The sequence below is a fragment of the Lepisma saccharinum genome, chromosome 24 (assembly GCF_977018435.1).
Source record: "Lepisma saccharinum chromosome 24, izLepSacc3.1, whole genome shotgun sequence".
NCBI classification, from domain to species: Eukaryota; Metazoa; Arthropoda; class Insecta; order Zygentoma; family Lepismatidae; genus Lepisma; species Lepisma saccharinum.
In genome coordinates this window covers 17,785,875-17,857,963 of record NC_139252.1, presented here as the reverse complement: position 1 = coordinate 17,857,963, position 72,089 = coordinate 17,785,875, and the positions used below count along the sequence as shown (strand labels likewise).

At 38.6% G+C, this 72,089-nt stretch overlaps 2 long non-coding RNA genes across 2 annotated transcripts; both read right to left on the bottom strand.

Annotated features, from left to right (window-relative positions):
• Positions 1-9,584: 9,584 nt before the first annotated feature.
• Positions 9,585-15,644, bottom strand: LOC145978260 (uncharacterized). The gene is made up of 4 exons (XR_014440664.1): positions 15,545-15,644; positions 12,753-12,800; positions 11,550-11,630; positions 9,585-9,760 (listed from the first exon to the last, which is right to left on the bottom strand). It is a non-coding gene; the product is annotated as an uncharacterized LOC145978260 (long non-coding RNA).
• A 19,445-nt stretch (positions 15,645-35,089) lies between these two features.
• LOC145978265 (uncharacterized) lies at positions 35,090-42,688 on the bottom strand. Its single transcript, XR_014440665.1, has 2 exons — positions 42,409-42,688; positions 35,090-35,213 (listed from the first exon to the last, which is right to left on the bottom strand). It is a non-coding gene; the product is annotated as an uncharacterized LOC145978265 (long non-coding RNA).
• Between the last annotated feature and the right edge of the window lie 29,401 nt (positions 42,689-72,089).

Sequence of the window (72,089 nt, the reverse complement as noted above, 5' to 3'; positions counted from 1 at the left end):
ATGTAGTTCATAATAAGATAAGAAAATGATTACAGTTAGAGCTCGGTGGTGTGACATGTGACACGTAGAACATGATTGCATAACCCCAAGGAGCTAGTAGCGTGTACAGTAGGGTTATGACAAAAAAATATTTTTTTAGCCTGTAGTAGAAATCAATGAACTTTTTAATACAGAATCAGAAAATGACAATTATTTCGTTCAATTCATAAAAAATGTTCCGCACCAATGACAATGAAATTCCCAAATTTAAGTACATTCAGCGCAGTCAAAATGTATTAGTTGAAATAAGCTTCAGATTCAAATATTTATGTTTTGCATTTCTGGTACAGTTCTTCCATTAATTTCACCCCTCGTTCGGCACAAATATTCGTCTGTGATATATCTACAACGGATCTTTCAACATTCCAGTGAGTTACAAAGCACTTCATGGCTGCAGAGCAATTTAATTTGGAAATTCCATCCATCAGTTTCTGGTGAATCTCTGCGTTGAACATTTGGTTAGAAAACCAGGCTTCCTGCCATGTATTTGAGATGAAAGAGCACGGTATTTGCAGTGATATTCTCCATTTAGGAATGAGGAACTACGAAATAAGAGCATATATAGCACGTGAATTCCATCTGGCATTGTGAGAAGAAGGTAATTTTCTCCATTTAATTGCTGGGATTGCACCAGTTTCTTTAAGGAAACGGAATGCGCTACATAACTCATACAGAAATCTAAAATCATCTCGCCAACCTGGATTTTGAACAGTTATCATTTAACTTTCTGGCTTGTAGGACTGCTGCAAGACATCATATTGTTTTATCACTTCGTCCACGAATTCATAGTTCAGAGTTGGTTTGGTAAAAGAAATCGGATTAAAGAAGTCTAACACATGCTTTACGATTCTATCAAGAATATGGTGCTGGCAGCCAATGTACTGTGGCTGATCAAATCCTCTTGTGATGATTTCACTTTTTAATTTTTGAACAATTTTATTTACCCGTCCAGTATTTACTGCTGTTGTGTCACATACGATCATTTTGAAGTTCTTCCATGCATCAAATTAATTCAGCAAACTTTGCAGTGCATTAAAAATATCCTGCGATGACCTGCTTTCACATTTTACTATACCTAATTTCAATTATCTAGGTGAACTCTTCAAGATTACCACTTGATACTCGTGATTTGCAATTTGCTTACCATCGAAATGAAGGCAGAATTGTTTCTCTTCTTGCAAAATAGATTTTATTTTACGCCTTTCATCTTCTCCACTTCTTATAGCAGTTCGCCAAACACCTGACTGTGATGGTTTTGTAACACTGATTCCATCTTCGGCTAGACTGGAGCACACTACAGCAGCTTTATTAATTAAAAGAGATTTTTTGTCACCAACTAAGTTGCATGTGATTGAAAAACGCACGACTCGTTTTCTTTTGTCATTTTCATTTTCTTCTGATACATATGCTGTGTCAGAAAAATTTCATCACCACTTACTTCTGCTGATGATGCGTCGTCTACATCAGTGGGAAAGACAGCGTTTGGTTCAGATTGTGAAGCCGATTTTCGCACTCGCTTAGAGGGATGGATAGACGATTGTGGAGCAACTGTGCTTGTTACATATCCAATTTTACCTTGTGATTTAACTTGTAACTTGTATAGTTCTTTATCTTCTTGGCACACCAATGTCAATCTGTTTTCGTTATGTCAAATATATTTTCTATTTCAACTTGAAGTGAATCCTTTTTCCTCTTTCTATTTTTATCGTTCTCTTCAATCAATTTAACTACTTTAGACATAATTGCTTGTTTTGATAAAATTGGAAATCTAAATTTTCCCCAGAGAACAGTAAGCTCACCAGTTATCATAGCCATTATTTCTTTCTTATCTTTCTCTGTTTCCAGAAGTGTATGATAGCGACCAATAATGTCTTTCTTTCACGGAAGTCGAGTAAAAGAACTAAGTGTTTCAATTATAGGTACACCTCGTCTTATTGTTGCATCAATAGCTACATTCTGCGTCCACGATTCCGCATTTTTCTTAATCGCTTCACTTGATTTATAATATGCCATTATAATACTAATATTGAACTACGAAACCTGAAAATAGAGAAAATATACACAATTTGCCACTTAATAAATAATCATTTAATAATTACTACATTAATTTACTAATTATTACATTAATAATACCGTTTTCAAATGTTGTTTGTGGTATTTTTCGAAAGAGCCCCGAAAATAGTTGTTATTGATAATGTAGGGTTATAAAAATATTAAATTTATTGTGATGCTCTTTCCGAAGAATCAATGTTTGAAACCACCAACAGTCACACACACTGTATAATTAGCATAATCTGTAACTACATACATATACAAATACACGTATAATTTTAAATAATGTTTTACTAAAAATATAAACACATCTTATTAGTCATTTTATCGTGAGCGATATTATAAAGATCTACTTTTTTAGTAGCTACAGGCTACAGTACCGTACATACAGTTCTTGTGACACACACTGAAATTGAAATGGGTTGGTGCGGGACGTTTTTTTAGAGCCACCTGTAATAATTATATTTTAGTAATCAGGTCACAAAAGCTCATCATTTGCGACCACAGGAGATAAAAAATTTTGCAATTTTTTTTTTAGTCATAACCCTAGTGTACAGCCTCCACGGGCGGCAATAACTGCTGCAACACGGCGAGGTATGGACAGAATGAGTCTATCGATGTCTGCTTGCGGTATGGCGTCCCAAGCGGCTTCCACATGGTGCCAGAGGTCTTCAACATACGTCCCGGAAACCTGAGTTGGGCCAGCCGGTGACCCACCATGGACCAGACATGTTCAATTGGGGACATATCCGGCGAACGTGCTGGCCAAGGAAGCAGGGGCACGTGGTTAGCTTCCATAAATGCGAGGACATTCCTTGCAACATGGGGGCATGCGTTATCCTATTGAAAAGTGGCATTATGCAGTGCATGGATTAATGGGACAGCAACAGGGGTGAGAACCTGTGTGATGTACCGTTGGCTGTTCAATGTCCCTTGAATGCGTACGAGACGCGAACGAACACCTATGGCAATGGCACCCCATACCATGATACCCAATGAAGGCCCTGTGTGATGATGCATGATGCAGGCGTCATGAAGCCTAGTGCCACGGTGCCGCCACATGCGTGTACGTCCATCATGATGTTGTATACAGAAGCGGGATTCATCAGAGAACACTACAGCATTCCACTCCGCCATCCATGCACGACGATCTTGGCACCATCTCAGACGCAAACATCTATGCTCTAGCGTCAGAGGAATCCGCAACAGTGGGCGCCGGGAAAAAAATCCCCGGTTCGCCAAACGACGAAGCACGGTTCGTGGGGACACTGGACGTTGTAAAACATCCCGTACTTCATGCGCAATCCTCGTTGACGTGGCCGTTCTGTCTGTAAGGGCCATGGGTATCAGACGTCTGTCCTCTCGTTCCGTCATCCGACGCGGACGTTGTGAACCTCTACGTCGCTCTACAGTGCCTTCCTGGACCCACTGGTTCCATACACGGATCACTGTGGATGCATTCTGTCCTACATGGGCACCGATCTCATGGTAGGATAATCCGCATTCACGGTATGCAACAATTCGGCCACGATCGAACTGGGAAACCTGCTGGAATAGCTGCCGTTTTCGACGACGTGGCATTGCTGACCGATTTTAACACACTACACTCACGACCATGCACTTTCACTGCTCTTCTGCTCCTATCTGACCTGCTACAGGTACCACTTACCAGATGGCGTGGCAGGCGCACATGACGCATGACGGCCTTGAACACCTAATCATTTCCTTCTGCACCTCTCCTCTACACACTGTGCACATTTTGTCCAATTCCGATTACTCCTTCTGGGTGTTGCATTTTTAATGGCGAGCAGTTTAATAATAATAGTGACTATAATGTTATGTTTATCTATATTAATAATAATAGACCCATTAATAATACCCTCGACACTACTCAAGTTATCAAGTTATGTGTGTGTGTGTGTATATACCATGTAGATGTATTTAAAAACCTACTGAAGTTTGAAGATAACTTTTGGGAAAAACTATCCATTCAAAAAAGCCGTCAATTTTGCAAACTGCTTACGTCTAGCTATGAATACAATGTTGAAAGTTGTACTTTAAATTTACATTTTGTTTCCAGATTTGGCCATAGTCACTGACCATTTACATTCTGAACATATAGTACCACTCCTACATACTACCTTTTTCAATCACTGGAAATATTTCATGAACAACAAGAAATATTGAAAAACTACTTTTGCAGATACGAAGGTATGAACAAAAATACGTTAAAAGTATTAAGTTTCGTCTACTTACGTAAGTGAGTATATAATCATTGTAAACTATGTTTCAGAAGCTTTACTGCTTCCTTCTTCAGGTGGTTGTATTTTAAGCTTGGAACATCAAGCCACGTCAGAGAAGTGTCATACGAGGATACTAGGTAAAAGGTTGGGGTTAAAAACACTTCATGGCGCTCGACACATATAAATTTAAAACTACCTTTGTTAAAAACCCTCAAAACTCACGAAAAAACATGTTAAAATTACCAACACGGCATGCTTGAGTCATACCGTGTTGGTTGGTTTTTATTGAGACTCAATAAAACCTTGATTAGGATAGGCTTTCTTAAGCAGTGTAAGAAGATTCAGGTTTTACCAGGTTTTTTAAAATGGGGTTATCAACCTTTAAGTAGTAACTGTCAAGTGCAAAAATTAGAACTGCAACATAAAATGTTAGGAAAATGCATAAGGGAATCTTACGGGCAGGTGGAAAGACTGAACTATGAATGTTCTAATTGATATTTGGAGATAGGAAAACAACTTGACGACTTGACATGGAGGCACGTCGAAGAGCGGCATTTTAGAATGGTTGAAGGTGCAAAACTTTAGGAAGAAAAAAAAACCTCAAGCATGCATGTGGTGATTTTAACAATTATTTTTTTTCGTGAGTTTTAAGGGATTTTAACAAAGGTAGTTTTAAATTTGTATGTGTTGAGCACCAGGAAGTGTTTCTAACCCCCAACCTTTTACCTTGTATTCTCGTATGACACTTCTCTGACATGGCTTGATGTTCCGAGCCTAAAATTCGAGCACCTGAAGAAGGAAGCAGTAAAGCTTCCGAAACTTAGTTTACAAAACATAAGTAGACGAAACTTAATACTTTTAACGTATTTTTGTTTATAGATAGTGAGTAATACGCACGTAACCAATATGCTATATGAAGGTATGAGAGGGGCTCATGAAATTAGTGGACACAATATGTTCAACTACGTAAGGAAGTGCAATTTTCAACACAAACTTATGGTTTCTTTAAAAATGGAAACCCCATTTCATTTTTAGGGCAATTGAAAGTAGGGAAAATTAAGAATGGTGTTTGTTACATTGTAATACATCAAGTAGTTATCAACTAATTGTAACATGAAGTTGATGTTTGAAGTTGATATATATATCCTAACAAACATATCCTCTTTTTGATTACATTTGTATGTCGTAACAAACATATTTCACCTTTTGACTATAAATTGGTACAGTCAGAAGCGGAAACATGCTTCTTGCAATGCACGAATGAACAGTCAAAAGGGGAAACATGTTTGATACAACATGAATAACGTCAAAGGGAGAAACATGTTTTAAGGGGAAACATGTTTTACGACACAAAAATGACATCAAACGAGGAAAGCCGGTCCCTATGGTGGAGTGGTTAGCACATCGTACTATGACCCCATGGGTTCAGAGTTCAAATCCAGGCCTGTCCATTCATCATTTCATCATATCAACAATATTCCCCATCTTCGCAAATTAGCCAAAAGTGGCACAGAAAGCGAAGTAAAATAAAGCAAATCAAATAATCAATCAATCAAAAGAGGAAACAGGTTTGTTTGATGTTATTCTTGTTTCCTATCAAGCCTGTCTCCCCCTTTTGACTGTTCATTTGTGCTTTGCAACAAGCCTGTTTCCCCTTCCGACTGTACCAATTTACAGTCAAAAGGTGAAACATGTTGGTACGACACACAAATGGCATCAAAAGGGGGATATATTTGTTACGTATCAACATCTGAGATATTTGTTTCAAGCGTCAACTTCATGTTACAAAAACTTGAGGAGTACTTGATGTATTACAATGTAACAAACACCATTCTTAATGAATTTTTCATTATTTTCAATTGGCCTAGAAATAAAATGGGGTTTACATTTTTTTAAAAAACATAAGTTTGTGTTGAAAATTGCACTTCCTTACGTAGTTGATTGTGTCCACTAATTTCATGAGCACCTCTCTTATCTTCACATCTGCAAAAGTTTTTTAAATATTTATTGTTGTTCACGAAATATTTCAGTTGGTAATTTTAGGTTACTCAACCTGTATATAAATATTGAAAATTTTTAGTTTTCTTCTCTTCCTTTAACTTTTATTATTGGGAGGTGCAATGTATGAATTTCACCTACATTAAAAGCCCTGTTATTCTGAAAAAAAAATCTCTTTAAGACAAGTATTTCTTGAGCTACTCTTTTGTTTGGTACTTTGTGGCAAGTTTGAAATGTGCACGATTCCAATGTCGCATATTTAGACTAGAAATACATATGCAAACACAAGTCACAATGACCGACTAACATGGCTCCTCTAGAAGTATTGTCAAGTCCTTATGGCTTTTTTAACAGTTATGTAATTTTATGTCTTTTAATCCACAACCTTTTAACCTAATCCTGGACAAGTCACAAATGTTACGGAATACAGAAATCTGCGAAAAATTGTTAATTGTAAAACAATTTCAAATTTACCTAATTAAGTTCAAGATGTATTTTCTTGCAATGCTATTCCATATGTCAGATAGATAGTTCTGCAAAGGACACTAACAATACAAACAAATTGGGAGAATTCTGTTTTATTTTCCATGCAGCTTTCTTTTCATTTCCTTCCTCAATAAAAATAAAAGCTAAACTGTGAAAAACTTGTCTGAGAGCATTAATACGTAATAATTGAATTGGATTAATAAAAGTTGCAATTTTTCACATCTATGAAGTAAAGTTCAAGCAGAATTCATGTATAATTCCTGGAGCCAATAGTGAGTTGCAACCCTGATTGATGGTAAACCAGTTTCCCTGTTATCCAGTTCAAGCTAAACCTGTATCTAGGTTCACGTTGAACTGGTTTCTCTGTTATTCATTTCAATCTAAACCAGTCTCTAGGTTATGCATTTCACGCTAAACTGGTTTCTAGGTTATCCATTCATGATGAACCAGTTCCCCTAAAAGGTAAAAAAAGGTAAAGTGCTCCCTTGTGCTTAGCACCACGCTATGAAGGCGTATAGGGGGTGTGGGGGTAACGCCCCACACTTTCTTGATCCGGTCATGAGTGGGAGTGATGTGATCAGCATCACGCCCCTGACCACATTTAACCCCCAGGGTTTCCCCCAGGTACCCATGTTATTCGACACTGGGTGGGTGCCGGGGCTGCTTCACCAGTTCCCCTGCTTTCCATTTTATGCTAAATGATGTCTAGGTTGTCCATTTCACACTAAACTGGTTTCGACGCTATTCATTTAATGCTAAACTGATTTCTAGATTTTCCATTCACAATAAACCGGTTTGTAGGCTATCCATTTCATGCAAAACCAGTACCTAGGCTATCCATTTCAAACTAAATAGGTTTCTATGTACCCATTTCATGCAAAATGGGTTTCTAGGTTGCCAATTTCATGCTAAACTGGTTTCTTTCTAGGTTATCCATTTCATGCTAAACTGGTCTATAGGTTTTCCATTTCATGCTAAACCAGTCTTCAGATTATCCATTTCATGCTAAACTGGTTTGTATTTTATCCATTCACGATGGAGAGGTTTTCCAGCTATCGATTTAACGCTATACGTATACCGGTTACAAGGTTATCCATTCATGATGAACTGGTCTGCTTTCCACTTCACGCTAAATCGGTCTCCAGGTTATCCATTTACAATGATCCAGTTTCTCTACTATCCATTCCATGCAAATCCGGATTCTAGTTTATCCATTTCACACTAAACCTATTTCTTGGTCATCCATTCACGCTAACCCAGTTTCTCTATTATCCATTCACGCTAAACTGGTTTCTCTATCACCCATTTCATGACAAACCAGTTTCTAGGTTATCTATTCATGAAGAACCGGTTTATCTGCTATCCATTTCTCACTGAATCCATTTCAAGCAAAACCAGTTTCAATTATCCATTCACGCTAACACAATTTCTTTATTATCAAATTTACGATAAACTGGTTTCAAGGTTTTCTATTTCATGCAAAACAGGTTTTTAGGTTATCCATTTAGGTTGAACTGGTTTCTAGGCTATGTATTCCACGCAAAACCATTTTCTAAGTAATACATTTTAATCTAAACCAGATTATAGGTTATCCATTCCCAGATAGCAAGGTAGACTTACCTCAAATCCACATTAAGTTTGCAATGCAAGTAACGGGAACTTGCAGGAAAATTTCAGAGCAAGTCTGTAAATTTGCAGCAAATTGAAAGCAAAGGTACTAATTACCAACATTTGAAATTGCAGTAAGTTCTAACTGTAACCTGCAGCTAACTTGCACGATAAGTCTCAAGGCTTGCTGCAAGTTAACATGAAACTTGTAAGGCAGGTGTTAAAGTCTCAAAGGCTTGCTACAAGTTAACCTGAAACTTGCAAAGTAGGTGTTAAAGATCTGAGGCTTGCTGGAAGTTAACCTGAAACTTGCAAGGCAGGTGTTCAAACTTGCAGCAAGTTGACCACTATCTTGCTGGGCAACTAACACCAGCAGGTGGTGGGTCTGAATAAGATAAAGAAATAGTAGGGAAAAATGGTGTATCAGAGAAAATTAAACCAATAGTTACACATACTTATTAGAAAATGTGGTTCTAACGAGTGTGTGTAACTATTGATATAATTTTCTCTACTACACCATTTTTTCGTACTAGCCCTTCATCTAATTCAGACCCACTACATGCAGTAGGGTAAATATTCCCACCACAGAACCAAGTAGTCACATTTTTAACCAATATTTCCAAATCTAAGGACGAATGATATGTAAAATTGACACTAACTACTAATTGATAAAATGAGTAACATGAAGAAAAATGCAAAAAAGACAAAAAAAAATTGTCTAAACCTAAATTCAATGCCATTAAATGTACATGAAGCATATACGAACTATTTTGTAATTCTTATGCACACATCAAACTAATTAATAGTCTCCAATAAAAATACATAAATTTGCTGCAGAAAATAAAATAGCTAAACACATGGAAAATACTTGAACTATTTTTTTTTAAAAAAAAGAAAAGATATGGACTAATTAGTCTGAGAAGTATGAATAAATCTCTCATCAAAGGGAAAGTGAATTTCTAGTTAAATATATTCATTTTGAGTTTACACCCAAATCCAGCAATGCGCTTCCCCCAAAATTATATTGGACAAGACTTTACTACATTTGCAGCCTGCGGTTGTAAACAGATTATTGTAATTTGATCAAAGTGAAAGTGGATGTAGTGTTATAGATGTGGCATTCGTTCATTTTATAATAAAATTGCAGTTAATAAATTTCACCTGTAGCTTGTAAGTAGGCATAAAAGAAAAATACCACATGTGTAGTTTCAACTCATTATTTATATTTCTCATGTTTTTACAGATCATGTATTCATTCAGTCTTGTAAGGGGTCCTTAGTCAGGCTCTTCCATCACTTCCTGTTGGGTCTATGTGGGCTTCCAGCTTCATTTCTCTGAAATAAAAAATGGTGGAAAAAATAAGATTCGTGGCATCAATTCAAGTTCCATTACTCCAAAACTATTTTCTTTAACAAAAACACACACAAAAGTACATTTCTGGGTACGGCTGAATTTACAGTGTACTCCAGAGGTGTGACATTATCAATACTTCATTACTTCAACATTGCAAGAATTCCTAATTTTTTTGATTACATGTGACAGTTTTCAATGCATTATAAAATGCGACATATTCTTTGTTCTTTTAAGCTGATTTTACACACACACACATAGAGCAAATTATACTAAACCTTCAATTTAAAGTTATATCTCAACTACCATGCATCCTCTTAAGGAATCCAATCTTGAACCTTTTTTTACTAGGCAGTGTTAATTTTTTTACTAGGCGGTGTTAATCTTTTTTTTTACTTCACATTTCTGCCAGTTTTGGCTAATCATGAAGATGAGAATGTTGATGATATGATAAAATTGGTTAAGAGACACTCACAACGAACATCCATGTCCCGGCTGAGATTAGAACCCAGGTTCTCTGGCTTCATAGAGTGATAATATTATCATTGAAACAATATACTTGGATACTAGAGACCCCAATACATACACATACAAGCATGAGCATATAATTGTTACTTCTGTTTGTAAACTACAACATATTTTTGTCAAAAATTGTTTTCTATCAGAATAATTTCTTTGGTAGCTAGAATCCACAAATTAAAATAAAAGTAACATTTCTGAGCACCACAGTTGGAATAAAGCATGTTAATGAAGACCCTTACCTACCGTCTCGCACAGTGCTCTGAATTTCTCTTTTAGCTTATTCCTCACACCCCTCCAACTATAAATGAACACTTGCCTTTGTCTGTCGAAATCTTATTGAATTATATTTTGGGTGAACTGTCTGACAGTTCCATACCATAGTAGTTTTTTTTTTAACCTTCTCCTTCTAATGGCTCGTTACTAATTTTTAATTTCAGCAAAATATTACATATAACTTTGAACTCCTGCTTTTCTGACAAGATAAAATATAGACATTTTAAGAATTTGGAATTTCCCCCTCCCCTTCCCCAACACAACTGTTACAATTTTTGGCCCATTTTCTTCCTCATTGCATAAATTAACTTATATTTCTTTAACTATAAAATAATAAATGAAAGCTGCTTTAAAATAGTCTTCTGTAACCATGTAAAGTAATGTAAAACACGTCAGAAATTGAGAATAGTAAAACAGGTAATTTACAGATCAAAATCAAAACAGCAGTCTGACAGACCCCTCCATACTAGTTGTGTGATTATTGACATTAATAGTACTTGTGGGTTAATAATAAATATTTTTTTTAAAAAAAAAACTAAACATAGTTTTTATCAAAATCAAATATAAAATGCTATTTGGGTGTTAAAATCTAAAATTGCTTTTAAAACCATAAGGTTCTCTACCTTCATTGGTGTCTTGTAGAATTTTGTGCAGAACATTTACATGGAGATGAATGATGAAATTGATGAATGGACATTCACAAATATCCATGCCCAGGCCAGGATTTGAACCCGGGACTCCTGTATATGTATGAAAAGATAACAGTTTCTCTGCATAACTTCTATCAGTTCCTGCCAAGATAAGAACTCAGACAATACTTAACAATTTGAATTACACTAATTAGTGTCCAGTGCTCGGAAGGCCAGTGCTTGCCAAGCCGATTTTTAAATTTAACATTTCACGTTCGTCAAAAATAATGTATTCAACATTCTGTATTTATTGAATATAAAACCAGAAAAGAAATGTAAATCTACTTACTCACTATTTTGGTGCATTTTGGCCTGGTTTCTCCACACGTTCTCATCCCTTGCAATACTACTGCTAGTGTCCTGCATGCACCTGGAACAATAACATTTTGTGTTTCATGAAAAAAATACTCAATATTTTACGAACAAAATGAAACCTAAATTATTTAGGGACACTTCAGTACACTTCAGCCCTGACACAACAGTACTTAAAAGTTACTTGGTATGATAAAGAAGAAGAAAGAAAACATTGCACATAAATTATCATATTCAATTTTTTTAGCAGTTACAACAGGTCAATGCCCTAAATTGTCTCTATAACAAGGTTACTTTGCACAGTCATGGACACTTGTGGGTTGTAACGATTCCAGTGAAAGTTAATGGAATTGTTATAACCCAGAAGTGTCCGTGACTGTATATACAATATACCATAAATAGGTTAGGATGAATAAAATTTTATTTCAATGATACTCAAAAATATGTCATTTTCCTGGCCATTGACAGAGAGCCCCACGAACCATTGATGGATAGCCCCAAAAACCATTCACGATAACCCCACGGACCATTCATTTCCAGCTAGGTTAGGTTAGGTAAGCGTAGTTAAAAAAAAGAAAAAAAAATTCTCGTAAAAAAAAAAGGCACGTTTGGAAACACTGGCGAGATGCTTGCGCAATCTGCAGGTACATAATGGAAACAACAGCATAATGTCGCTTTACAGAAAATGCAAGTTCTTTACATAAAAAGTGATTATTTCTTGTTCTACAGCATTCTATGGTGAACTTTTCAGTTTCCGCGAAAGAAAATACCTTGAAGAACTTCGACAATGCTACAGAAACTGATTTCAGTACGTAGTTTCTCCTGTATATTTGAAGAAATCCGTTCGGGCGATATCGCATATTACAAATTGCAGTGAAAAACACAAAAAAAATCTGACTTTACAGACCAGCTTTGCAAAAAACTGACAAAGATCAAAAACATTTTTTTTTACTGTCAATATTAACCATTTTCCATTTGCATGGTTACAATAAAGTGCATGACATGGAATCAGTTTGAGTTAATTTTCAAAATATGGTTTTCACAGTAAATCTGGATAATTCTTGTGATCATGAAGGCTACTGTCATTGCAAATGGTTGCACAGATATTAGAAAGGCAAAATATTTCATGTATCACCAGAAATATAAGGTTAAAGCAAAGGACAAAAACTATTATACTCACAGGAAAAAGGTTGACTAATTTCATTTCCAGTGGAAAGCTATCTGTCACCTGCAAAAGAATCAAGAATTAGTTAGTACAGATTAAATATAATAAGGTACAGTTACTCTTATATTACCAAACAGTGACAGTTAGAAAAAACTTGGTTGTGACTATTATCTTGTAATCAAAGAGTCTACACTTAGAATCCCGATGGAAGTGATGCAGTGAGATTCACATCAAACAATTATTTTTGAAGCTCAATATTTGTCCGTTCCTCATTTCAATAGTGGCATTAAATCTATCAAGATAAAAATTAGGCCTCTGTACACAACTTTAATGTTAAGACAAAATATACACAAAACAGACATGTCACTAAATTTATGTTGTTTAAAGCATAAAAATGAACCTATTAAAATAATAAGAGACGTAATTTTCGAGAGTGGACATTTGGTCACCAGCTCCTTCTATAACATTTGAATTTATTTCTCGCATAAAATTTGATTGGTTTCAAAAAAAAATATGAAGTTTCTGGTGCATGGAAATAATGGAGTTTGGGGGTTAAAATGAATTCTGAAATAGTTAAGTTTTTCTCACAACGAACTTGTAAAGTAATTTGGTAACGGTACCAAATGTTTAACGATGTTCCCAAATTTTATAGAAGTATTAAGAAGTGCCTTAAAATACTGGACACATTTGTGGCTGATTTCCATGTGAGGCTCAAAGGGGGTTCGTGCTTGAGACCAAATGTCACATGAGCATGCATTGGAAGCATTTAGTGATGTCATTTTAATTCTAAAAGCCATAAACCTGACTCACCTAGCCTAACAAAGAAAGCATTTAGAGATGGTTTGTGAATGTTAGAGCCCCACGGACCATTTCCAGCAAGGTTAGGTTAGGTTGGGTTAGGTAAGCATAGTTAAAAAAAAATCTCTTAAAAAAAAAGGCACGTTTGGAAACACTGGCGAGACTGCATGACTTCCGACACTCGGCCATCTGCAGGTACATAATGGAAACAATGGCATAATGTTGTTGCTTTGCACAAAATGCAAGTTTATTATATCAAAAGTGCTTATTTCTTGTTGTGCAGCATTCTACGGCGAGAAAATACCTCCAAGAACGGTAAGAGTCTAGTTTACATCCTTTTCCTAAGAAATACATGTCATATATCGTTGGAAAGGTTATTTTATAAGGAATTCAACAAAGTAAATCCCAAGTCGAGGAAAAATTTCCTGGAGGAGAAAATCGAGAAAAACCGATGTTGTCCGGATATGCGTGATTGAACGTACTGAGGACATTTTTCGATGATGAAGCACATATTTAGGGGTGAAATGAGTGCTAATGGAACCTAACCTAACAGGCCTAACCTAACCTCGTAGGCATACCTCGTTCCCGTGAATGGTTAGTGACAGAAAGTGTAAAAAGAAAAACTTACTTACTCTACGGATGCCGGAGTGCCGACTGTCTGCTAGCACAGTTTTGTAAACGGGCAAGAAGGAGTGCGCAAAGAAAGACGTAAACGGGTAAGAAGGAGTGGACAAGAAGGACGTAAACTAGACTCTAGCCCCAAGAAATTTCAAAATGCTACAGAAACTCATTTACGTAAGTGGTTTCTTCTGTAAAAATGAAGAAGTGTGTCTCCGATGTAACATACATTTACCAAAAAATCGTTCTTCAGAAAGCATGGAATAAGTTATCACTCATATTCCAAAGCAAGTGTTACCAGACATAAATAGGAATCCAATTGTGTAAAAAAAGGTAAGACTGCAGAATATGGGCTGCTTAGGAGGAAAGCATTTCCTAATTCTATGGTAATGGTTTGAAGTTATTAATCAGGAAAAGTAACTTTCAAGGTGCGGAAATGTGTAATTTTCGAAAAAAAAACCAACAAGAAATAAGAGTTCAGGATGGGCGCTCTTGAAATCGTGGCACTGCACAAATGTAGTGAAAGCAAAAAAATGCCTACGTTGTTAGGTAGCTAGGTTTAATTCTCTTAGCCTAAATAATAATTTGTCATTGTATTTATGCTAACAAAACCTAACCTAATGTTGTAGGCATTCCTCGTCGAAATAATGAAACAAACTGTGCGTAAACAATATGGACGCGAATCAATGGAGAAATGCATAGCTTTTAGTAGCATGAAAAACATTTTTCATTGTATTTATGTTATTGGAACCTAACTAACAGGCCTAACCTAACCTTGTAGGCATTCCTCGCCTCAAATAATGAAAGAAACTATGTGTAAACAATATGGACACGAACGAATGGAGAAATGAGCCGAGAAATGCATTGCTTTTAGTAGCAAGAAAAACATTTTTTCGCACAAAAATATAATACTAATCGGAAAAATAACACCGGAAAATGGAAGCAAAATGTACGTACTTTCAGGGAATATAAATTTTGTTCGTCTACGTAGAGGAACATGTTCTGCAGTGAGACCCAATTCTTACCATCATTAATCTCGAATGAAATCACTTTATATATCATGAACACCGTTGAAATTTAAAAAAGTCTCAGATTTTAACTGCATGATCTAAGCCATGCGTACAAATCCAGCTCATTTTTTTCTTTTCTTTTTAAGAGCAATCTAATCTAACTACTTGACTTAACAAAAAAAGCCATAAAAGAACCTCGCCCGCTAAATAAATGCAATATTATTTTTTTATTATCATTTCTGTCATTTTCCCAGACAATGCTAAGAGTATTGTGAAAATATATACGGTATTGTTTCGTATCTCACATAGGTGTGCGTTTTTACTGAATTGTTTTAAACCAGTTTTAATTATTACTTATGAATTGTATAATTATTTACTTACCTTAGTGGTCACAAAATTATTCTCTTTCTCGTTTAATCGGCTTGATAAACCACACGAAAGATTTTTGTTTGAAGTACTTGTGATCATGTCGCCATCACAAAACAAAAGAAACCGTGTGCGTACTTTTGCATTCATCTTTCATTAATGAGCAATTCTACATGACAAATACATTCTTGTTTCAGTAATGACCAATTTTACATGACAGATAAATCTTTAGCATATTTTTGAGTTAGTGCTTTAAGTCCACTTTATGCACAGTAAGGCTAATCGGGACTGGACCTACAGTTTAAGGTGGGATCCGAGCCACTTGTGCCTCCACCGGGTATCGAACCACTGCGCCATCGGGGAGGCCCTCTCTTTAACATATTAATTTCATCATGGGTTAACCTATATTCTTTTAACGAAAATCTGAATAGTATATATAAAAATAGTACTCCAATTATCTGTGCCGTCGTGCAGGAATCACAACGCCAAAGCCAATAAGAGGGGTTAAGTGGGCCGCGGCACCCAACTTTCAATGAAAAAAATCATAAAAATGGGGAGTTTTTTTACATATTCGATAATGTAATGCACCCAGGAACATGAAATGACTTTCATTCGGTTTAAAAAGGACCATTCTTTAAAAATAAGGCTAAAGTTTACCTCTCCTTCCCAAAATAGCGGGGAAAGAGGGGCAAACTCCCCATTTGTATGAATTTTTCATTGGAAGTTGTGGGCCGCGGCCCACCCAACCCCTCTTATTGGACTTGGCGTTTTGATTCCTGCACGGTTGCATGCCCTGATGTTTTAGCTGCAAAACAAAAGTTATCCGAAGTAGATTGGTCAAATAATCTACGAGTTATAACATTTTTTTCGGTTTCGCCGAGGCCTTTTGGCGCGAATTTTAAATTCGTACACTTATTTGACAAAAAATGTTATAACTCGTAGACTATTTGATCAATCTACTTCGGGTAACTTTTGCTTTGTAGCTAGAACAACAAGGCATTCAACCGTGGAGAAATCAAAACGCCAAAGCCAATAAGAGGGGTTGAGTGGGCCGCGGCCCCCAACTTTCAATGAAAAAATCATAAAAATGGGAACTCTTTACACATATTCTATAATGTAATTCACCCAGGAACATGAAATGACTTTCTTTCGGTTGAGAAAGGACGATTCTTTGAAAATAAGGCTAAAGTTTGCGTCCCCTTCCAAAAATAGCGGGGAAGAGGGGGTAAGCTCCCTTATTTTTATGATTTTTTCATTGAAAGTTGGGGCCGCGGCCCACCCAACCCCTCTTATTGCCTTTTGTGTTTTGATTCCTGCACCAGTGACCCATCGGCCAACTACGCCTATATTTTCTATGGGTTACATGTGACCCATTGGCCGAGTAAATGTTAAATAACAATAAATGGGTAACGGGGTAAACGAGCAACCCTGGGAGAGGGAGTAAAGGCGGTCGGAGCATGGTGCTGATCACAGCACCCTCAAAACTAGGGGGGCGAGATCGAGAATCTGTGTTCGGGATTCCGAACAGTCGAGAAATTCCAAATTATCATATATAACAGTGACCAAATCTTGCGTAGTTTCTGCACTTAAAAGGTCTGGAATTTCTTTAAATGGCCAATTTTTATTGCAGATGTGCAAAATCAATCACTTTGGGGGGAAGTTCAATTCTAGATTTTCACAGTGTTGGGAAATTTCGAAAAATTTACGACCTAGTCGGGGAAATGGAGATTTTCTCAATACCGGAAATCAGAATTATATAAAAAAAATCCCTTCCCAATGCCATTACAGCAGTGAACATGATTCTAATAACAGCTGAAAACAGTCTCCCCAGATTTTGTAGGACATGGTAGCAAATTGCTGAAACTTTACAGCCTGTAAATCACAGAAAATAAAATTATTTTGATTAAATATCGCTTCAATTTAACCATTCGAATTCCATGAAATTTTTCCAGATATCTCAAAGGGGTAAGTGCCCCCCTGGTCCCCTTCTGTCGGCACCCTTGCTGAGAGATACCTCTGCGTTGAGCCAAGAAGCATCAATGATAGCTAAAATGTAAAAATGTTGCACCCATCGGAGTATGCAATACGTTCTAATGACGACTTGAACTACAGGCTTGCTGCAAGTGTGAAAAGCAAGTATCAGGCGAATTGTCACTTATAAACCTGCTGCAAACTTGCATTCACTTAAAATGCAAACTCATGGTTCCTGCACACTTACAGTGAACTTGCATTCAACTTGAAGTGCCAAGCAAGTCTCGCAAGACAAATGCAAATCAAGTGCAAACTTGCACTTAACTTACGTGCTATCTGGGTTTTATGCTAAACTGGGTTTTCTGTTATTTATTTCATACTAAACCTGTTTCTAGGTTATCCATTCACGATTAACCAGTTTGTAGGTTATCCATTCACAATGGACAGCTTTCTTTGCTATCAATTTCACATTCAACCAGTTACTAGGTTATCCATTCATGATGAACCAGTTTATATGATATCCATTTCACGCTTAACAGGTTTTAAGGTTATCAATTTCAAGCTTAACCCGTTTCCATGTTATCCATTTATGTTGAACCGGTTTCTCTGCTATGCATTTCATGCTAAACCGGTTCCTAGGTAATGCATTCCACGCCAAACTGGTTTCTAGGTTATCCACTTCACGCTAAACTGGTTTGTTTGTTAGGACATATGTATCAACTTCTCAGATGTTTGTCTCAAGCGAGTAGGGGTAAAAAGAGAGTTCAACGCCAGAAAGTGGCGCATTTTTTGCAGCCTTAACGGAAAATATCGTAAGGCAAACGCGAAAGTGGCACGCTCAAGGTTGCCAACCTACTGGGCTCTCGCCAGTAGTAGTATGAAACGGTATGGGCTGGCGCCCTCCTTTTGCCTTAAGCTTTGCAACGTTGCCAAGTTTAAGGCAAACGCGAAAGTGGCGCACTCAAGGTTGCCAACCTACTGGGCTCTCGCCAGTAGTAGTATGAAACGGTATGGGCTGGCGCCCTCCTTTTGCCTTAAACTTGGCAACGTTGCAAAGCTTTTCTGCTAAAACGTCTTAAGACAAATATCTTAATCTTTAAGAAAGTCGACTTCCGGTTTGTCAATTCCGGTCTGTCAAGAAAATTTTCTTGAGACAAATATCTTAAGACGTTTTCCAAGACATTGATTTTCTTGGCTCCTAATTGAGGTAGGATGATGATTTTAGGTTTGTTGGATAGGATTCAACGAGAACTATTCGATTGCCAAATAAAATCGATTCTACCCCCTCCCCCTCTGTATTTTCTAGCATACTGATCTATTGCGTGCTAACCAAACCTTTTTTGAGGCAGGGGGGCTCTTGTAACGCTACATATGTATGTATGTAATGCGATTTGTGGGAAGAGGGGGGCCAAAATTTTAACCTTACGACTGGAAAAAATGTTTCTATAAAATAACCATGCCTATGAACCTGTTTGGCTTCAGGAAGCAAGCTATGGAAGTGCCCGTCCAGCCCACGTCCTCGTCGTCGTCGAGCTTCGATGAACTTCTGCCTTCCATGCTATCTAAACTTAACGGTCTGTTAATTATACACTTGAATAGCATCCTGACCCAGTACGACGAGGATGTGGGCAAAACCTTCTACGTATTCAACAACAACTTGAATTATTACCGGTTCCCCATCTCCGGCAAACTTAAGTTCGACATGAATCCCGAGAACGAAGGGGAGGCCAAGGTTTCCTCAGGCAAGAACCTCTATCGCATCAAGCACGATAGGATGGATGCGACTACAACGTACGATGTGTCTGCTGGCGATCGCCTGTACGTGGAGCTCTTGGACGACTACGACAAACTCATCCCTTTTTTCATAGAAATGCGAATCACCTATCCTATAATAAATAACCACAGTGGCAACAATGCCTAACGATATTTTTGGTCACACCAAGCGCGACGACCACAGCGACGACGTCAGGGTCAAGAAGCTGCGAAGTGACCTGCAGGCCCTGCAGTCCACGCTCAACTCCAGCCTCCAATCAGAGATAGCTGGAGGCAAATGCATTTGATATTGTGTTTTCTAATTAGTTAAAAAAATACGTAATGTGATGACTCATATCTTCTGATTGCGCAACAAATTATGACGTAATATGATGACTCATGTCTAACGTGGTCTCTTCTGATTGGTGGAAAAATACGTCATACTTAACGTGGTCTCTTCTGATTGGAGGAAAAATACGTCATAAATAAACCGAGGTTATATAAGAGGGGCCAGAGCAGCCAGTCACAGTCTGCGAGAGCAGCTTAAAAAGTATGGACGTCCTGTCGCAGTGTTCCTCGTAGATTTGCCCTTACATGGTGATATTTTTTGTTTGATTTTTGAAAATTGTAGTTGAGTTTTTTGTAAGACTGATTGAAGAGTAGTTATTTTTCTTGTAGTGCTTTTTTGGGGTATCTATTTGTACAACACTCAGTACCTAATTGTACAATACTCTGTACCTAATTGTACTGCACTTTATACCTAATTGTACAACATTTTGTACCTAATTGTACAACAGTACGTGTGGATTCGACATCTAAAAAAATCATACATCAGCATATCTACGTATATAAATAAACACCCCCCAAAAATATGGGTCCTACAAAGATTTGTATTACATGTAAGAAAAATATTTCCAGTGATCATTATGCACGACATAGTCGTACCTGTGCGCCTGGCAAGCACTTAACAGCAACCGAATTGTGTCCTAAGTGTAATAAACACTTTACAATTGCACATGTCAAAAAGCATATGCCTAATTGCAAGGGTACTGGAGACCCTGTGCTGCAACCATCGACCTCGGTCAAAAGGAAGGCTGAAGCAGATTTTTTAAACATATTACCATCTGCCAAACGCGTTAAGTCGGCAACAAAAGCAAGCCGGTTTGCTTATGATCATATATTAGAGGATTTTGATTTTACCTCACACTTCCTAGAGAGTGTGCGACCCAAGATAATTTCTATCTTAAGTGATGTACTGGCTTTAAACTCTACTAAATTTTATGCATCGCTGGGATGCCAATACAAAAAACCATCTGATGAGGAATACAGCTTTCACCATAATACCAAGGCAAAAATGTTGCACTTGGCAGATGTTGCCAACCTCGAGAGTATCTACGACAAATTCTTGGAGGAGCTGGTTGCCAAACAGGAAGAACATCAGGCTGAAGGCTCGGGTGGTTCGTTGTGTGGCGCTCCGCATAAACTTAAATTGAGTCTTATCAAGTTTGTTCCACTGTCTGGGTCTAGTTATGTTCCACTGCCTGCAATAATTGCAGTCAAGAAGGCTGTTCTAAACATCCAGAATAGCGATTCAAAATGTTTTGTTTGGTCGGTGCTGGCAGCGCTGCATCGTATCCACTGGAAAGATCATCCACATCGTGTTACCCACTACATGCCCTACGAATCAAAATTAGAAAATGCGATGGCTGGGATTACCTACCCAGTTCAGTTGTCGGACATAAACAAATTCGAGACCCGTGTACACAACTTACTAAACCTGCAACTAGCTAACAATGTTTACGGCCTTACTAAGAACACAAATATTGTATACCCTATTCGAGTGAGCAAGATGGAAGGTGAAGCTGTACAAGAAATCAATTTGTTACTTATCAAGAACGAGACTTGCCATCATTATACGCTGATTCGCTCTCTCTCCCGGTTAGTTTCAGGCCAAAAAGCAAGCATAATGGTTGCATAGAAGTGTGTCGCAGGTGCTTGTCCACATTCGATAATCAAAAACCACAAGATTACCAACACATTCAAGGTCCTGACATTGCTGCCCAGAAGCTTGCACACCACATGCGCTATTGTAACGACAACAGGCCTGGGGTTGCAGTCTTATCCGAGCCTGGTACTGTGGAGCAATTTCGGGCGCATAGTGCTATGGGAGAGCACCCTGCTATTATCATTGCAGATTTAGAGGCCTTCCTTGAACCGCTGTCCACCTGTAAACCCAACCCAGAAGTTTCTTCTACCATGCCTTGTCAAATTCACAAGATCTCCAGTTTTGCCTATGTTGTGGTGCGACGAAATCAAATAATTGCCCCTGAGCCATATGTATATCGCGGTCCCGATGCAGTCAAACATTTTCTGGAGAGGATGATTGTAGAAGTAAACGAGATACGAGAAGTATTGTTAGATCCTATAGCTATGCGAGACTTAACTCCCGAAGAAAAGCGTAAACACGAAGAGGCTACACACTGTCCAGTTTGTAACGAAAAATTTATTGATAGTAGGAAAAAAAAGAAAGTTCGACACCACGATCACTTCACCGGAAACTATATTGGTTCTTGGTGTAACGGGTGCAACCTGAAGGCTAAGGCCCCGTGCTTTATCCCCGTATTCTTCCATAACGGCTCCGGGTACGATTTTCACCATCTTATCAGGCATCTCGGATACGACGACACGCGCATTAATATTGTTGCACAAAATAAGGAGCACTACATGCCATCTCTAAATGGGTGCAAGGCATAGAACTTCGGTTTCTCGATTCTCTGAGGTTTCTCCAGGCAGGTCTCGATGCTCCTGCTGGGATGCTCAACAACAATCAACTAATTATTACCTCAGCTAATTTCCCGAACTTGGATGCTAGTCTCTTCAGGTGTAAGGGGGTCTACCCCTACGAGTATGTCAGCGACCCTTCCAAGTTCGAGGAGGAGTCGTTGCCTCCCCAGGCTAAGTTTCACAGCCGGCTGCGAGGTTCGGGCATCAGCGATGAAGAATATCAGCATGCTCGTCCATGTGGCTCAAGCTGGGTTGTCGAAATTTTGGAGAATATCACGATGCCTACTTAAAACTTGATGTAACACTCCTCGCAGACGTCTTTCAAGCGTTTCGCGCAAATGCAATGCAAATCTACAAGCTGGACCCTGCATACTTCTACGGTCTCCCCAGGCTGGCATGGTCGGCCATGCTTCTTCTAACAAAAGTCAAGCTCGAGCTTATTTCCAATGTGGACATGATGCTTTTTGTGGAAAAGCTTGTTCGGGGTGGCATGGTCCAGGTGTCACAACGGTACGCTCGCGCCAACAACCAACACATGTCGACCGGGTACGACCCTTCTCAACCATCCAGCTACATCATGTACACCGATGCTAATAATCTTTACGGGCACTCCATGGTGCAAAAACTTCCATTTGGAGGATTTGTGTGGGCTGATCCTTCCAAATTCGACGTAGAAGGTTTCGACGACTCGGAACGAGGCTTCTTTGTCGAGGTGGACCTCGAGTTTTCCGAGAAGCTGCAGGATGTATTCTGCGACCTCCCACCAGCATCGGAATTCAAGTGTCCACCTGCGTCGAAGCAGAAAAAACTCATCATGGATTTCGAACCCAAAAAGCATTACGGGTTGCACTACCGAAATCTTCGGTGGTTGATGCAACGAGGGGTCACGATTACAGCAATTCACCGAGTCCTCACTTTCAACCATTCAAATTGGTTGAAGCCATACATCGACCTCAATACTAAACATCGTACTGCTGCTACCTCGGAACTTGATCGCAAATTTTTTAAGGACATGAATAATATAATATTTGCTAAAACAATGGAAAACACGCGAAATCGTGAAGACATAAGGTTGCTTACTAGCGTCGACCATTGTCGCAAACTTGTTGCAAGCCCACTGTTTAAATCTCGAACAATCTACAACGAACAGCTTGCTTTGGTACACATGAATCGTGATGAGGTAAAGCTCAACAAACCAGTCTATGTTGGTGCCACAGTGTTAGAGTTAAGCAAGCTGCAAATGTTCGAGATATATTATGATATACTACGCTTGCACTATGGTAACAACATCAACCTTCTCTACACAGATACGGACAGTCTGGTATATCACGCCCACACTGCTAACGCATATAAAGATATCGCTACGATTCCAGCTCTCGTTAACTTGTTTGACACGTCGAGCTATCCCCAACCAAATCGATATGGAATCCTGGCTCGAAACAAAAAAGTACCTGGCAAACTAAAGGATGAAAAAGATGGGGATATTATATTAGAGTTTGCTGGTCTTCGTGCCAAACCATATGCAATTCAAGCTGAGAGTTCTGTGACCAAAAAAGCTAAAGGCATAGGCAAGCAGGTGGTTCAGAGAAAACTCAAGTTTGAAGACTACGTCGATTGCCTCGAAACCAAAAAGCCAATTCTGCGAAAAGAGTATCGCATCCAGAGTGTTAAACATATACTTACAACCAACACTGTCAGGAAAATTGCTCTGGATGCACAAGACGACAAGAGATGTGTTCTCGAATGTGGGATTCATAGCTTACCGTGGGGCCACTATCGCCTGAAAACAGGTAAAACTTGCTCTGTGTGCTCAAAATAAAAAAAATAAAAATTGCCCTCGAATGCAAAAACGAGGAGGTGAGGGTGGGATATTTTTTCAAAATATTAATTTCACAGTTTTTTTTTGTAATACATACTATATATTCAATCAACCGAATTTTTTGTTGACCAACACAAAAAGAATACAAAAAAAATTAATATCTGCAAATATATAGTATATATATTTTTTTTAACGGAACTAACTCTCGCCGTGTCCTAAATTTGGGGCATGTGCAGGGCCAAAGGGGAAGTTCCTTTGCGCTCTCAAGCATGGCTTTTTTTATTTCTTGTTATTTCCTATGCATATTTAAAACTGCTCTGTCACTCGCTCGTTCCTGACATCATACACAAAAGTTTTCTCTGCAATAAGGACGACGCTGCATAGAGTATCGGCAGGCAAGGCGTCGTGGAACTCACAGACAATCTTGATGTTGGTGCGATCGTTAACAACCACCTGGTTTCTCTTAGATGTGTTAATGACGAACATGGGTCTGCGAGCTATGAACTCATTGGGGTTGTAGTACACGTCCACCCTCTTGTAAGCTGTGTATGCCTCGTACAGTTTCAGGTAGTCGTCGTTTGCAATGTTCAGGTTGTAGTTCTCACGCGGGAATATCTCGTTCCTGCCATTTTTGAGGTAGATGTTCTTGATCTTGCAATTGTCGAACTGGCCCGAATCTTTTTCTTGGTTGTTGTCCTCCCCCATCTGGAAGAGCACGACCACAAACTCTGGCATATCGTACCGGATGCTGTTAAACAGTGTGGTCACATCAAATTCAAAATGGTTGCCGGAAGCAGGTTTCTGCATGCACTGGTAACTGTAAAATTGGATGGGTACATTCTTCAAAATGTCTGCTTTGTACTTGAGAGCGTAGTTAGTTTCGTATTCTACTACGGGCATGCGCAGCTCCATGGACTGGATGATGTACTTGGCAGGATCGGGTAGTGTGTTGGGAACTGCTGAACCGTCTGCACTCAAGGTGCTGTAACGCATCAGCGCATTGTTGTCGTTGGCGCTTCTGCGAAAAGTGACACGCAAACCACCCTTCCACATAATCTCTGTGTAGTCGGAGAAGAAGCCAGGAAGCAGGCGCATGGGAAACAGTACTGTGTGACTTTGAGTTTTGATTTTTGTACCTGCTTCGAATCCCCCTGCCTGGTAGTATGCTGCATCGGTCTTGGAGAGTTTCAGTGTTCCCACAGCTGTAGAGGTAATCCCGGGGTAGTCAACCCTATCGATGACGGTGCCATGCTTTCTAACTTCCACCTGCGAGAATAAATACGGCACAAAATTATCTACGAGTCTTAAATTTGCATTGGCAAGGAATGCTTCGCCGTTGTCTCTCTTCACAACATCAAGCTTGATATACAAATCGGCTCTGTGAGGGTGAATGAATCCATCCCCGACGTCCATGTCGTATTCTATCTCTCGATTTGCTTCGTTGAGGTTGGCAAACGTGCGACGATTGGGAGGGAAGGACTGCAACTCGTAACTTTCGATTTGCTCCATGATGGTTATTTATTATACGTTAATCTCCACGACGGCAGTGGTCGTGGCTCCTGCAAAATCAACCACCTCTCCCTTCTCGTTGGTAATTGCCAATTCTATGTTGTCTATGCGATTACAAGATACAGGAAAGTATATCGGTTGGGAGGGTGTGTAGATAATTGGCTCCATGAACTCAGAGTTTGGTTTGAACGTAGCGATAATACCTGTCTGCTTGTGACTCCCTGGGATGTCGTCCGAGGATTTGGTGATCATACCTTCTGCCACATTGCAATGTATGTTTAGAGTCTCGATGGCTAGAAATTTAGGAATGTTAGCACCGATGTGCTTGATGCCAGGTTCAAGCTTTGTGTTGTTCTCGAATCCCAAAAGCTCTCCAATGGTACCCAAGTCTACGGTTTCCGTGGCAGACACCAGTTCCACCCTGTGAGTTACAGAATTTTGCGACAGCAGCACACTTCTTGGTAATTGAGCCTGCAAGGTAGACAGGTTGTACTGGCCAGGGGTGATGCTAATTTTCTCGCTGCCAATTTTGATGGTATTGTTGTGTACCGTCACGTTAGGTATCAGGTACATGCTGTAGAATGCACGAAGAGCAATAGATTTAGGATAGATGATATCATCATGCAATGCGAGTTTCAGAAGCAAAGTCTCGCTTGTGAGATGGAATACTCCCATAGTGCTTTAGGTGCCACAATGCTTTCTGGAAATCCTCGATTGTTGGGTTATTTAATTGCGACAGGAAGACAAGCATGGAAACGCTGAGATGGCCACAGTTCACATCGCCGAAACCCTGAATACGCTCGTCATTGTAGTAGAGGTTGGCAACACTGAGATACTTTACCAACCCAGCAGGTGGCGTGCCTCCGAATGAATCGAAAACAAATGCTTTGTTGTTGTTGTTGTTGGCTTTGAGGTAGCATATCCAATGTGTACCTGGATTTTCATAACTGTCCAGGTTAACCACGCCACACTCTTTTTTCTTCACAACAGAAGGTAGAGAATCAGACATGAAAACGCCCCTGAAGTGCTTGACCCCCAACGATTCGATCAGAGATTCAATATCGAAGTTGGACAGGGGCTCTTCTTTTTTTTAAACTTTTTCAAAGCTTCGAGGTTGTTCTTTCGCTTTTTGGTCACACCTTTCCCCTTTTTCTCCATAGCCAGGTTGTGGCGTTTCTGCTCTTCCAACTCGGCTTTATTCTTTTTTGCATCGATGACGGTCTTGGCAATGGCGGCACTGCCTCCTGCTAAGCTGCCTACAGCGCCCAATGCTGCCAAGATAGCCGGGATGCTGAATATGAAACCTCCAGTCTTCTGCTGCTGCTTTCTGCGAACCTTGTAACCTCCTTAACTGAGGAATGCTAAGCAGCAATTTCATTCCATGACCTTTGCTAGGCAGGAATGTTTCTTCTCGCTCTGCTTTTTGGTGAGCAATCCATCAAGAGCTCCGAGAGACTTGAGGTTTGCGTAAGGTATTTGGTATACGACACCTTTGGGTTTCATGGTGATAGTATGTTATTTATATATATCGTGAAAAAGGTAAGGCTTTGCCCCCTAATAGGTTGGTTATACAAGTCGCTTTTTTTTCACAGGGTGTTATTTATTTACAGCCCCCACCCCAATTTTCGTTTTGTGTTCATGGCGATGGTCGTACCCAATGCAGCAACCCGTTCACCTAGCGAGGCATCTCTGCTGACGAGTCTCCCGAAAGCTGCATGCTCCAACTTCCTGTCGGCATCATGACGTGCGTCGAGATCTGTGTGAGTATTGTAAGCAATGTCATGATCCTTGCATGCTGCATCCAGTGGGTTCACCCCCTTGTCTCCTTTTTCCAGTCGCCGTTCGAGTTTCGTACCCGGACCGCAGTACTGGTAACCCGGCAGGTGCATCTCGAAGGGCAGCTTGTTGATAATATCGTTCACAAGACCTCGACCCTCGGCTACATTCCAGAATTTCAGAGGCATGGTGTTGATGATTTTGATGAGGTACCCTATACCTTTGCTGTCGTTGACAATAAAGTTGCTAAGCTTGGTGCTAATCATGTCCATGATGCCCACCTTCTCGTTGTGGAAGTTGCGATTGCCTGCATTTTCTTTGCCTGCGATAACCAGCAATCGATCTACAAGCTTTCTTACGTCGTCTACCCAAACAAACTCTTTAGGTAGAGTATTGCAGAGTTTGACACCGCTGCCAGTCTTGAGCTGGGTCCATATCGGCTTGATGAGGTTCCTGTACTTTTCTCCACTGCTAGATTTCACGCGATTCTGTGTTGCATCGTTGTTTTGGTACAGGGGGTCCGTCATGATCAAAATTTCTGTGTAACTTTGGTAATCCTCGTCTGTATAATGTTTAGGTTGCTTTTTGGTGATAAGTACCCACAGTCCCACCGTGCCGGGATACCTAGTCCAGCTGTTCTTCTCCCCCAAATTGATTTTTACGTCGTCGCCCTCGAACGTGACTTTCGATTTTCCAATTTTCCAAATCACACCCTCGTTATGTTCCATGGTCGGGTACAATCCGAATACCTCGTCTTTTTCGAATTTCCCAGTGCTTAGGTAATCCCTCGCCAACGGACCCAGCTCGACTAGCTTGTCCGAAGAGGTACTGCCTAGGGCCTGACGTCTCGGAGCCGGAGCAAGTTCGAACGGAGTAGTGTGAATGCTGGATATCGGTGTGGGTATGGTATAATTTCGAGCAGTAAGTGGCACAAGCTCGTATATTAACTCTTTGTTTTGCTCGGTGACATCTTTGATTTCTTTACCAAGTCCACTGATGGCATCGATGATAGGCTGGTCCTGACGCTTTTTCTCTTCGTAAATTCCGCGATTCTCGGATTTCCAACCCTTAAACCGTTTTGTCAGGTAGCTACGCAGCTTCAGGTTGTCGTCTGCAAGTTTGCGTTTAATTTTTTTTTGGTATGTAGTTATTTATGACGTTTCTTGTAATGCTGCAACGTTTAGAAAATTATTAATTTTGTTTCTGTATTTTCCGTTATTGGGTTTCCTCGTCATGTCTATTGTGACAAATCCGAAATCATCTTGGTTCCAGCATGAAGAGCAAAATTTGGAAAACTGATTGTAGTTTATGTCCCCACCTACATAATCATCGTAAGCGTGTTTTAAATTGGTGTAGTCTTGACGAGACAAACGAATGAAATTAGCATTGTCTCGGAATAGCTGCTTGGGGATTTTGGAAAAAGTCTGAGCAAGGTAGAAGCAGTCCATGCCTCTGTGCCGACCCTGAGTAAAAAAATTGCGAATTTCGTTCTGGTTCTCCAGGATCACATCGTCAAAAACCACCACCGAATTATCGAGACAGCAATCTAGTGGTATCACTTCAGAAGCAAATATAGCTATGCCTAGTCCCTCGTAGTTTCGACAGCTGGCGATACTTAGATTGCTCCAAACTTTTGGAGAAAACGTACAGGTGCCTGTTCTTCCAGTTTAACCAGTTGGGTGCAAGAAGAAAATTATCAATAAGCAACGTTGTTTTTCCACATCCAGAAGGTCCAACAATGAGGCAACGAATGTTGTCGGGTAGAAGCTCGCCATTTTTCCTATCCTGACGTTCCGATGGAAAATCTGGCAGTCGCCGTACCACGTCCCAAGCACCCGTTACACAATCACCTCATTTGCGTCTATCCAACCTTTTTCCTCGAGTCCCAGCCATTTCACCAAGGGTTTGTCACCTTTTCTACGTAATACTTTTTCAATAAGATACGTGTCGGGGTATTTTGTTTTAGTAAGTTCCTCTTCGTAAAATCTTCCTTTCAGAATTTCGTCGCGATTATCTTTTATTATATACGTGTGACGGTTTGCGGGTAAGACTTGAACTACGGTGAAAAGTTCCGTACTCCAATTTTTTGTGAAACCCTTTTCGAACGCGTGCTTAACTTTACTGATTCTCACCTGATCTCCAATTTTGTATTTCTGTTTCTTGCTTGTAAATTTGTACTTTGGACAATAAACCGTAGAAATTAAACGCCGCTCGTCAGATTTGTTGACGTCAGCCGGTTTCATGTTTATCGTGCGATGCAAACTGTGATTATAGCCGCTGTTAACAAGTTCCGGAAGCATGTCGAGCCACTTGTAATTCCCCTGAAGCGTGAACTGTTTCAACATCCGTGTTTTGAGAGTGCGATTGAAACGTTCCACTATGCTGGCTTTGATGCGACTAAAGGTGGAGTAATGTTGAATATTTCGTTTTTGAATAAATTGCCGAAAGACAGAGTTGTAGAATTCTTTTCCGTTGTCCGTGTGAAGAAATCGAGGTCGCCTGCCACTTTCATCGAAAATAGTTTTGAATGCATCCACCACGCAGGTTCCTGTTTTTGCCTTGAGGGGTAAAGCCCACGCAAATTTTGAAAATGTGTCTATAACGGTAAGAAGATACTTGTACCCCTTGTTGATTTTATGTAAATTTTTTAAATTGCCACTGCTCATTTCCACAAGGTCAGCTTCCCACAGGTCGTCTATACCTCTGGTCACTACCGCCAGTCGTTTGTAGTTTCGCCGTGCAGGTTTGTGCAGCTCGTTCACGATAGCCTGCCTAGACATTGCGCGAAAATAAGAATATAGCTTGGATGGGATTTCTGGCTGCAGACAATGCCGGGTTTTCTATGTACAGCTTATCACCTATTTCTATGTCAATAATTTGAGTGGCATCTTCGGCATAGGCAGTCTCGCAAGTTTCGGGGTGGGTGAAATCGACCAACTCCACTCCTCTTATTTTAGGCTCGTCACTGATGTTCGTTACGGTTATGGTTGGGTAGTGGGTAGCGTGAGGCAAAGACCAGTATGAAACCTTGACGAACTGAAGTGTGCCGGCGAGGAAAAACTGGTGATAGGCTTTGGCAGGAGTCAGCATGTAGAGTTTGGCACCAGGATGGAAGAGCGATGAAAATTCCCTGTTTGGAATGCTGTACAGTTCGATGACAATAGTGGATTTGAGATTGTCGATGCTGGCGTTCAGGGTGTTTACATTGGTTCGAACCTCGCTCTCCACATCCTCCAATCTACCGTTTACCGATTCCAGGTGTTCCTCGATAGCACGGACAACAGTGTCGTAATCGGGCTTGATCTTCACATCGACAATTAGCCTCTTGAATTTTTCGTTTAAGTCATGTAGTTGGGTACTGAAATTGGCTATGGCCGATTCCTGGCTCGCCTCGATGCTGCCAATTTGCTCTTTCACATTGGCGATAATCTGCTGCAGACTTTCCACGAGTGTCAACTTGGAGCTCTGGGTTGCGAGGTCGTGGACCTGGGTTCTAATTTCCGCAAACAAGGCATGTAGCTCGATTATGTTCTGGTTGGTAGGCAAGGTTGCAACAGACTCCCGAATCGATTCAATTTCGGTTTGGATGTTTTTGATGTCGTCGGATTTGAGTATTCGGTTGAGAGCCCTCTTCACGCTCTTCAGTTCCTGCGAGGTAGGCAGTGTGGCCACCGTGTTTTGGAGCGACTCCAAAGCTTTTTTCATCGCGTCCAACTCTGAGGCAGCAGCAGCAGCGCGTATGCCTTCTTGTAATTGTGTTATGTCGTCCTGGGTGGGGGTGGATTGTTGCAAAGTTTCCAAGTTAGCCTGTATGTCGTCGATCAAGTGATGACAATGCGACAACTCTGATTCGGTGTTTAGATTTACCAATTTGGTGATCTGCTTTTGGATGCTGGCCAGAGTATCCCTGATGCCAGGCAGTTTGGATTCCAGTGCTTCGTGAACGTTTGCCAGATCATTTTTGATGATGGCGAGAGCATCCTCAATATGGGCTATGGTACCTTGCAGCTTCCCGAAATCCTCGTAGGTCTCAAGTTGGAGTTTTATGTTGGCCACGCTACGAGCAATGGCATTCAGCTCGATGGAAAAAGGTAGATTGTCGATAAAGTCCTGTAGCGTTTGGAGTTTAGTTTTGACTTCGTTGATGGCTGCATGCAAAGCGTCCATTTGAAGCTCAGCCTTGATGCTTTCCAACGTTGGAATTTCGAACGATTTTAACTGTTCGTGCAATTTGGCAATACTGGCATTCACGCGATCGTAGTCATCTTGAGTTTTTATACTCTGGATAATGTTTTGCAGTTCAGTCTGGATGGTGCTCGTTTGGTCCTGCAAGTGTCGCTTCAGCTTTTCCACGTCGGAGGTCTGCGCTAGCTGCAGCTTCACAAGTTCGTTTTGGAGCTTGCCTACGCTCAGTGCCAAGTTGTCGAAGTTGTCTATTGACGCGAGGTCGGTGTACTTTTGCAGCAGCGATTTTAGCTCGGCGTCAATTTTGAGTACGGGGTCCAGGCACTGAGACTGCAGGCTGGCTATCTCCGACTGGAGGCTGGAGTTGAGCGTGGACTGCAGGGCCTGCAGGTCGCTTCACAGCTTCTTGACCCTGACGTCGAGCATGAGAAGCTCGTCGCCGTGGTCGTTGCACTTGGTGTGACCGAAAATATCGTTAGGCATTGTTGCCACTGTGGTTATTTATTATAGGATAGGTGATTCGCATTTCTATGAAAAAAGGGATGAGTTTGTCGTAGTCGTCCAAGAGCTCCACGTACAGGCGATCGCCAGCAGACACATCGTACGTTGTAGTCGCATCCATCCTATCGTGCTTGATGCGATAGAGGTTCTTGCCTGAGGAAACCTTGGCCTCCCCTTCGTTCTCGGGATTCATGTCGAACTTAAGTTTGCCGGAGATGGGGAACCGGTAATAATTCAAGTTGTTGTTGAATACGTAGAAGGTTTTGCCCACATTCTCGTCGTACTGGGTCAGGATGCTATTCAAGTGTATAATTAACAGACCGTTAAGTTTAGATAGCATGGAAGGCAGAAGTTCGTCGAAGCTCGACGACGACGAGGACGTGGGCTGGACGGGCACTTCCATAGCTTGCTTCCTGAAGCCAAACAGGTTCATAGGCATGGTTATTTTATAGAAACATTTTTTCCAGTCGTAAGGTTAAAATTTTGGCCCCCCTCTTCCCACAAATCGCATTACATACATACATATGTAGCGTTACAAGAGCCCCCCTGCCTCAAAAAAGGTTTGGTTAGCACGCAATAGATCAGTATGCTAGAAAATACAGAGGGGGAGGGGGTAGAATCGATTTTATTTGGCAATCGAATAGTTCTCGTTGAATCCTATCCAACAAACCTAAAATCATCATCCTACCTCAATTAGGAGCCAAGAAAATCAATGTCTTGGAAAACGTCTTAAGATATTTGTCTCAAGAAAATTTTCTTGACAGACTGGAATTGACAAACCGGAAGTCGACTTTCTTAAAGATTAAGATATTTGTCTTAAGACGTTTTAGCAGAAAAGCTTTGCAACGTTGCCAAGTTTAAGGCAAAAGGAGGGCGCCAGCACATACCGTTTCATACTACTACTGGCGAGAGTCCAGTAGGTTGGCAACCTTGAGTGGGCCACTTTCGCATTTGCCTTAAACTTGGCAACGTTGCAAAGCTTAAGGCAAAAGGAGGGCGCCAGCCCATGCCGTTTCATACTACTACTGGCGAGAGCCCAGTAGGTTGGCAACCTTGAGCGTGCCACTTTCGCGTTTGCCTTACGATATTTTCCGTTAAGGCTGCAAAAAATGCGCCACTTTCTGGCGTTGAACTCTCTTTTTACCCCTACTCAAGCGTCAACGTCATGTTACAATTACTTGAGAACTACTTGACGTATTACAAATAACAAACACCATTCTTAATGAATTTTTACCTTTCAATTGCCCTGAAAATAAAATGGGGTTTCCATTTTAAAAAAACAACAACATAAGTTTGTGTTGAAAATTGCACTTCCTTACATAGTTACATAGTCTTGTGTCAACTAATTTCATAAGCCCCTCTCATACCTTCATATCTGCGAAAGTAGTTTTTCAATATTTCTTGTAGTTCACGAAATATTTCCGGTGGTAATTTTAGGTGACTCACCTCTGTCTGTCTGTCTCTCTCTCTCTCTCTCTCTGTCTGTGTGTGTGTGTGTGTGTGTGTGTGTGTATTTGTCCGGCCACTACAATACACTATAGTGAATGAAAAATGTAGTATGTAGGAGTGGTACTATACATATATCAAAATCCTTATGTACATTATTCTATAATTTTATTTTACTTAAATCTTGATTTAAATTGAGATTTAAATCAACCTGATTTAAATAAATCCACTTTGTCTTGAACGTTACAAAAAGGAAGGTGAAGCTTTCCTTCGTCACATTATTGCATTAGACGAAATGTGGGTTAGATGCTATTAACTTGAATTGAAAATGCAGTCAAATTAATGGCATTATTCATCTTCACCATGCCCAAAAAAATTTAAACAAGAGCTCATAAATGTGAAGGTGATGATGATACTGGCATATGACTATCAAAGGTTATTCTTGCACACAGTTTCACAAGGGACATCAGCTAATCCTGTCTACCATGCTTATTACTTAGAACATCATCTGCACACACTTCTGTTAGGTGAAAGAGATTATGAATCGCAAAAATCATTCACCCATTGTCATCCATGGCAACATTAGGTGCCATATGTCACATGTTGTGAAGAATATACCGGTACTGCAGAAGTGAGGTTGGAAGGTACTACAGCATGCCATTTTCTCACCAGACATGAGTCCGTGTTACTATAATTAAAAAATTTACAGATTATGCACATTAAACTGGTTTGTTTAATGCATACGAACCTTGAAGTAATTGCACAGTGGAAGATTTCCACCTGAAAGGTCTACTTATTTGCTATGGGGCAGCTATGCTATTCGAATGTACAGATATAACACTGTTCCAGATTATGCGAGTTTATTTACATAATGTGCAAGCACAATTAGACTACATAAATAAATAAAGTTTGTTTGACGATAAACTCGCTGAAACAAAATATAATTGGGTGAGTGAGTGCAAGATCAGAACTTAAAACATTACGGAAAGTACTTCTCCTTCTCCTCCATATCATGGTTCCTCGGATACCTCACAAAGTGTCTACCTTGAGGAAAACAACTTCCTCTCCCTGGATCAGAATCTAAAATGCGCTGGCTCAAGGGCTTTGAGATCGCACCGAGGCTTCCTTATTACATCATTGTCAATTCTCCTTATTACATCATTGTCAATTCTATTGACCTCCGGTGGCAAAATTAATAATGATTCCATCAATCTGGCACAAATGAAACAGAAATATAACAAAATGACAGCTCCGCGTGCACTACCATTCATAAGATCATTAATAACTAATGTGTTAACTTTTTTCAGACCTGAAAAATGTTCTCTAAACTGTGAGGAAGAAATGAAGTGCGTCAATTTTTGCAAATTTATCTAAAAGCTTACTGGATAATGTTTGTGTGGTTTTCATTCACTTCTTTGATATTTGTAACATAAACTAATGTTTGTGGTGCTACAAAACTATTACAACCATGTAATTATAGCAAAATCATTCAGTACAAAAATTCTCTGTAATACTCTATGAGGAATTCTAAGTAGACATAATTTTTAGAATTTAGTGTTTCAGTACTTCAAAATGAGTGCTGACTCCTTTAACCAGGTGCTCTTAATTACTACATGGAACAAGTTAGAACACAAAACTACTTTTATGAAAACTTTATTCTCTCACATCTGAACAAATTCGCTAAAGAACTGAATGAAATTGTTCATTGAATTGAAGTTTGTTAACTTCTGAACAGTGTCTTCATACATCATCTGGAGCAATTTTCACTAACACTACTAAACACTCTTCAATTAACATAAGCACTTCACAATCTGTTCTGGGAATAGTTTTCTCTTCACATTCAAGTGTCTTGATGTACAACAACTTCAGAAGCATAAGAAGAATCTCCTCACAGTGAGATGGAACATGTGGTCACGCTATCCGCAGGAACATCTTCAAAGACTGAAAAGAAGAGAGAAAAATATAATATAACATGTGTGCAAAGAAAAGAGTCCAGGTGTAATAGTTTTCATACTCCCTTGGGCTACAAAAGAACAACATATCACAAAATATTGAATAAAAACATTAGTTCAGATGACCCTGAGTTACTGTTAACTTCCATCTGTAATGTATTTTTCAAATCAAAATCATACCACTGCAAAACTTTCAATAAAGAGCAGTATAGCTCACATTTTATTATTAATAGTCAGCAAAGAAATCTTTCTAAATGTATAAAAAAAATGCATTGGCAGATTTAGCAGGACAGGGCATCACTTGAATTGGATTGAATTGAATTGAAAAGTCTTTTTATTTACTACAGAGTGAGATTCAGCCTTGGGCTGCTCTACCACCTAACTCTGGTGAATAGAAGTTACAATACATATATTTATAATACTGAAATCAAATATATAACATAACATGAATGAATTTGACATAAATGAAAAATAATGAAATTATAAGAGAATACAATGACATATACATTAACACACACACACACACGTGTACATACGCAATTTCCAAATCAATACTAAGATATCATGCACACAGGTTGAAATATTCGTTGTGTCAGATAAGTGTTTGCAAAATACATGGTTTTACTTTACTTGATTCCTGTTGCTTAGCCGTACGAGCTAATGCTCAATTGTTGTCTTGCAAAAAAAATAATATGACTTGTTCTTTGAAGTTAATGGGTGTTGTTGTAAAAGAAACATAATCGGGAAGAGAATTCCAAACCTTTGTACCAGAGAGAGAAGGAGCCTTCGAAACCGACAGCAGAGTGGCGGGGAATGTTGATTTTTCGCCGACCTCTAGTATTGTATGGATGTATGGAATTTCTAAATGTCAGTTTCTCGTGGAGATAGCTAGGTGTTTGCAATTTTAATACCTTATATATTGTAGAACACTGATGCAGAAGATGTCGCCTAGACATGCTAAGGATTTTGTATGTATTGAGCAAGGGTAGGATGTGCTGATTTCTCTTGATCGAGAGAACGTATCGAATGCAAGAATTCTGTATTTTTTGTATTCTGTTCGATATTTTACGTTGTAAATTCGTGCCGTACACCACATCATAGTAATAAAAAATAGGATGTATTAGAGTTTCCATGAGATATAATTTCGTTGCTCTAGTGAAAAAGGGTCTGTATAAAAAGTAATGACACCATTTTTTTTTTAGGCGACTGTACGTTGCAGTGTGCTCGCTCCAGGTGGGTTCGATGGAGGGGAAGTAAGCTTCAAAATGCACCTAGCGTCAGTCGCCTACGAGCTTCCATGCGGTTCGTATCGTGGTTTAAGTGGACCCCTGTCTATAGGCTCGGTCGAAGCTTAAAAATGCAACGTGCCATCGAACAGCGCTACACCATTAAATTCTGTGTACGACTCGGAACATCGGCTATGGAGACGTTGGCCATGATCCAGCAAGTGTTCGGGAGTGAAAGCCTATCAAAAGCTGCTGTTTTGAGATGGCACAAGTGCTTCAAAGACGGTCGAGAGTGTGGAAGATGAACCCCACGCAGGACGCCTGTCCACGAGCAGAACCAAGTACAATGTGCAACGTGTGCGTGATGTGTTGAACTCAGACCAGTGGTTAAGTGTTGGAATGATTGCAGACCGCATAGGAATTGATAAAATAACTGTGCACACCATCATTACCGAGGATTTGCAGATGAGAAAAATCTGTACCAATTGGAGGCTGCATCATGACAATGCACCAAGCCACACCTGCTTCATAGTCAATGACTACCTGACCCGGAACGGCATTACAATGCTTCCCCAGCCCCCCTACAGTCCCGATTTGGCCCTGGCGGACTTTTTCCTGTTCCCCTGAGTGAAGACAGCCCTCAAAGGACACCGACATGGGACCGTAGCAGAGGTCAAAGCGGCTTCGACGTGATGCTTGAAGGACATTCCGGAAAAGAACTTCCAGGGCACCTTCCAAGCATGGAAAACTCATTGGCAGAAGTGTGTCGACGCCCAAGGGTCCTATTTTGAAGCATTTTAATGATTTGTAGCAATATCTTCAATATATTTTTTTTCCCGAATTTAGTCTCATTACTTTTTATACAGACCCTGTATTTTTATGAAAAGTGATGATATCATTATATCTTAAGGAACAAAGAAAGTTCAAGCCATATAAAATATTATCCTTCCAGACTGAAATTATCGAAGTGTTATGCTTCAAGCGGAAAGCTCTAAATATATTATTATGTTTGAGGTGAAGCAAGGAGTAATGGTGGTATAGTCGGTAGGGCATCTGACTGCCATGCACAAGACCCAGGTTTGATTCCCACAGTGGGTGATCTAAGGTCAAAATTTTCCCACCCTTGTCGCTGCACAAAGCAGCTCTAGGGCTCACCCAGCCTCAAATCAGTGGGTACCTTGGAGAAACCCAGGGGGGCAGGTTACAGACTGAGGTGACTCTGGTGTCTGGACTCGCAGCCAGTATACAGTAATCCTTTGTGGAGCTTGTGTTGTGTTCTGTCCATGTGTATTTGTGATTGTCCTTTCCTCAATTTTATCGTATCACCATTCATTCTCATCTACGCAATTGACCAAAAGTGGCAGAAAAGTGAAGTAAAATAAATCAATTAATTGAAAACAGATAGGGGCCACAAAACCTTTTTTTTCACGGCATACAGCAAAATATGAATTAACATCACACAAATCAGCCAATCCCACAGTGCAAAAATAAAAGAAATCAATTAATGGAAAACAGAGTGAGGTGGCAAAACCTTATCTTCCATAGCGTACAAGAAAAAGTTATTTGAATATTGGAAAAATCAGTCAGTGCCACAGCATGACAATTAATTGAATTGAAATAAGATCCATGTTTCCACACCACAAGACTTAACTCAAGTTGTTCATCACATGGGAAACACGTGTGCAAATTCCTTCACAACACAGCAAAACAGGGAATTCTTAGGAATAGCAGCAAACTCAAAAGTCTTGAAATATTTTACATTGAGCAAGATAACTCATTTGCAGTTACGTAAAAATGACAGCAATTTCAAAAGCATCTCTTTGAAGCAAGACAGCAAAGGTGTAAGTTTCATCTAAATAAATGTATCTGAATGCTGACAAAGAAAATACACATCACTCTGAGATTAACAAGTGCCCATCCTCTGCAAATGTCTAGGAATGAAAAGACAGCAACCAAATATGACAAATAGGTCACCATTTTACTTCTTCCAGCACTCACCATTACCCCAAGAAACAGGGAAGCAACTAAGGAATGTAAGCATGAGGTGAGGCAAGATGGAAACATTTAAGTGGTAAAGGTCACATGACTCACAATTATCTCAATAGAGGAGATGGTATCCTAAGATTTTCTTATCAAAGTATTCTACCCAACTAAAATAAGTAATAATTTTGATGTAATAATGGCTACAAGAACAAGGTTAACTCTATTTCAGTGGCAATGTAATTACTGACAGTACATATATTTTGTTTCAGTCATATTGTGATGCAGAATTTTCTGACAAAGGCTTGTACTTCTGTCTGTGAACAGGATACTCAGAGCTCTCGATACTGAAACGCCAATAATTGGCACTCTGACTTTTACTTGTTAGTAAAAGTAAGGAAATAATATACATATTTGAATGGTCTATTTCCCCCTATTTTTTCTATGAGCCAAGGTAGCTCAGTTGCTACGGCATCTGACTACCATGCGAGAGACCCAAGCTCGATCCCCAGCAGGTGAGAACTGGGATTTCTTTCCACCTGTTAAAGCAGCTTTGACACCCACCCAGTGTCATATAAAGTGGGTACCTAGAGGAAACACTGGGGGGTAAAGGCAGCCATGGGCATGGTGCTGATCATATCACCACCACCTTCGGCCGTGGTCAAGAAAGTGTGGGGCCCCAACTCCACACCCCCTATACGCCTTCATGGCATGGTGCAAAGCACGGGGGAGCACTTTTTTTCCTCCCTAATACTGGTTGATCTCATATAGTTTCATCTATCAAAATATGGAGTAGTTTCATCTATCAAAATATGGAGTTGTTTTATGAGCAGAGGTCTTCCTTTATTATTGAAGGAGATTAAAATATCCCAGAGATAACAGAAGCACATCATAATATTTTGATCACTAGTTAATGAAACATATAATTATGTAATTTCAGGTCACTCCAGCAACTACATGGTCTCAATAACGTCAGAAATAATAATGAACAAACATAAGATTTAGCATTAAGCAATGTCAATGGTATAACAGTGACAAGGGAATATGATTCAGTTTCATGAAATAACGTATGACATTCAACAAATGCATACCCACAATGAAAATTCAACTGCTGGTTCTTATGGGAAGTTGTAAAGGATATTAAGAAAAAAACATATCACATGAAAAATAGCAAAATAGCTGCCCATGTTGATTATCAGTATGAGAAATTTAAAGTACTTCAGATTCGAAAATCATGTACTCATTATATTACAAACACTGAATGTAACATATATCATACCCCAAATCTCATTTTCAGCTTTGCCAAAAATATGACAAAACCAAAAACAGCACACTGTATCAGGGTAAAGTACTTTCAAACACTACAAGTAATTACAGAATTTGCTAAATACTTTAAATGTGTGTACCAACAAGATGATGCAAAGAATAAGATGTTCAATGTTCAATATTTCAATGAAATTGCTTATCAAAAATCACTCTTAAGGAAATCGAGGATGGCATAAAAAACCTTAAACAAAGAAACTCAACTTGTCCTGTTAAAATTCCTTCCTGCATAATTAAAGGATGAAGTGAGATAATCAAATGCCCCCTTGTACACACTATGCAATCTTCTGATGTCAAGCTAAACATTCCAAGGTGTTTGGAAACTATAAAAATAACTGTGATACCAATAACAAATAACAAAAATGATGTAGAAAACTTTAAAAGTTTAAGATGCTCCTATCATTTAACATGGTGACAGTAAAATAGCTGGGGGGGGGGGGGGTTGCGAAAATTTTGCTCCCTGCATCCTGTCTCACTTCGAGCTCTGCACACACCCCTGTAAAGATTTTGTTATTTAGCATCACTTATCTGCCACTTTTGGCTAATAGTGATGATGAGGATGACTGATGATAAGATGGCATTGATGAACAACACTCACAAAGAACAGCCATGCTTGGGTAGGGATTCAAAGCTGGTGGTAACCACTCTGCCACGGAGGTTGGTGTACCTCTGGAGAACTAGGTAGAATTGTATTATGCTTCTCAGGCATAAGTTCTGCTAAATCATGTATACATGAAACTTTCGATAGGTCACTTTTGAGAGCTGTTTACAGAGACAATTCAACTGGGAATGATGGGCCAATACATGTTTCATAATATTTCTGTAATAGCTATGCTTTTGCTACCACTTTGTCATGCCTTGGATGGGTATGTAGTTGTGGTCAGATAAGCAAATTAGGTTTTATGGCTCCCAAAATAGTAATTTCATTCCATCAGCGGGATTTTCGTCCCTTTCTCCGCCATGTTGGACCCGTTTCACCTCTAAACTCATACTTCCACACCACAGATCTAGGGAAGAAAAATTCTCGGTTAGAAATAAATAAATGTTTAGTTGTGGTGTGAAGAATTCAACAGAAGCTAGAAACCGAAAACTACTGCATCTTAGCCAACTTAAAACAAATAACAAATACTTTCACCTTACAATATTCAGGTGGTCTTCTCTGCTCTGCAGTGCTGGACAATTTGCTGCATTTATTGTTTTGCATACACATATTTGAGTATGTAAAGAACATGGCAAGGACCCCTGCACTGTGGGGTTTTGCAGTTTGTAGATCCAGCACTGATTAATAAAGATCTAGGAGTTTTGTTGGATGAAATGCTATTTCATGTATACATTAACTTTACAACAAACAAGGAATACAAACTTGTGGAATAATGAATACTTGCAAGGAGTTCAAAGATTTAGTATTCATGTATAATGTTGGATCCTCAAGAACAGCAAGACATGAATAAAATGGAAGAAATTCAAACTAATCTCTGATATATATATAAAATACAAATTAGAGGCAATTAACCACAAATGGAATCCCACAGGCCTCCTCAAGTATTTTAACTAAACATCACAACAGATGAATCATGTACCAGCTTATTTTCCTTCATAAAAATCATACATAATCACACTGATGCCACATTCACCCTGTCACACCTAGATTTATACATCCCCTGAACAAAGTTATAAACAAGGAAGCAATTGTTCAACCTCCAAATCATCAATATGTAACATTGCAGAATGTTTAACGACATTATTAAAACTGAAAACAATGAGGGACTGAAACATATAAAGTAGGACAAAATTTGTGACTGAATTATTTGTTAAAATGAATTTTTATGTTGATGTATTTTTATAACACCATTAAGCCTTGTTTCCATGATTATGAAAAACTAAGTATGCTGACCAAGGCAGTAATTTTGTACTTGATACAGAGTCTGATGAAGACCTTGCTAGAAGGTTGAAACGTTACGTTTAGTTTATGTTTTTAATCAAATAAATTACTGCCTTGGTCAGCATACTTAGTTTTTCATGTATTTTTTTGTTACATAATGTTTACATTTTATGTTTATATTATGGTTTAAGTAAGGCTGAGCGGATACTGATGCCAATTATCGCTATAGGCCAATACCATTGGTATTGGCATCAGAAAGTATTGGTTGGAATTCATCTACTGATACCAATCAATACTTTCCCGACATTTTGGTCTTTCATGAGGTCTGCAAAACAGCTGCACGGACACTTTTGCGGAGTCTAATTATCCTAGAAATTATGCAAAATACAAACTTTCTTTTTATTTTGCACCAATTTGCACGAGAAACTTTATTTTGTGATTACATAATATATATTTTAATATTCTGATGTACTTCTTGCATATTCTAAAGCAAATTTCTTGGTAAACTGATGCATATCATTGGAGAAGAATATTTACACACCAATATTGATCAATATTTTGAAAAAAAATAAATAATTATATCAATTTTTAGGTATCGGTATCAGTGGGAATCAGTAAGAGTGTCAGCATCGGTATCGGTTCAAAGTGGTATCAGTCCCACCGTAGTTTTAAGTCTATGACAAATATTCTCCTCACAATTGTAATTTTAAATCAGGGAAATTTCATGTGCACACTCTGTACAATAATAACTGAAACAAGTAATTGTAATTTACCTTTACATTGACCAGCAGCCACTTATAGCAAGCAATGCCTCCAGGATATTGTCTCCATTTATCCTTTAGTAATTTTGGACGCAAGGTGTTGAAAGCAATTGTCAATAAATCACTTCTACCTTCAGATGTCAGGAATTCCGATAGAGATTTGTAGCCAAAAATATTCACTAACAATTCTATCACTTCCATCGCAATATTGATAGATTCAATTGATAGATCCACTTATTTTCACAAGCATGTTCTCCACACAATAAGATCATTGGAACTGCAAAATTTTTCACAATTTGAGGTTCACTCTTCACGTTTAAAAACACATTACTGTTACTCATTGTTCTCAGTAAAGCTCTTAATGCTTTTAAATTGGTAACAATATTTGGAATAAGTTGTTCAAAATCCTTTTCCCTACAGGCATATCTTCAGCAAACGACAATTGTGGAATATACAACGAATTTATGATCTCTCTGCCTGCAGCCCATATTGTATCTGGAATTCTGTTGGATGATGAAGCAGACAGCGTTTCAATTTCTTTTAACAGATCATTCATGATTTTTCCAATTAAGTCTGAAATGGAATAAAAGTAGCATTTAAATCAATGGCATGCTTTTGATGTAAAAATACACACTGTGACGTGTCCTTTTGGTCTTGGGTTATTGACGCCCGTGAGGAATAGAAATGTTGGAAGCAATGCCGGTGATGGTAATTGTCAATAACCGTGATTATTTTAAACCTAGGCAAAACGTCCAAAATAGATTTCTGCAACGCCTTTACCGCATGTGCATCCAGCAGTTGCTTGGTCCACACGCGCGTAACTGCGAGCAAAGCCCTGTTATAACGGGTCGAACGGATCACGCGCTCAATACGTCCGTTAGGTACCAATTTTACCAACAAAGATATAATTACTTAATATTTCTCCCCTGCCAAAGGTATTAAACACATCTAAAGTATCCCCGAAAAATCCAAAAAAAGAACAGGTTGTATGTCGACGCCTGAAAAACAATTTTAATTGCACAAAAACAAATACACTATATTCTTCCAATATACTTCAGATTACGCAGAGTGCACGTTGCGTGACAACATAACGTAGGGATGGTTACTAATTTTATATTAGTGATTTGTGTTTTTGCAAACGCAAAGAATGTACAAGCAAAAATCTTAACAATTGTGACCTTTATTACTTTAAACTTGTTACTCAACAATCATATGTACACAAATATGTATATACTTATTCAACATATCCCTCAACAATATTATTCTCGTATTAAATAACAGACATTAATTGAATCACAATTTATGCGTTCCACCCTTTTTTGTGTATCTTGTGCCATTCGCACATAAAAGGCTTACGTCGGTTACAAACAACTCGGCCAGCGAGCTTGGCATATATATATATATATATATATATTATAACTCTAATATTCAGGTACAAAGATTTAGTTACACATTTTTAACCTACCCAACAATTATTTGTATTTTGAGGATTTATTCATCTGTAATGCGCTATTTATATATATGTTTATAATGTTACGATCACAAAAAGCCAACGATTTGATGCTACTGCTTTTGAGGAAAAACTTGACGGAAGGCAAAATTGCAAGAAGGGGGAGGGGGAAATTTGACGCATAAGAATTTACGTACAATGCCCTTTTTTGTTAAATGTTTTCACAATCCCTCTTCAATAATCCAAAAGACGAATAATCAACACTGTGGCAAAAATAGAAGTTATCTTTAGTCAGTTCCCCTTTTAGTGGCACATTCACAATTCTATAGTGATTGGTCAAAATCTGGAAAAATCGTACACTTGGACGACGGCTTGACTATAGTGTAGCCATTTCCGCAAATTTAATGAGAGCAAGCTTAGAACGGTCGAAAACTAGGATGTTGCTTCCTCTTAAAGAGCATTCAAAAATTTCACCTTTTTGTGTTGTGGTTCTTTTTAAAAAGGAATGAATGAATTCGTGCTTCGTAATTAAAAAAAAAAATAACAAAAGGTCCGAAAGTAAGATGGGTACGGCAAGCTGCTCAAAGTTCAAGATTTCTTGTTCACTTCACTATAGGTCTATTTACGTCGCAATTTTACCAGAACTTTCCGATTCTACGTACCTTAAATGCGTATTACACAACCAGTCCTCAGTGATATGGTGAGTCAAAGTCACAGTCCGGGATCTAAGGTCTTCAAATGCATGCTCTTGTTGCTCGTCATGAAACCACAAGTTCTATGGCACGGTACGAGAAGGTCGGTCTGATAAAAAGGTGCGACTGCAGCTGCCTGGTGGTAGAATGTCCTTTCAGGTTCCCATCTAAGCACGAAGTGGGCATGTTGGAGGACCAGCAATTTCCGCGTACTTTTTGGGGAGGTACTAGATAGTGTCGTCAGGAGGCAGCACGTCTAAATACAGCAGACAGCTACCCTCTGGCGGCGGACATTGAGAACTTCGTTTTTATTTTCTTAAACGAAAGTTCCTTCTGTGAACTGTGACGGTGCGGGTTTTTATATAATATGTAATCGCATCGTCACAATTTCCCCCCAGTCGAGGAAAAGAAATCCACACAATCGAAGCACCAAACAAAAATGTAATAAAAAAAAAACATCAGTAATATGTGAATTACAATAGAAACCCCCAACATAACATATATATTACCATACACCCCAAAAGCTTAATAGAACCTCAGAACAATTCCCGCAATGAATATATATATCTAGATCAAAAAGATAATAAGGAACATAGCTATTATGACATACAATTAGACCATACCAGATAAAGGAAGGCACCCCAAGCACAAGCACATGATATAAAAGATAAATAGTTAATGAGCATGAATGACAGTATGAATATGAATAACATGCAACTTCGCCAGACAAAGCTCGGCTAAAGATAGATTCATAGCACCCAAATAGATATATAGGTACAATGACATACCAGAACACTTGGCACACATGCATAAAGTAGTGTAATCAGAAAAACATGCATCAATTAGTATAATCATAACATCAAAATTTTGCTTTCTGCAGATCCATACACACAAATCACCGTAAAACATGCAAAATTACTATACCACTTAATGAAAATGCGTATATACAATTTGGAAAATCCAAATTCTGAAATACCCAAGCATAAAAAAATTTTGTTCATCAAAATTCCTACCAAATTGAGCTACCCATGAGAGTGATAGGTAATATAGCTCTCCAAAAAAATTCAGAACACAACACACTTTTACAGTGCGAAAGTTACAATTCAGATATATCAACCATAATTTCTATCTTACAATTCGTTTGCCATCTTGGTCAAACGTATATAGAAGACATTGAAAAAACAAGTTCAAAAAAATATTGTAGCACTGATGAAAAAAAACACAACCACCTAGCTGTAATGCACCGCATATTCCATATCAAGAGAAAAGTGGTGATGAAGGAAATATATATATGTATTGAAATCGCTGCCAATAGAAGTACATTGTTCCAAGTCCATTCCAAATTGTAAGTAGAGTGTACATCCTCGCGAAGAAAAATATGAAACAAAAAAAACAACTCAAAATCAATAATAGATTATGTAAAGATGGAAAGAAGAAAAGAAATAGGAAAGAAGGAGGAGGACACTACTGAAGGAAGGAAAAAGGAGGTAGCATCATTACAATATACATATGGCAATTAATACACTGCAAAAAATATTACATACAGAATATACAGCCAGAAAAAAAACTTTTTTATGAAATGCATTAACATGACCACACTTTATAGTATATATATATATGTATCAATTAGACAACCAGAATGAACCCTAAAGCCAAAATATGACTTAATTTTAATCACATATAAGAATGAACTCTTACTCTAAATTTAGAGGTTCCATACTATCCAAAGGCAAGGTGAGAAACATGAAATAATCAATAAATACAGTAATACATGCAACAAAAAAAAGTTAAGGTTTATGATGGGTTTTGTAAGACCTGACCCATCTGTGAATTTGCCAGATCCATCATCACAGGAGAAGGCATAGGATCACGAAGAGTATAAGGTTTAACATGCGATACATGAACCTTCTTAACGATCTGTTTGGTATCAGGATCAACCAAAAGGACCAAGCATCTTATAAACCTCGACAGGACCTGTCCAACGTTCCTGGAGTTTAGCCGAAATGTTCTGCAAGGCATTACTTTGGGGAAAGGTGCGAAACAACAACAAATCACCCAGCATATGAGAAACAGATGCACTTAGACTGTTGTGGGAATTTTGGTATGGCGATTGAGAATTAAATTATTTGGAGGAGGTCGAGATTCAACTCTTCAATACCAACAGTGAACCTAAAATTGACATAGGAATTTTGGTGGGGGACTGGATATTAAATTGGGAGGGGTATGCTTGAAGTTTTTATCTTACTATACTCGTGAGAGCTTTTATTAAAAAATTACAATATTATTATTTTTTATTCTAATAATTGTAACCCAATTGAAGTGTATGGTAGCCTGATGTTGTGTAATGAGACTACTGGTATTGCAATCCACTAACAAGTCTCGTTAGATGCGATGTGTTCAGTTATATATTGTCACCCGCTGTTTTTATTTTTTCATTGGAGATCACGACAGGTCGCAACACCTCACTGAAGGCATTGCGAACTGCAGCACCTCACAACCCACCAGGGTGCGAAATCATTGAAAACTGGTGAGGGGGAGAAAGTTCTTAACCTACAACCCCCTGCCCGCAAACATATGTGTGAATTATACGATGTACATATTTGTAATGTTATTAAAAGTAAAAATAAATTACTCAATTAAAATAATTATTATGATTATTAATTAGAAATTAATTTGTTACTTTCATACATATCAGATAGTGTAAAGCAGCTAACTAATTCCATTACTAACCGGTTAAAGATGTTAATAAATTATGACATAGTTGAAGTGGTTTTATTATGTGTAAGTTTTTGTTTAGTTTGTGCACTATGTTAATATAAATCAATTATATTTCATAGTTATTATTGTTTTGCATTCTTGTTTTACTTTTACTGTGCGTATTGATGTAGATTTGTTAATGATCTCTTGAGACACAAAGCATTCAACACTCACAACCACACTAATTTGTGTGTGTTTTCGATATTATTCTTAGTAAAGTATATTTGAAATTAAAAGTAATTGCTTATCTTTTCATTGTTATAACAAAAACTTTTTCCCCCGGGAAATTTTTGGTGTGGGGATTTTTGAGGGCAAGATTGTTGGTGGGGAGAAATCCCCCTCGTCCCCTCCAGGATTTTGCACCCTGAACCCAACAATCCAGAAATACAAGAAAAAAGGAGCGAAAAGAACAGAACAGATAAGCCTTTCCATGTTTCTTTGCGTATGGGTACAGCGCCTTGAATAACGTAGTGTGGAAAACGACCCAAGAAACTGGTTCCCCGAGACGATGACAAGTAGATGGCAGTGCGATCGACACAGCGGCTAATTTTGTTATGAAAGTAATGCGGTTTAGTTAGTTTTTGGAATATATTGTGTAGATTTGTTTCTCTAGAAAGGCGGTAAGTGAATTGATGGAAACAGTTATATTTGTGGAGTGATTTGCAGTCACGAAATGGTATTAATTTACACAGAAAAGTAACATAAATACGTTTTATGTGCAACGCAACACGAGCATCAACATATCGCATGTGAGGCTGGACGTCAAACGTTGGATTGTGTACACAAGTTTATTTTTGTATACTAATAAAATTGAAATAGTGTCATGAAGGGGAAAAAATGTTTCGTGGCGTACATATTATGAAGTCATTTTCCCGAAATGCAGATATTCGAAAGAATTTAATTTCATATTCCATGGAGTTGAAATAGCCGATTACGATGTACCTTGTCATCTCTATCAACAAATTGTTTGCATTTTTACTCGTGACTTGGCTGTAAAATGTCTACCTTGTACTTGATGAAAATAAACGAGTATTGTCTGTGTGAATTTCCATAAATCTAATATTTGTGACAATGACAATATTAATGAACCTTTCAGGATAATGCGTACACAATACTAATTCTCGCAGCAATTGTCATGTTACGTGTTACAATCCATACCTATGTTTTCTTCCGTATTGTTAATAAAAAACTCAAGGACAGGTCATGATAGACGGTTCATAATATTCTTTAATATTTTCGCGACTACTGTACCAAATATCATAACAATTTTCTGATGCAAAGAAATGTTACAAAGAAAAGAATCAGACGTTGCAGCAAATACCCCATTTACTTCCATTATAAGCAGTCGAACACTGTACCCCGGTGTCAACACCAGCGCCTCTAGCGGATTTCATTTTCGAGTGGAACCAGCGAGAGAGAGCAAAACCATGCCGTTTTCCACACTACGTTATTCTAGGCGCTGTAGTATGGGGTAAAGACTCAGCTGGGTTTTGTCCGCCCATGACATCACACCCGCAGCAGTCACGAAAAGAGGCGTGTCTGACCCCAGCCTTTCCTTCTAGTAGTCTTGAGCAACTGCAGTTACCAGCCTTCGCATCAGCGTGTACTGCTTTACTGTGCCCACTGGATTTTCTCCTTGTGGTGACATTATTTGTTCCAAAATATTTCCACATTTTGATTCCACTCTTCCTTGAGGGTGTAATAGGTAATGCTGTATCAGTTTTCAGGGTTGCATTCCATTAGGCACATACTTTGGTGTATCCCACATTCAGGCTACTGGGGAGGGGAGTGTTGAATTATGCTGGAAATTATGCAAAATTCAAACTTTATTTTTATTTTGCACGAAAACCTATATTTTGTGATTACACAATACCTAATTGAATATTCTCATTGAATTCTAAAATATTCTAAGGCAAATTTATTGGTAAATTGGTGCATATAATTGGAGAAGAATATTTACACACCAATATTGGTCAGTACTTTGAACAGATTTTAATTGTTGCAATTTTCAAGTATCGGTATCGGTGGGAATCTGTAAGAGTATCGGCATCGGTATCGGCTCAGTGCTTTTTTTCCTGCAGTCAACAATGGTACTCCATGCTGGCACCTTTTAGGTGAGGACTATACGATGCACGCTTTTAGAAGCGATATCGGGCGGGGCCACGCAGAGGATATGCGTGGCGATCAGCCAATGGCAGGAGTGCAGCGTTGTACAGTTAGGAGACTGCGGCACGGAAGTTAAAAGCAGTGTTCTGTATTTTTCTTACGCGCAAGAAGTTTTCATAAAATTCGCCACTTTAAGGTTCATCATAAGGTGGGGAAAGACATTTTGAACCTGACTGTCCAAGTCCTATGAATTTCCGTCGCCTACAGCCGGAGTTATCGTTCCTTGAAGAAACAAGGAAAACATCACTTTTCATTTCCTTCCACCTGTTTTTTTCATTGCCACCATGTTGACGCAGCTGAGTTGTGTCTAGGGAAAACTGTGGGTGTTAAATTTGCCTCGATATAAACAATGATCCTTCATTGTTCCGGGCATTCTCGAACATTGAAAGTCTAGGTCAATTTGAGTTCAACGTTTTCATAGCAAGACCGGTGTAAAATTATTCGCTTATCGTTCACTCGTGCGCCACGAAGAACAGTTTGTGAAAAGATTAAATACAGCCCTTTCCTGCGATAGTGTGTGTTCTGTGTGTTATTTTTATTTTAAATAATGTCACTCTCAAAACTTAGCACCAGTAGTACAGGCACCAAGGGTACAAAATCTAATCATTATCCTCCGGGAGAGTGACTCGGGAATGAGTGAAATCAGTGACACGGAGACCAAGGAAGATGACGAGAGAGGTGATGATGACCTGGCAGTTCCTCTACAATAAATACCTTCAAGCTTCTTTCAGGTATGGGTTTCTCGTATATGCTACAGCGATATGATATCATAATCCTGTGTAGAAATATTCACTATATTATTTCACTGTACTCATTTATACTATGCATGCATTATCAAAATAATGGACACATCGCGAATTTTCTGCAGGGAGTCGTAACGTAACGAAATGGAACGGTATTTTCAATTACGGTTTCCGTTACGTTACAACCAGAAACAGAATAACTTTTTTCGTGAACAGAAACGTTACCTCAGGTATATGAACATTACGTTACAGGTGTGCATAACGGTACCGAACCATAACTGATCTCTAAAGGAGTAGGTCTTCACGTGACACTTTAACGTTACATCCATTGCCGGCAACCAGTAACGTTACAGGGTAAGAAAGAGATTCGTCACGTATTGACTAGTAACTTTAGTGTATGTGGAAAGTGATAGTAACGTTACAATTAACCAGTAACTTAATTGAGGTCACGACTGAAAAAACGTTACACTCCTTTTTTCAAAGCAACAACATTATTTATAGCTGGTATCATACAGACGTTCCGATGTGCAATACCGTGTCCGATGCCGTGTTCCGGAGAGAATAACATAGGTCTCTCGTATAATTGTGCTCGTTGCTTTTGTAACGTTACAGTTCTTTTCCTCCACAAAAGTCTGTTTCGAAAAAGTGATACACATATCCGTTATGAATAGCAAATACCGTTATCGAAGGCGTTTTCGAAGAAGCCTCATAATTATGATCGGCAGCATACTAACAATACAGTACTTTGACCCCTTGAAAGTCACTAAGTTATAATACGTATTTTCGTTCTGGATGTCAGTGAAAAAATTAAATTGTAAAACAAAACGTTTGAAAACATCCGTAAACAAGATTCGGCGTGACAAAAGTTCTGGTTATTGGAATTTACTTATTAACTATGTATTTATCACAAATATATTTCTTTTCTGCATACTTAATCGCTTTATGTGAATTTGTTCTAATTTGATTATTTATGCAAGATGAATTTTAACATGAACGTTCACTTTATACGATTGTTGAGGGAAAACGTTTATATCTCTCTCTCTCTCTCTCTCTCTCTCTCTCTCTCTCTGTTTACATGTGTTACATCATTTTTTTAAAAAAAATACAGTTCTTTGGCGATGGGAATGATTCGTGCTTAGATTAAGTTGCTCAAGGACGAAACATAAAGGACCAACCATGGTCGAGCCAAAAAATCATCCGTGCCATGCGTTCGTCCACCTAAGCGAGAGGCAAGCTTTCTCCTATCGGAAGACGAAAAATAATTGCTTGTTGCGCGACCTTGAGAAGGCGAACCGAACTGATAGCAGCAGCACCACGCAAAATCGGAAAATCTGAATCCTGAAACTTTGTACACGTGACTTTCGATCACGAAGCATCCGAGTAGACAACGCTTTGGGGCGATATGAAAGGCACTTTTGGCAAGTAGAAAATACGTTGAAACGAAATGTTAGATGGAATTGTTGTACGAAACAAACGAAGCCGCGTTTGTGAAACTGGTCTGTAGCTAGACAGGGCCATTGGACTCTCAAGAAGGCAAGAATTGTATGGAAAGTGATTCTCAAAACTAAGCGAATAAAAGGACAGTATATTTTATCATTTACAAGGGCCCTCATCCGCTTACAATTTCGAAAATTACTTTCAGTAATTCTTGTCTTCTTGGACAGGAGGTGCATTAAACTTTTTGGTGTAGAAACTGACAGAACGCCCGCCTACCTACCACGTTTGAAAGAAGGGCATAGACAGACAAGAAAGTAATTTTCAAGAACGCAAGAACGGCAGTCGACATGGACATTGAGTAACGTGTGACTGAGAAATACAATCGGAACAAAGAACAAGATTATTCAAGAAACAGTAATTTTATAAAACTTCCTATCGTTAACTCAAACTCAGTTCATCCTTTTATCCTCTTTTGTTTGTTATACTTTTGTATTATTCATGTTTTATATCGCTTTTCTGCCACTTGTAGATAATCGCGACGATGAAAATGAATGATGATCATATTAAATCTATGAAGGGATGCTTACAAAAAAAAACAGCCATGCCCAGATGTCTACTCGAACTTGAAATTTTTGGTACCGAGTGTATGAGTGGATCACTAAACGACTTCGGCCTTCGAGGCTACGGTTTCAGTTGCAACATGCAGTATAATTACGTTTCTACTACTCTGAATTGACCAAAGCATGTGGTATGTATCCTTCATTTTACTTAAAAAGCCCCTTGATTTGATATATGAGATACTACAAATAATTTCAGGCATACCCTCGAATTCTGATTGCCTGGCACTTTTTTTTTGAACTAAGTAATGAAGTGACGTTTATATTCATATTAGGCCTACGACTAGCTCGAACTAAAAACTCTTGTGAAATACTGTGTATATGTTATCCTTGTGAAGTGAGGAACTTCATATTTTGCTAAGAAAATATGTATGAAAAATTATATTTGTAGCTACTACTTGAAGAATTCAAATTATTATGATGATGGAATTTCAACTTACGTACACATATAATGTGTTATCGGAGAGGAGTTTTTGTCTCGCAGTCAATTTATTTTTAGTTGAGGAACTCGAGAGTAAGTTGGAAATATATAATGACCCACGTTGTGGTGTGCTGTTCGATTAATCAGAATTGGAGTGAGAGAAATCTGTAGTTAAGTTCATTCAACACGTCAATTTGTAACTATGAATGCACGTTTTCTTTGATTTAGCAGGAAATCAGTCTGCTATTGTTGTAAGTAATAAATGGAAATATATATATATTTTCTGCTCGAGTAGGAATCCGCAGCCGTTATCCAATCAATCAGTTTCTGTGTGTGAAACTTCTGTCTAGGAAAGCTACATACAATTTGCTTTTAATAACAGCAGCTTCAAAATAACCTATCCATTCTTGTCATGCCAAGTAATGTTTGATTTTGATTTGTTATATTTAACTTTGGTTTTATGCCACTTTTGGCTAATAGCGAACAAAGAACAAGATTATTCAAGAAACAGTAATTTTATAATGGGTGATGAAATGACAAAATTGATGAAAGGACATCACAAAGAAAACAATGCACAGGCTGGGATCCGAACTCGGGACCTGTGGCGTCGTATTGCGCTGTGCTAACCACTCCGCCACGGAGCTCTGCAAAGTAATGTTTGACCAAACATCGTTCATGAAATAAAAACATAACATATACAGTGGCTCACAATAGTAATCAAATACGTAGCATTTTGCTGCATTTCTTCACAATATTTGAAAATTAATAACATGTACATAAATATAAACGATGGTGAGATATTTATACGCATTTCTTAAAGTTATGTGTAACTTTTTTTTTAATTTTGGGTGCGTCAGCACTTAGGCTATTTTGCACCCGCCACGTTATACGGGGTGCAGCCCCTTACCATAACAAATAGCATAACTGTAATGTCGCATAACTGAAATATTAAAATATTCTGACTTAGGTTAAAAGCTGAGGCTGTAAAGAGGCACTCAGCACACATGACAGAAAGCAAGAGAACACACAGAATTATACTGGCCATAGGGCCAGTCGCCAGAGTCTCGTTAGTCTGCAGAGAGCAGTCCAGGGTGTACTACGTGGAATGAAGTTGAGGATTGGATGTAATACGTGGAAGGTCACCCCTTACACCTCTGTTACGTTTTCAAATCTGAAAATAGTTATTTATGTTTGGGTGTGAAAAGAGATCACTTTAATATTCAGACAAATCGTGAAAGCCTTCTGTTTCTGTTAAGCTACGTTTCCATTCTGACAAGTTCCAGACCCATGACGCGCAACATGTGCCGGCGCATGTTGCGCGTCATTCAGTGCACTGTGTCCAATTCAAAACTACTTCTGCAAAATACGCCCGCAACAGCACCGGAGTGCAGGACTTGAGTGTAGCGTTATTCCATTGTGCTTTAGAGTAGTCAGTGTTTCTTCTCTTGTATTGTAGTAATTTGGTAGTGATTTAACTTGTGTAAAGATGAACAATACAACTATGGCGGGTTTTGTGGTTATGGCAGGCGCGTACCATCAACTTGTAAAAAAAAAGAGGCGAAAACGACCTAGATGGTGGATTAGAAGTTTTCTAGCGAAAATAAATTCGGAAGGAGCGTATAACTCGTTGATGAGAGAATTACGTCTTCAAAGTGGATACGAAAATTTTGTAAGAATGACTGGAAGTGATTTTGCATTGTTATTAAATCTTGTTGGACCACAGATTGTAGTCGCGTCGTCTGTTTCTACTCTAGTACGCATGCCCCAGGAACTTGCTGCAGGCTGTTTCCATTATCCGCGGCGCATGTTGTGCGTCTTAATCGTTTGGGGCAATTTTGTCCCCGGCACTTGCTCCGCGGCATGTTGCAGACAATTTCCATTTCAACAAATGCTTGGCACATGCAGCGTCGCATGCCGCGCGTCATGTTGCGCGGCAAATTTGTGGTAATAGAAACGAGGCTTTACATAGTTTTTTTTTTTTACTGGTCAACTACAGTGCGGGGAAGGAACAATTGATGCTACTTCCTGACTACATTTGTTACCAGTAGCTGCATTGCTCCCTGACTGAAGTACGAGAAAAATGGGTAACAAAAACAAAAATACAACATTTGACGAACGGCAGCTATTTATTTTTACCGTACCTAACCAAAGGGTACAGGGAAATTGAAAATGTTAAGTACATGTAAGCATACCGTGGGTGATGCAATAAAACGTAATGAAAAGCAAAATGAGGTAGATTCCGTATCTCAGAAAATTCAACCAAGAGAAATAGGAGAACGAAATGAACGAGCTTCAGTATGAAAAATCAAGACCCTTTCCTCACCCCCACCCTCTTTCCAAACCAAGGGCTCCGAAAGCGGCTGTGCAACTTGGAGCAGGCTTTGGGACTGCTGTACGGTTCAGTAGCGTTTCGTCCGAAAGCGAAATTTCTAGAAAAATGCTACAGTTCGTCTGCGACGGTTTAATGAGTTGCGTTTCGTCCGAGCCTGGCTGATGATGAGTCACACCTTGACTAACCACTGGCAGCGATGGAATTGGTGACTAGTATACCTCGGTTTACAACTTTTGAAACTACATTGCATAGACAGCGGAGTGCAGACTCAAGACAAATTGTCGAGAGAGAGGTCCCGGGTTCGATACCCGGTGGACGCACAAGTGGTTCGGATCCCACTTTAAACTGTAGGTCCAATCCCTATTAGCCTTAATGTGCATAAAGTGGACTTAAAACAACAAATCAAATCAAAACAAATCGTCGAGAGGAAGTGAACTTGGATCTAGAAATTTTAGTCATGTCAGATGGCAACACTTTCTTACTATCTGACAACTATGAAGGTGAGATTTGCAATTTCCAGAGGGAAAGAAATATTAAAACAACAAAAAGATATTTTCTTGGATGGAGCATTTAAGAGTGTTAGCAAGAGTTTGCTTCATTAAACACTATTAGGATGGTAGCCCTCGGACAAAACGCTACTTGGTCAGGTAACCCTGTTCCTGGAATTCGGACGCGAAACGCTACGCCACATGCTGTACACCTGGCGGTTCAGAAAGCGAAGATGAGCATGAGCTACGAATGCTGAAACTGATGAAGGGACACTCACAAAGAACACTCAGGCGCAGGTCGGGATTCGAAACCGGGACCCATGGCGTCGTAGCGCGCTGTGCTGCCACGTAATATTTTTTTATTTACTCATTTTTAGCTACTTCCTTTTAAACTAACTAACTCTCTAACTTTCTTAAACCCGAAGGTTCATGGCTGCAGCAACACAGGCCTTCCATCTGTCCCTATCTTGAGCAAGATCTATATACTCTTTTCCATCCCTACCGATTTCCTTTAGGTCCTTCTCAACGTTGTCCCTCCATCTTCGTCTTGGCCTTCCTATAGGTCTCTTACCATCAGGTTTCCCAACAAGAATCCTATAAACTCCTCTTTCCTCTCCCATTCGTGCCATATGGCCTGCCCACCTAAGTCTTCTTGATTTAATTAGTCTAATAACATCTGGACATAAATACAAATTATGTAGTTCTAAATTATGTAACCTTCTCCACATACCTGTCTCGTCATCCCTTTTAGGTCCAAATATTTTCCTAAGAACCTTATTTTCAAATACTCTCAATTTATGTTCCTCTTTCAATGTAAGGGACCAAGATTCACACCCATATAATACGAGTACTACATACAAAATTACTGTTTTGTATATTTTAACTTTTAGTTTCTTAGTTATTAAACTACGTGTAGAAGACAAGGGTTTGTGAAGAGAGAAGTAACATGCATTTCCTGAATTAAGCCTACTTTTTATTTCCTCTTTAATATAATTTTCATTTGTTAATATTACTCCTAAGTATTTGAATTTGGAAACTGATTCAAACGAGTTGTTATCAATAATTAGATTTTGATTATTACCTAACACTTGGTTTCGGCCTGTAAGCATATATTTAGTTTTCTCTTTGTTAACTTCCAAACCTATGTCTTTAGCAGTTTCGAAAAGTATTTTAGCATTATTCTTAATTGTATTTATATCATCCCCTAATAAGTCTACATCATCTGCATATGCTAACAACTGAGTCACACCATTTAATTTTAGTCCTTCGTTAGTTTCTTTTACCTTCCTAACAGCATATTCTAAGGCAAAATTAAAGAGCAATGGAGATAATGCATCTCCTTGTTTTAACCCATCATGAATTGTAAATTTGTCAGACACATTAATACCCACACGAATTTTACTTTCTGTTTCACTGGTGCATACTTTTATCATATTGACAAGCTTCTTAAGTATTCCAAACTCGACTAATATATTATATAATTTATCTCTTTTAACCGAATCATATGCTTTTTTGAAATCAATGAATAGCTGATGGACATTTTGATTATATTCCCACTTTTTTCAAGTGACTGTCTTTTACCTACGCTAAAAAAATAAATTAAAAAATGAATATTAGTATTTTTTTCAACATGTCCATTGAGAATGTAAATGATCTGTCCATTTTTCATTTTGTCAGGAAACCTTTAAAGTTTGACATTATAGTTATTGGACCTTTGTCGCCATTGCACTAAAAGTTTACATCATTGCAAAGGTTGATATATCTATCTACCAGATAGAACACTGGAATTGAATGAGATTAGGTAGTTGTTCTGTAATGGAGATAACACACTTCCATTATAAATTTAATCGATTACTTTGATTTCACTATTATTCAAAATGTATCTATCTGTTAAAAGCAAAAGTAAGAACCGAAGTCCACCATGCCAGCAACACTACTACTTCTAAGCAGCTCCCACAAGTGACTGAGGTTAGAATGAAAGCTTGTCTTGTTTTAAGTTCACTTGTATGCACAGATAGGCTAATTGGGAGTGGACCTACAGTTGAAAGTGGGAAATGAACCACTGTGCCTCCACCAGGAATCGAACCCGGCTAGAATGCAAGTGGTTTCTCATACTCAGATGGCAATTGTAGTTGATTGAGGGAAATTGTAGGCTGCAATTGTTTCATCTCTTATCGTCTGATGTCTACATACAAGCAATTTTGGTATATTGAGTGTGTTTCTCGTTCATCTACGCAATATGGCAGCAGCCACGAGAATGCAAACTCAGGTCAGGCACACAAATTTGGAAGTAAATACTGTATAGATGAATGAACAGGGCAAAATTTAAATTAACACACAAGTATTGCTTTCGAAAATCTTAGCATGCTGTGGAGCAAATTGTGGTTTTGCATTAAAGGGAAGACACGCGAATACCACTACTCATTCGTGCATGCAGTGATCGAAGTGGTAGTTTGTAGCTAGGGTGGAACGAGCCTTGGAAATCGGTCGGGAAGTTGTTTGTTATTGTTTCACATAATTTGTAGGTAGTCACACGTAGTCTGAGAAACAGAAAAGTCACACATACAAGAACCTTACCTCATGGGTAAAAAAAGTGTAGCTTTCCTGGCGAAGTGTTCTCGGCTTGCGAGCCAGCTTAAAGCGGCGTTAGGGTCCAATGTTTCGAGCGCATACATTGCTCCCATCATAAGGTAGAGAGCATCCTGCTTAGAGCAATGTATGCGCTCCAAACGTTGGATGCTAACGCCGATATAACCTGGCTCGCAAGCCGAGAAAACTGTTCGAATCTCCACAGGCATATAATAAAAATGCATCATACCCAAATGACACATCTGGCGTAATACCTAACGTGCCAAATTTTGGAAAATAGGAGCTGATAGCGTGTGTGAGAACCAGAGGGACTTAACTCCAATTTGTCAAATTTATAGGAGAGGAAATAATGTATTCTTAGGAAACGTGACTCCGCCTTACAGATAAGAATTAGAAGTGGAAAAATGTCGATTTACTCCAGATACTCTTCAGAGGATTTTTTCTAACAAAACTGAAAACAGCATTATTGTAGTTACGTTCCTCTGATTCCCGTAGGACGATAGGTGAAATATATTTCATATGTGATGTTTGAAAGAAGTTGTGTTAAGATGTCAAATATGTAGCCCACAGCCATGCTGTATGAAGAAAGCATAGAGGATAAGCTCCAATCACACTTAATCTAAGCTCACAACAAAGATAGCGGCTTAGTGACCATGCGTAATGAAAGGCAAAGAAAACAGTTAATCATTGGAAGAAACAATGAGTTTCATGTTTAAGATCATTCTATCATATGTATAATTAATGCAGTTGCTTATAGAAATAAGAATGGTCCAAAATGCTTCAAAGTAATTTAAAATATGAGGTGTTGAAGATATGAAGGGCGAACTCAAAAAAGTTCATTGTGAGGGAAATGCGTTTCAAGTTGCCAGACAGTGCGAACTCCATAAAAAACTTTGAAAATCACGCATGAAACATTCCGATCTACTGTTACCAAGTTTTTGTGGAGCTAGAACTGTGCCTGACAACTTGAAACCCATTTCCCTCACAATGTAAGTTTGTTGAGTTCGCCCTTCGTATCCGCAATGCCTCATATAGACTCTAGGAAAAACCATTCAAACTAAAAAACCACGATTTTCATACTAAATAGAAGGCATTTTCACCACATACTTGAAATTAGTTTGAGAAAATCTAAAATAAGAGGAATTCCTATCCCTGTTCTCGTGTTGATATTTCCTGGCAAATAAGAGGCTGTCGCGGTCTATTGCCGCGCTATACATTGAAGAAACAATGCTTGCTAACGACCGCCATGTTAGGCAAATTTCAGTTGTATATTGGCATTTATCTTATTCGTATATTTTCAAGTTAAGAACTTAGATTAAATTATTTATAGTTAATTGTTTTTATAATTCATGTATATATTACGTTTTTTATATATTATTCGCGTATTTTTGCAACATTTATTCAGAATTTATAGGCTAATGATTATCCCAAATAATATATGTAACGTTTTCATTGTTTTTGAAGCACAAGTTAAATACGTTTCTTCTTAATATCGATTTTTGTTCAACAATGTACAAGATTGAAGTAATTTGTCTTCGTTATAAACTAAATCTTTATTTAATTATTTTTTTATGTACAATGGCAAATATGATTTATTTGATAAAATCAGTTTAATTATTTCTATATAGTTTAATATTGTAATATTATAGCAAAGTATTTCTTCCTCGTTTTCAATAAAATATCGTATTCCTATTGGCTGTTTATGTTAGGAGTGGGAGAACCACGCTTCGTGTTCTTGGCGATGTAAAAACTTCCACGTTGGCATTTTTAATTGTTGCCAACCTTAACTTTAGCTTACTATCGCTAATTAACATTGATGTGTTATATAAATTATCAGTTTTTCTTGTGTTATTTTATGTTATGAGTTTGTATTGTAAGTTAGAACAATCTGTTATGCTGCGCCTCGCACTTGAGGTAGCAGTTGAGGTCTTGCTATTAACTGTGAAGGCGGTGCGCGGACTCTCGCGTTAAATAAATTGCTTATCACTGCCTGCGAGCCTGCATGACCCAATAAATTATAACTTTTAACTTGTGCGAATCAGTACGTACGCGCGCGATTCGTGATTAAAGATTTTGGACATTTTAATTATAAAGTATTTGGAATTTTATTTACTGTCACGTGTCGCAATTCGGTGTTTTCATTCCTGGAGGAAGGGTGGATCGTCTTAATCCCGATCCCTGGGTGAAAACTGGTGCTCCCAACTGACCAGCCGGAGCAAGGAGCGGTGTGTTGCCAATTCGGATCTCCATACCCTGGAGTTACGAGTGGTGGCACGTTGCAGCTTTATACTCCGAAGTCGATACCAAAGGTTCATGGACGTCTACAGGATTTTTTTTCCAGGGAGGGGCAAGCAAGGTAATTTTTTTTCCGGGGGGGCAAAGAAGGTGCATGTTCCCCCATAACAGTGTTGTCTCCTCAAAAACCATTGCTTTAATTTGAAGTTATCATGTTCATGCAATAATTAACATATATTATTATAGCTAAAATGCAATTGCGCGATATATATAATTTTTGGTTGACTTTCCTTTTCCAGGTGGGTCGTGCCCTTGCCTCTCTTTCGGACATTCATGTAAAGGTTCTATTTTTATTTCGCGTCTACCACTTTCGGTTAATCGCGATGATATAGGATGTGATAGGTGATGGAAGTGGTATAAAGACATATGACCCATCCATATTTTCTAATCCGACATTAGACTTCGCAGTGTATTACGCTAACTAATTTGCCACGGGATCGGCTTCTTCGTTTTGTCTACTCGTCAAATGATTGATTAGTTATTCAAACTATATAGGTAGGAAAGCTATATAAAATAACGAAACAGAAAAAAAAATCCACCTGACGTCTTGTAGTACTATCATCAACCTACAATTTCATGTTCTCAAATCCACACAGAAAACTTCTTGTGGCATTAGTTTTACGGAATGGCCTTCGGGAATAAAGATCGCCAATTTCCTGGTTCAGCTCGAAACAGTTCAGGTGCCTTATCGAAGCTGCTCTTGAGCACGCAGGGTTTCTAACCTACTTCGCCGTAATTCAGTTGTTGTATCTTGTTTAATATGATGTATTGTAGAGCCAACCGCAGATTAAATAGGAGGAAAAAGATTTTTTCCGACGGAAAATAAGTTGGCAATGCTGCGAACACCGAGGCATTCTTGATAAGACGCTTGAGGAGGGTCGAGAAAACTTTCCTGAAAAAGCGCAACCCCAGTATCGAAGGTCATGCTACACGTGGATTGGCAACTTTCGGGAGCATGCTGTCTGTCTACACAATTCTACCCAAATACCTGTTTGAAAATGAATCTTCTGCTCGCATTTTATTTTTCAAATGTAGTTCTGAGATTGCAGTCATTTTGCAATTATTTTTATTTGTTCTTATTTTGCTTTGCTTTTATGTCACTTTTATAATTAGTCGAAACTATGAAGATGGATGATAAATAGATGAAATTGATGAAGAGACACCTAAAAAAGATATTGACAGACCAGGACTCGAACCCGGAACCTAAAGCGGATAGGTTGGGGGGAGGGAGGAAGAACGTCAATAACTCCCGGCCACGAACTGGCTTATAATTTTTGTAATTTCTCAGGAGTATTTTTTGTTCTGTTCATGCATAATGCCTGCTTTCGGAAACTTAATTTATAAGTGACACACTTCGTTCGTTGGGGACAAGCCACGTATTGTTTGAGAGAAGGGACACATCTCGTTCATATACTAGATACAATCATGGACTATACTTGAAATGGCCTCCCCGATGGCGCAGTGGTTGCGTCGTCGCCTAGTAATCAAGGGGTCCCGGGTTCGATACCCGGTGGAGGCACAAGTGGTTCGGATTCCACTTCAAACTGTAGATCCAGTCCCGATTAGCCTTGCTGTGCATAAAGTGGGCTCAAAACACCAAATCAATCAATCATATACGTGCTAAACACTACTTTCGGAGATCAGATGGACAGGGCAATTTTGATATACAAGTTGCATTTTTTCTACTTAGATTATTTATGTCCAAATTTTATCCTAATAGATAATCTCGCAACAACGCAAAATGTTTAAATTGACTCGAATTTACAATGACTCATATACAGTGTGTTTATAAATGAACGGTGCGGCTTCAAAAATTAATAATAAATCTATTTATTACCTTACACGGGCAAAACCTACGTAATCAGCAGCAACTGTCCAAGTTTATATAACTTTATTTAAATTGGTATAAAGATAGAAATCGAGAGGGAGCAATTGCCCATCTGTGCCCCCTTGCAGGTCCTCTTGGCCGTCTGGAAGAAATAGTGCACGAAAGACGTGAAAACTAAATCCATCTTGAGTATCCTTTTGTCTTGCTACTCTTAGATTCTGCAACCTTTCTTTCTATAGTCCAATGTTTGCCTTCCTTACCTCCTAGAATTGATTTCTGTACATGTTTGAGGGCTAATCTCCCCTGCCCCCTGTGGTTGTGCCACTGCACCTTCTTCCGCCGTTGTTCCTTTGTGAATTTTCATCGGCTTCAAAATACTTCATTTTCTTCAAGAGCATAATATCGTTTAATAACCGGCGATATGATGCCTCTACCCTAAATTTCTGGATTAAAGTATAATAATATAGGGGCATGGAAATCTGGAAGGGGGCGAGGATGGCCACCTCTCCCCTTTGGAAAACGAATGTCAGCTAAAAGTATATATTTCACACGTATAATTTGATTTGTCATAGTAATTTACATTAATTATTATAATGGGGATGCAGGAATGCGATAATTTCGAATTCAAGTGGTGTTTCTTGAGGGGGCAACACTATTATCGGATTAATATGCATATGCATATGACATATTTCCCTGCGTCTAAAATATCAACAGATGTCCATGATTGGGGGGGGGGCATTTGCCCCCCCCCCCTGCACCCCGTGCGCACGCCTATTGCTACTCATTTATACACTAGTTAGAAGCTTTATTCAATGTCGAGCCAAAAATGTAATTTAATATCAGATCAGGGTTGTTAAACGTCCACGAACCCATAAATTCTAATGGGTTCTATTGGGTTCCGCAACAAGACTGGAACCTTTTTTATCGCACAGTTTAAATTCGGTCCAAGTTGCGCATTCTTTCATTTCAATATGGAACTTAGACCGTCTTTAAATTGATCCGGAAAGAAGGTCCCTGTGCCGTATTTCAATTGATCAGGGGAAAAGGTCCCTGGAACGAATTGAAATACATAAAAAGGCTCTTTACAGTCCAGATCCATTTATGCTTGCTAATATTCCCTGCTGAACCGGAATTGAATTGATTTATAATTCCTGACCCTTTAACAACTCTGGTTGAAATTAATTTATTTACAAACAACCATATTTTTAAAGGCTATTTCACATTAATCCCACACGATATACTGAGTTATTTTTCGCAATGTTCCAATGAAAGGTAAGAGATTTTGGCTATTCCTTTTTCTTACGTGATGTTAAATAGATTATATTCGTCACGCGCCTATAACGTTACTAGCTAACATTTGTGAATTGTTCTTACCTTGTAACGTTAACATCTACCATACTGAATTTATTTACGTTCCTTATGCAGATGGTATGTACCCAACTGCATTTTGTTCCGTTCCGCTGCAGTGGTTTACATTTTGCTACATTCCTATGTAACGTTAATTAACATTTTGCCTTTCACTTCATTCCGTTACGGAGGATTGCATTCATTACGTTCCTATGTACCGTTATTTACTACCATGTTGCATTTCGTTACGTTTTTGTAACGCTAGTATATACCATATTGCATTTCGTTACTACGTTCCTTGTAACGGTAGTATATACCATATTGCATATTACGTTATGTTCCAATGTGCTCATTTCGTTCCGTTCCTTTATAACGTTAATATATACCATAATACATTTTGTTACGTTCTCTGTAACGTCAGTCTATAACATATTGCATTTCCGTTACGTTACATGGGTACCAGCAGCTGAACCATACTCTTCCTCCTACAAAATGGAACGTACCGTGTAACGCAAATTGGGTACGTTACGACTCCCTGATTTTCTGTCCTTCCCTTGCGCTATCAGTTAGTTTGGCAACAGCGCAGTAGCACTGGCTGGGTATTGGCCGAACTCATGTTCCTTCTAAAAGCGTGCTCCGTATAATAACATTTTATTTTAACAAGTGAAATGCCTATGATGCCAGAGGACCTGGGTTCAAATTCCGGCCTGAGCATGGGTATTCTTTGCGTGGCCCTTCATCAATTTCATCATATCATCACTCATTCTCATCTTCGTGATTAATCAAATGTGGCACAAAAGAGAAGTAAAATAATCAAACAAGATAAATGCATTTGTGTGTATACTTGGATGCATAATCGTTTATGAACAAACACAATTTTGAGTAGTTGTTATGATGAACACATTAACAAGCAACACAGTAACATAACAAATCAACTTGGATAGTGTCGTAACCATTCTTTGCAGAAAAATAGCAATAACTACAGTGTGTCCCACTTATACATATAATAAAAGAAAAAAAATCACAACTTTCTTATTTACCAATATTTTTTGTCCAAACTTTGTACAAACTTGTAACAACTCAGAATTTTTTTTTTTTTTTTACAAATCAAGAAAACTAGCGCACTTCCACATGTGAACCGTTAGTGGCACGGAAAATGTCAAACCGGTTGTCAGCCTCAAGCCACACATTTTGAAACATGTGCGGGGTAATGTTTACTGCAACCACAATTCTTTCATGCAAGTCTTGCAAATCTCTAACCAGTGTACAGTAAACTTTGTCCTTAACACACACCCACAACGAAAAATCACACACAGTGAGGTCTATTGACCGTGGGGGCCATTCAATAAAATCCGAACCTCTTCCTATCCATTTTCCATTGAAATGCTTGTCCAGGAAGTCTCTAACAAGATTTGAGAAATGAACCGGTTTCGCGTAAGTGTTTTTTCCCATTTCTTTATTGAAATGTACGATGGAACTACTTCTTTAGCACCCAAACCATAACGTGCACAATATCGTCTCTGCACAAGTGTCACAGACTTCATTTCAGACAACGTTAAAACACAAAACACCTTTTCTTGTGGCGACCACATGACGAATGGCTACTGAGAAACATAATATCAGTTTTCAAGACATTCTGGCTACTGCACATGCGCAACTACCACTGAATGTGTTGCTAAAAAAATAATTCTGAGTCATTCTTTAAAATGAAACAACAATCACATCATTCTGACAGTTTGTTTAGAAGTTATGAATTTTTCTTTTATTATACGTATAAGCGGGACACGCTGTATAACTTTTTAAAGTGCGACTTTTAATTTTACCCATCAGGTTTGTTACTTTCTTCCCCCTGCAACAATATTCAAATTTAAGCATGTTAAAGTATATTCTTTTTAAGATGCAGCACATTTTTATAGTGAATATTCCATTCTGAACTTCAGTTTATGAAACAATTTATTTTGTAAATGCAGTGTTGTGCCTGTGTTGGAATGAATAATGGTACAGCTACAAACACATTTTTTATCTCATTTATTTCATGTGCCATAGACCATTAAATAATGCAAAAATATAGTGCTTTTCTCTGTCGAGTCTTCTGTGAAGCTGCGACTAACATGCCAGGTGGTGAGAGGGCGTCTGCCAGCATTTAGACCCACAGCTGTACTTACGCTGACCTTGGCACGGAATGTGTCAGTGTTTCAGTATCCAGGTAGCTGGTTTCTACTTTGCACGTGTTTGTGAATTGTTAAGGTGTTTACAAGTATTTTAGATTGTTTTGTTTTAGTTTACGTATTACTGGTGCTTTTCTGCTGTCTAATAATGCTACGTACAATTTGAAACTACACATTTTTATGTACGACTTTTATGTCATTACAAATTCTTGTAGAGAAGTCAGAAGGCGTTTGGCAGCAGAATCCCCAGATGTTCCTGTTCTACACAGAGACAATGTTCGAGAACTTATGAGCAACTTTAGGTAAACACGGTCTGTTCTTTGATAACAAGCGACGAAGGGTGAAACAGTGTGTGCTTACTGGGAAGAAACTAGACGACGTTGGAGCACGATCAGTACACACACTTTTCAAAAATCCCTCTGCATGGCGAGCTACCAAGCTTTTAAGCCTGAAACCATACATTAGAAGAATTGAAATAGAATATCAGAAGAGTAATTGAAACAATTTCGGAAGAGGAACTGATACGTGTTAGTGAAAATTTCCTTAAAAAATGACGTAAATTTTTGGAAGCTGGAGGACTTCATTTCCAACACCTTTTGTAACAAGGTGCGTGCTCATTTTAATTTTAACTGTCCGTGTAATTGTACGAGTGTACGAGCTTATTTCATTACACAGCTAGCAGTTCCAGTTACGAGGATGTTGCATCCAGTTTGCCAGCAGACAAGATCTTGCTGCCCGATGTAACGGCCGCCGCTCTGTGGAAGACTCGACTGTGAAATGCACTGTACTATGCAACACAATATTTTCAATCTGCTTCAATGCAGTTATTTCACAGTTTGTCACAGTTGTGTTTCCCCATTATCTTTCTGGATGTTTCAAGCATCCATGTATTAACATGCCAAATTACAATTCTGCCACATTAATTGTTTGGCTGATTTCATCCAAATGAAATGAATACCTTATAGATCCTCCAAAATATCTGGCTGCTAAGAAAATGGCAATTCTCATGGTCAAAACATCAGTGACCATCAATTTGGTCCCCAATGCTCCCCAAACATGCACTTTCTGATATACAAAGTATTCTATCTATCTCTACGTTTAGTAATGCCATTCTTCTCTTATTCCCGTCACTGAAAATAAGAAACATGAGCATACTCATTACTATTCACCGAATAATCTAGATATTGTGCCAGGTATCCCAAAATCCACACAAATCATGGGATTATGCAGCAAATGTTCAAAACCCATTACCGCAAGACAAGACACTAGCTTAAAAATTCAATGTAGAGATTGTAAAAATTTATTTCACAGTGCATGTGTAAATCTAGCAGAAGAAGATATCAAACGCCTTCTGACTTCTCTACAAGAATTTGTAATGACATAAAAGTCGTACATAAAAATGTGTAGTTTCAAATTGTACGTAGCATTATTAGACAGCAGAAAAGCACCAGTAATACGTAAACTAAAACAAAACAATCTAAAATACTTGTAAACACCTTAACAATTCACAAACACGTGCAAAGTAGAAACCAGCTACCTGGATACTGAAACACTGACACATTCCGTGCCAAGGTCAGCGTACGTACAGCTGTGGGTCTAAATGCTGGCAGACGCCCTCTCACCACCTGGCATGTTAGTCGCAGCTTCACAGAAGACTCGACAGAGAAAAGCACTATATTTTTGCATTATTTAATGGTCTATGGCACATGAAATAAATGAGATAAAAAATGTGTTTGTAGCTGTACCATTATTCATTCCAACACAGGCACAACACTGCATTTACAAAATAAATTGTTTCATAAACTGAAGTTCAGAATGGAATATTCACTATAAAAATGTGCTGCATCTTAAAAAGAATATACTTTAACATGCTTAAATTTGAATATTGTTGCAGGGGGAAGAAAGTAACAAACCTGATGGGTAAAATTAAAAGTCGCACTTTAAAAAGTTATACAGCGTGTCCCGCTTATACGTATAATAAAAGAAAAATTCATAACTTCTAAACAAACTGTCAGAATGATGTGATTGTTGTTTCATTTTAAAGAATGACTCAGAATTATTTTTTTAGCAACACATTCAGTGGTAGTTGCGCATGTGCAGTAGCCAGAATGTCTTGAAAACTGATATTATGTTTCTCAGTAGCCATTCGTCATGTGGTCGCCACAAGAAAAGGTGTTTTGTGTTTTAACGTTGTCTGAAATGAAGTCTGTGACACTTGTGCAGAGACGATATTGTGCACGTTATGGTTTGGGTGCTAAAGAAGTAGTTCCATCGTACATTTCAATAAAGAAATGGGAAAAAACACTTACGCGAAACCGGTTCATTTCTCAAATCTTGTTAGAGACTTCCTGGACAAGCATTTCAATGGAAAATGGATAGGAAGAGGTTCGGATTTTATTGAATGGCCCCCACGGTCAATAGACCTCACTGTGTGTGATTTTTCGTTGTGGGTGTGTGTTAAGGACAAAGTTTACTGTACACTGGTTAGAGATTTGCAAGACTTGCATGAAAGAATTGTGGTTGCAGTAAACATTACCCCGCACATGTTTCAAAATGTGTGGCTTGAGGCTGACAACCGGTTTGACATTTTCCGTGCCACTAACGGTTCACATGTGGAAGTGCGCTAGTTTTCTTGATTTGTAAAAAAAAAAAAAATCTGAGTTGTTACAAGTTTGTACAAAGTTTGGACAAAAAATATTGGTAAATAAGAAAGTTGTGATTTTTTTCTTTTATTATACGTATAAGTGGGACACACTGTAGTTATTGCTATTTTTCTGCAAAGAATGGTTACGACACTATCCAAGTTGATTTGTTATGTTACTGTGTTGCTTGTTAATGTGTTCATCATAACAACTACTCAAAATTGTGTTTGTTCATAAACGATTATGCATCCAAGTATACACACAAATGCATTTATCTTGTTTGATTATTTTACTTCTCTTTTGTGCCACATTTGATTAATCACGAAGATGAGAATGAGTGATGATATGATGAAATTGATGAAGGGCCACGCAAAGAATACCCATGCTCAGGCCGGAATTTGAACCCAGGTCCTCTGGCATCACAGGCATTTCACATGTTAAAATAAAATGTTATTATACAGCGCACGCTTTTAGAAGGAACATGAGTTCGGCCAATACCCAGCCAGTGCTACTGCGCTGTTGCCAAACTAACTGATAGCGCAAGGGAAGGACAGAAAATTCGCGGTGTCCATTATTTTGATAATGCATGCATAGTATAAATGAGTACAGTGAAATAATATAGTGAATATTTCTACACAGGATTATGATATCATATCGCTGTAGCATATACGAGAAACCCATACCTGAAAGAAGCTTGAAGGTATTTATTGTAGAGGAACTGCCAGGTCATCATCACCTCTCTCGTCATCTTCCTTGGTCTCCGTGTCACTGATTTCACTCATTTCCGAGTCACTCTCCCGGAGGATAATGATTAGATTTTGCACCCTTGGTGCCTGTACTACTGGTGCTAAGTTTTGAGAGTGACATTATTTAAAATAAAAATAACACACAGAACACACACTATCGCAGGAAAGGGCTGTATTTAATCTTTTCACAAACTGTTCTTCGTGGCGCACGAGTGAACGATAAGCGAATAATTTTACACCGGTCTTGCTATGAAAACGTTGAACTCAAATTGACCTAGACTTTCAATGTTCGAGAATGCCCGGAACAATGAAGGATCATTGTTTATATCGAGGCAAATTTAACACCCACAGTTTTCCCTAGACACAACTCTGCTGCGTCAACATGGTGGCAATGAAAAAAACAGGTGGAAGGAAATGAAAAGTGATGTTTCCCTTGTTTCTTCAAGGAACGATAACTCCGGCTGTAGGCGACGGAAATTCATAGGACTTGGACAGTCAGGTTCAAAATGTCTTTCCCCACCTTATGATGAACCTTAAAGTGGCGAATTTTATGAAAACTTCTTGCGCGTAAGAAAAATACAGAACACTGCTTTTAACTTCCGTGCCGCAGTCTCCTAACTGTACAACGCTGCACTCCTGCCATTGGCTGATCGCCACGCACATCCTCTGCGTGGCCCCGCCCGATATCGCTTCTAAAAGCGTGCATCGTATAGTCCTCACCTAAAAGGTGCCAGCATGGAGTACCATTGTTGACTGCAGGAAAAAAAGCACTGAGCCGATACCGATGCCGATACTCTTACAGATTCCCACCGATACCGATACTTGAAAATTGCAACAATTAAAATTTGTTCAAAGTACTGACCAATTATATGCACCAATTTACCAATAAATTTGCCTTAGAATATTTTAGAATTACATGAGAATATTCAATTAGGTATTGTGTAATCACAAAATATAGGTTTTCGTGCAAAATAAAAATAAAGTTTGAATTTTGCATAATTTCCAGCATAATTAGACTCTGCGAAAGCACTTTTGCTGGCCCCGTGAAAGACCAAGAAGCCGGAAAAGTATCGGCAGATGAATCCCAACCAATACATTGGCATCGGTATTGACTCAGCCCTAGTTATAACATATTTTCAACACTCCCCTCCCCAGTAGCCTGATTGTGGGATACACCAAAGTATGTGCCTAATGGAATGCAACCCTGAAAACTGATACAGCATTACCTATTACACCCTCAAGGAAGAGTGGAATCAAAATGTGGAAATATTTTGGAACAAATAATGTCACCACAAGGAGAAAATCCAGTGGGCACAGTAAAGCAGTACACGCTGATGCGAAGGCTGGTAACTGCAGTTGCTCAAGACTACTAGAAGGAAAGGCTGGGGTCAGACACGCCTGTTTTCGTGAGTGCCGCGGGTGTGATGTCATGGGCGGACAAAACCCAGCTGATTCTTTACCCCATACGCAAAGAAACATGGAAAGGCTGATCTGTTTTGTTCTTTTCGCTCCTTTTTTCTTGTATTTCTGGATTGTTGGGTTCAGGGTGCAAAATCCTGGAGGGGACGAGGGGGATTTCTCCCCACCAACAATCTTGCCCTCAAAAATCCCCACACCAAAAATTTCCCGGGGGAAAAAGTTTTTGTTATAACAATGAAAAGATAAGCAATTACTTTTAATTTCAAATATACTTTACTAAGAATAATATTGAAAACACACACAAATTAGTGTGGTTGTGAGTGTTGAATGCTTTGTGTCTCAAGAGATCATTAACAAATGTACATCAATACGCACAGTAAAAGTAAAACAAGAATGCAAATCAATAATAACTATGAAATATAATTGATTTATATTAACATAGTGCACAAACTAAACAAAAACTTACACATAATAAAACCACTTCAACTATGTCATAATTTATTAACATCTTTAACCGGTTAGTAATGGAATTAGTTAGCTGCTTTACACTATCTGATATGTATGAAAGTAACAAATTAATTTCTAATTAATAATCATAATAATTATTTTAATTGAGTAATTTATTTTTACTTTTAATAACATTACAAATATGTACATCATATAATTCACACATATGTTTGCGGGCAGGGGGTTGTAGGTTAAGAACTTTCTCCCCCTCACCAGTTTTCAATGATTTCGCACCCTGGTGGGTTGTGAGGTGCTGCAGTTCGCAATGCCTTCACTGAGGTGTTGCGACCTGTCGTGATCTCCGATGGAAAAATAAAAACAGCGGGTGACAATATATAACTGAACACATCGCATCTAACGAGACTTGTTAGTGGATTGCAATACCAGTAGTCTCATTACACAACATCAGGCTACCATACACTTCAATTGGGTTACAATTATTAGAATAAAAAATAATAATATTGTAATTTTTTAATAAAAGCTCTCACGAGTATAGTAAGATAAAAACTTCAAGCATACCCCTCCCAATTTAATATCCAGTCCCCCACCAAAATTCCTATGTCAATTTTAGGTTCACTGTTGGTATTGAAGAGTTGAATCTCGACCTCCTCCAAATAATTTAATTCTCAATCGCCGTACCAAAATTCCCACAACAGTCTAAGCGTAACAGTAATTAATACTCAAGACTTGGCTATGTCCCATCCTAGTGCTCAATTTCCTTACTATAGAGTTGGAAACTTCCCCAACCAAGGGTAATTCCACATCAGAATTCACGACAAAAATTTAAGGTTTAATAGGTAATAGCTGGTTGGATATTGTGCACCTCGAATAGTAGATACCATGTTGCCGATTGACGACACTGGCATGTCTCGTCGCGTGAAAATTCCATCTCTTCTCGTGTCTAGTCTTGTTAACAACACTAATAATACATAGTAACTGTTATAATTCCCTTGGAAATACACAACTTGCTATTTATATACGAGTGATGCTTAAATGAGAACATAGTTCAACTTCCGTCCTCCATTGTTCTATTATTTATTGAGTCAAAT